This window comes from Zingiber officinale, chromosome 4B (assembly GCF_018446385.1).
Source record: "Zingiber officinale cultivar Zhangliang chromosome 4B, Zo_v1.1, whole genome shotgun sequence".
Lineage (NCBI taxonomy): Eukaryota > Viridiplantae > Streptophyta > Magnoliopsida > Zingiberales > Zingiberaceae > Zingiber > Zingiber officinale.
In genome coordinates, this window is record NC_055993.1 from 31,366,466 (window position 1) to 31,438,554 (window position 72,089).

The window sequence follows — 72,089 nt, forward strand, 5'->3', positions numbered from 1 at the left end:
TGAGGCACCTCAAACAAACATGAAGGCGCCTCCAAGGTGGAGGTGCCTCAAACAAGCATAAAGGCGCCTTCAAGGTAGAGGCGCCTCCAATACTTGATGAAGGTGCCTTGAGCTTCATTTCCAGTTTGCCTTCTCCTTTGTTTTGACTTCCGAAGCTTCACGTATTTGGGTGATTCCGGTCAACCGAAATAGGGATCGCCCGAACCCAATTTCTGACCTTCTCCTCGAGCAGTCTTTCGTCCCGACTTTACGTCCCTCGAACGTCGCACACGTTCTTCTCGCCCACCGGTGTACTCTTCCGCAGCTCTCTCATCATTCGGATGCACCGAGCCCGTCGGCTCCCTTCCCATGCCGTCCTTCTCGCTAGCTGCGTCTTCCACTCGACTTCCTGCGCTCCTAAGCTCCTGCATACTTAGACACAGGGATAAAAAACAAACAGGACCTAACCTAACTTGGTTGATCACATCAAAATAATCACGGGGTCCAACAATCTCCCCCTTTTTGATGTGCATCAACCCAAGTTCAAGTTAGGGTAAAACAAATAAGTAATAATTTAAAGGAATGATTAAACTACCAGTTTAAGCATAAATTTGCAATTAAAATAAATTGCAACATTAAATTTAGTTCTATCTGACACGAATTTTTGAAAAGAATATCATTTTACAAAAATTCAAACGGAATGTGAAAACTCCCCCTTAACTTGTGTCTATCTCTCCCCCTTTGATCACAGCAAAAACGAGGTATAAAACATGTTCAAACTAAATTCTAAGTCTTTTGAAAAAAAAATTTAAGAATTTTTCTAAGTAAAACTTAGGTAAGACAATTTTCTGAAAAAAAATTCTAATTTCTGAAGAAATTTTAACTTAGGCAAAAAGAAATATTATTTGAGAATTTTTCAAAAAAAAAAATTTATGCACGAAATATTTTTCTAAGTTAAAAAATATTTTTGATGAATTAAAAAAAATGTTTTAAAAAAACTTTCTAAAGCATTATTTAATTCCAATTTTAATGCTTTTCCAGAAAGTTAATTAAAAAATTTATTTCAATATTTTGGCTTCCAAGTTGTGGCGAGGCACTAGGCCTTCTTGGTTATTGGAGCAACAACCACTTCTTTAGACAAAGCCTCATAAAGAAACTCATTGTTTAATTTTCTCGCTGTAAGCTCTAACTTAAAAAAAAATTTAATCTAGTAAAGATTTTGGAATCCAGTAAAGGTTCCTTCCTGCTGGATTAACCAAAAACTTAGGGGGTACATGGTTTCTAGGAACTTTTCTAAGTTGTCCCTGATGTTTTCTAATATACCAATTTAATTTTTCATAAGTTATATGTTTTGATTTTGGAAATTTATTTAATCAAGCATGATTATTCTTCAATTTTTCAATTTTAATTTTCAATTTTTTATTTTCTAATTTTAAATTATCATACATTTCTAGGGGACATGCTTTTGCTAATTTCAATTTCAATTAAGCATTTTCTTTTTCTAATTTTGCTAGATCTTTCGTAAGCACTTTGATAAATTGAAAAGACTGAGTAGGGTTTAGAGCATATACTTTACTTACCCACTTGGTGATGCTCCCCCTTCATCACAGCTTTCTTCTTCTGATGATCCTCCCCCTTTATCTATGCTCATCTCCGAGCTGGTTTCTTCAAAAAGGTGGTTGGCCATCAGTGCTACTCCCGAGAAGGCTTCGACTTCAGATTCCGAGGATGGAGATTCATCCCATGTTGCCTTCAAACTCTTGCGTTTAGAGGGCGTCGGTCTTCGAGACTTTTCCTTGTCCTTTTTCTTTAATTTGGGGCAGTCATCCTTGATGTGCCCTTCCTCATTGCAGTTGTAGCATCGGACCATCCATTTGTTACGTTGATTCTTCCTTGACTGCGATTGAAATTTATTAGTTTTAAGAAATTTATTGAAACGTCTTACCAGTAGCGCCGCTTCAGTTTCGTCGATCGACGCTTCGGAGTCAAGATTGTCCTTTTCGGCTTATAGGGCAATGTTGATGTTCGACTTCTCTACTTGTTTAGGCTCTACAAGTCGAGACTCGTGAAGTTCGAAAGTAGAAAATAAACTTTCTAAACTACTTACCTCAAAGTCCTTAGAGATGTAGTAAGCATCTACTAAGGACGTCCACTCTGGAGTTCTAGGGAACGCGTTGAGCGCGTATCGGATCGAGTCTCGATTCATTATCGATTCTCCGAGGTTATTGAGTTGAGTTATTAGCTCCTTGATCCTCGCTTGAAGTTGTGCTACCTTCTCACCAGTATTCATCTGGAGGTTCGTTAGCTGAGTCTGGAGGATGTCCCACCTTGCCAATTTTGCTTCTGAGGTACCTTTGTGAAGCTCTAGGAATTTTTCCCTGAGGTCTTTGGCGGAGTCGTAGTTTCTGATCCGACTTACCTCCTGGGGCGGTAGAACGCTGAGTAGGTGGAATTTCACCTTTTCGTTGGCCACAAAATCTGCTTGCTCCTTCTTCATCTAGTTGAATTCTTACTTTTCTTTAGGTGCTGCAAAACCATATTTCATAATAAGAAGAATATCAATCTCTGTTTTGAAAAATACCTCCATTTTGAGTTTCCACGTAGCGAAGTCTCCGTCGAACTTCGGGGATGAATGTTTGTGCCGGCCATTGTCTTGATCTTTGTGCTTCAGTCGGCGGTTAGTTCTTCTGAGGCTGTAGGGCAATGATACCACTTGTTGGCGCAACGGGGTCGACAAGAGGGGGTGAATTGCCTGCACAATAAAAGAGTATACCCTCCTCAAGAATTTTTGTAACGCCCGAAAAATTCTCAAAACTATTTTAGAAATATTCTATGATTTTTCTGGAATTTTAGGATATTTTTACAGAATTATTAAAATAGCGGAGGTAGCAAAAACAAATAGAAAACGAAAACGGCCTAAGCGGGAATTGAACCCGAGACCTATGGTTTACGGATAATTTTAGTAACCAGTTGAACCCAGCAGGGCCGTGCTGAAAGGAAAGGGATTCAATAATATTTATGTTAGGTTTGGGCGGAAATTACCACTTAATATAAATAGGAAATAAATGAGTGAAGGGTTATTTGGATCGTGATTTTCCTCTCCTCAAACCCTCATCGCCGAACCTTCCCTTCTCCTCTCCTTCTCTCGGCGCCAACCATAAGAAGGCCTAGGGTTCCTCTCCTAGGGCTCCAAGGACACTTTCCGGCGACGACTTCGACACGAGGACGCTCCCCTCTGAGAGAGGAAAGCGAAGACGCGGGAAGATCGTCGAGAGGATCGTCTCCACCAGGAAACTAGCGATTAGAATCGTAAGAAACTTCGAGCACGAGGTAAGAAACCCCTCACCTGCAGTATAAGTAGCTTCCGTGTAAATTCCATGTTTTAGTTAGTAGTATATAGCTTTTCGGCACAAAGGATGCGAATTAGCGCATACCAAGTGTTCGATTAAATTACTAGCACAGTTAAAATGCAACTTAGGCATTTTAATAGCTTAGTTAAATGCAATAGGAGCATTTCACAGCTCATGTAGTCTTGCTACAGCTTTTACAGGACTAGATGTCCAATGGGTGGGCTCCCACAGTCGCCTCTAGGTTTAGATAACCTAGTTCTGGGTTTAGACAACTTATTAAAAGCAAGACAGAAATTTATTAGCTTATGTTCAGTATTTTACTTTCTCAGTGGCACTGTACTGGATTAGATATCCATTGGGTTGGGCTCCCACAGTCGTCCCTAGGTTCAGATAACCTAGTAACCCTACCAAATTCGAGACTTGCAAACTCGGGTCTAGTTAGGGATGCGCGCACAGCACGTACAGTTGCCGGGCCCAAACAGCAGTATGATTAGTATTTTCATCTATTATATATGTAGTTTTAAACTCGCACAAAATAGTTAGGTGAAATCAGTATAGCTTTAGAATTTGCTAGAATTAGCTCAGTTTATGCTTCAGTTCAGCGCACTCTTGTGATGATGTATGATAGCTCTATGTTCAGCTTTTATTACACATGTTTAGATGATAGTATGCCATGACTAGCTTTGATTTCTATGTATGATAGCATGCCATGTTTCAGCCTAATCAGTACATGTTTTAAATAGCATGTTTTCAAAGCATGATTTACATCGATTGCATGTTTTGTGAGGTAGATGGTTTCTTACTAAGCGGAAGCTTACAGATACTTTTTTCTTATACTGCAGATAAAGGTAAAGGAAAGATGGACTAGCGGAGGCTGGAGGGCAATGCTACGAAGATGTGTGTGGGCAGGAACTTGGAAAGAAGATCTTAGGAAACTCTAGCAAGTTGTTTAAACATTAGAACTTTTCAGTGTTTTAGTATTTTGCACTTCAGTATATTAATTGCCATGAATTAGTTAACCATGCACCTTATTATGCTTAGAACACTTCTTTTATGACGTTAGAATATTATTTGTTAGTGGTGGAGTGATTCCTAGTCGTTTTAGAACTTGTAATAGGATTGAGGCACGAAAAGTGTCGAATCGGGGTTGATTCGAAATCGAACCGGATCGATCTGATCGATCAGGAATTGGTTGTGTCCGGATCGGTCGACCAATCGCGAAATGCAGAGTTAGCGTCTATTGTGGATCGGTCACCGACCGATCCGATGCGATGAGTACATAAGCTCACGCGATCGGTCCACCGGACCGATCGGTGAGCCAGCGAATCGATCTACCGACCGATCAGTGTACTCCTGGATCGGTCGGTAGACCGATCCAGCTGCATACAGAAGCAATATAGCTTATGGATCGGTCAGCCGACCGATCCAGAGTTTTTCTCCCTGCCAGTATCAAGCTAGATCGATCACTGGATCGATCCGACAGCCCAATCGATTCATGGATCGATTGAAATGCCTGATTACAGCTAGCAGGACATCCGAGAGGCATAGATTATCTTCCCTAGCATGTGTACAACTCCTAGGTACACCTAGAATATTAAGTTCAGATTTTACAGTAATCAGTTTAGTAAAATTTTAATCAATCCAGATTTCCGCAATAGTAATTTAGCACAGCATAATGTAGCGATCGGCCTCACAGCCTAGTCAGTAGAAGACGGGTCGTTACACTTTTAACTCAAAAATTGCAACAGTAATAAAGTAAACTAAAAGAAAAAGACTCAGCAATTTACTTAGTTACAACCAAGAAGGTTGTTAATCCAATGCAGTAGAAAAAACTCTGAAAGATCTCCTTCTCTGAAGGTGGAGAAGCCTTTTACACACTAGAAGCTCAGAACTATTGCTAGAAATGAATACAGAGTTGAATGCTTCATTGATATTTCATTCCTAGGTCCAGGGGTCTTTTTATAGCCCTTGGAAAGTCTATCCCGTAGGTCGAAGGCGCCTTCAACTGAGGTCCAAGGCGCCTCAGCTCGAGTGAATGGATAGAACTCTATCCGGTCGACAACGGTCGTTTTGACCAGGGCTGAGGCGTCTCAAACAAACATGAAGGCGCCTCTAAGGTGGAGGCACCTCAAATAAGCATAAAGGCGCCTTCAAGGTGGAGGTGCCTCCAATACTTGATGAAGGCGCCTTGAGCTTCATTTCCAGCTTGCTTTCTCCTTTGTTTTGACTTTCGAAGCTTCACGCGTTTGTGTAAAGCGCGAAAAAATTCCAGAATTTGTTTTAGAAATATAGTATGATTTTTCTGGAATTTTTAGATATTTTTCCGGAATTTTCCGAGTAGCGGAAGCAGCAAAAATAATTGGAACCGTAAAATAGCTTAGGCGGGAATCGAACCCGAGACCTATGGTTTACGGATAAGTTTAGTAACCGGTGAACCCAGCAGGGCCGTGCTGAAAGGAAGGAGAACCAAATATATTTATATTAGAGTTGGGTGCATTAAACCACTTAATATAAATATAAACTTAAGTTGGGATTTGGGTTATTTTATATTGGTTTTATCGTGACCTATTCCTCACCCTAGCCCTCACGCCGACTCCTCCTTCTCCTCTCCCTCACGCACGGTACACCAAGCCCCAAGGGCCAAGGGAACATCTCCCGGCGACGACTCCAACACAAAAAAAAGGTCCTTCTCCGCGAGAGGAACGCGAGGACTAAGCGGTTCGTCGAGAGGACAGTTTTCGAAAAACCTAGCGAATAGAATCGTAAGAAACCTTGCGATTGAGGTAAGAAACCCCTCACCTGCAGTATAATTGCTCTCGCTTGTTAGTTTTGGCGTTAGTTCAGAAATTTTACAGTTCTCGGTGTTAGGGTGTGTTTTAGTGCACACCAAGCATTCGGTAGAATGCCCGATTCGAAGGATGCACCAATAGGCGTCCTAACGGCATGTAAAATATATTAGAAACATTTTATTCAGTTGGTTATCAGTTATCACAGCTATATGGATCAGATATCCATTGGGTAGGCTCCCAAGAGCCTCTAGGTTCGATAACCTACCTCTAGGTTCGAGATAGCCTAGAACAAGACAAAGTAAAATAAAACAAGATTCAAGATTTTACTTTTATTGGTCACTTGGATCAGATATCCATGGGCTGGACTCCACGATCGTCCCTAGGTTCGAGATAACCTAGTAACCTACTGGATTGAACTTGCAATCCCGGTCTCGAGGGATGCGCCAAGATAAAATCTGATTGCCCAACAAAGATGTTTAGTATTTTCATCTATTATATGTATAGTTTTCAAATTTGAAACCAGTGATGAGAACACAAATTTAGCGTTCATTCATTTTTTGATTTACATGATTTGAGTTCGTGTACAGATTTAGATATATGCATGACTAGTTCATGCTCAGTTTATAAGTATACCATGTTAGGTTTATATGTTATGCCATGCTTTGTGTGATACCATGCCATGCCATGCTTGCATGCTCAGTTTAGTTTCAAACTGCATGTTTTAAAAACATAATCGCATCGTTGCATGTTTTTGTGAGGTAGATGGTTTCTTACTAAGCTTATTGGCTTACAGATACTACTTTTCTTATACTGCAGATACCGGTAAGAGAAAAGTGGATTAGCGGAGGCTGGAGGGCGATGCTACGATGATGTGTGTGTGCAAGGGGTCTGGAATAAAGATCCTTGGGATCTATACGTTTTTATTTCAGTTTAGCACTTATCATGTCTAGTTTGATACTTAGTCTTGCTACTAATTGTTCTAGCTTAGTAACTATGTTTTGTTAGCTTATCATGTTTAGAACATTAGTACTTATATGCTAGAATGTATCTTCATTGTTTTAGAACTATTGTGTGATGTTTTGCACGCCAAAGTGCTAAAATCGAACTCGAGTGAAATCGACATCGATCGGTGCCGGACCGATCGTGCTTCGAGGATCGGTCGGCCACCGACCGATCCAATGAGATAAGATGTTATCAGATGGATCGGCCACCGATTCGATCCTACCGATAGCCTGAGGAAATTTCAGTGCATGGATCGGTCGGACCGATCCAAGATCGAACAAGAGGCATCTCGGCTCCAGTGCTCGGATCGATCTGCACCGATCCAGACACACCGGATCGGTTCGCCGATCGACCTCTCGGATCGTTCAGATCGATCCGGTACAGGCATAGAATCGCAGTAAGATTCATCGATCCGTGGATCGATCAGCAGCTAGCGGGGAAGTTAGTTTGAGTTCCTAGCTCAGATGGGAGGTCAAGCATTCTCCTTAGCACATGTACACCAATCGGAAAGGGTCTTGAATCCTTCCTTATAACAGCATGGGTGCATCAATTATCAGATTAATAGAGTCAGTTAGTGAAAATTTTATTTTACCTAGTTTTCCGCACAGTACGGCACAGTAGTTTCAGTAGTTAATGTAGCGATCCGGCTCACAGCCTAGTACCCAGGAGTTGGGTCGTTACAGAGTGGTATCAGAGCAGTGTTCCATACTTCCTACACACACATCAGCATTGTACCTGCAGCTTCCAAGTAAGAACATCTCTCACTCAGTTTTGTTTTCAGCTTTCATATCAGATATATGTGCTTTCATGTTTGCTCGCATGTTGGTAGTTAATTAATTCATGTTTACAGTGATAGTATTTAACATGTTACCAGTAGTTAACTATAACATGATAGCCTAGTTATATATATATGTTCTCTGCTATTTAGAAAATGGCGAGGCGTCCGCTAAGCAAAGCGGTCGAGCCTCAAAGACGAGGGTTCGATGCCTCCCCGACCTTACAAAGATTAGTGACTCGGCAGCTGCTAGGCGAAGCGGCAGGAGATAGCCTCCTTAAAGGCTAACCAACAGACTACTCCCAGTCACTCCAGTACTGAACCTCACGACTCCGGTAATCACGGTAGTACCCGACTGCTGCGGTCAGTAGCCCCGATGGCGGGGGCTAAGAGAAAGCTTACCTTATCCATGGCGGAGAATTAAGCGAGAACTTCTCGAGCACCGGTGAACCATGGGATGCTCGGGCATGGTTTAAAACCCTGGAAAGCACGATGGAGCTTCTAGATTGGCGAGACGAAAAGGTGAAGTGTGCCTCCTACTTAACAGAGGCACGCATGTGGTGGGGCGGATTAAACCAAGTGGCGATAAACCGGATGACATGGGCCAACTTGAGAAAGAATTCTTGAGGAATTCTTTCACATGCAAGTCACGAACCGACACTATGACGAGTTTAGAGTTTCGTCAGGGCAACCTATCAGTGGTGGAGGCCGTGAAGAAATTCAACAGGTTGGCCCGTCTGTGTCCGAACTAGTCATCTCGGAGAAGGAACGAGTACGCTTGATGCTGAAGATGCTCGGACCAGAGATCGCAATGAATGTGGCTGGTGGTGTTCATAGGCCACAAACCACGGAGGAGCTGGTGAGTAGTGCTCGATCACCGAGCACTATCGGCACAGCATCACCCAGCGAAGCAGGTTTCCACAGAACCCAAGGGACAAGCTGGCTCGGTACTCAGCAGAAACAACAAGGGCATAGCTCCAACTGAGGGGAAACGTAAGGCAAGCGGTGACCCAAAAGGAGGACCGGTGGAAAACATTCCAGACATCCCAAGTGTGCTACTTGTGGGAAACATCATCCGGGAGTTTGCCGCAAGGGTACGCGAGGTTGTTTTGAATGTGGACGGGAAGGGCACATGGCTAGCGTGCGAACAAAACAGATCTTCCTCGGCCTCACCGATACAAGATGGAGCTCAACGCACCTACACGGATGTATCTTGTCTTAGATGGTCCATGGATCGGTCGAGGCAGATTAAAGCCCCACGGCTACCACGAATGCGAGTTTTCTCACCGACCGAGAGGGCGTAGCAAATGCCTCGGCGGTTGTCACAGTCGATCGGATTTTTGATAATGCAACTGCTCTTATTCGATCTTGGGGCAACCCACTCTTATGTATCCAGGGCATTTGCCGAGAAACTAGCAACACCTCCAGAAGTACTCAATAGTCAGTTTCTGACAACGCTACCCTCAGGAGACATTATGGCGTCTACGCACTGGCTCAGAGCAGTACCAGTCGTTATAGCAGACAGGGAGCTTTTTGGTGATCTGATAGTGCTAGAAATGACTGACTACGATGTCATCTTTGGAATGGATTTTCTGATCAGATACGGCGCTTCTATAGAGTGCCGTAAACAGAAAGTCATATTCCAACCTGAAGCAGGAGTACAGTTTGAGTACACGGGGAAGCCAAAGAGGAAAGCCAGGAAGTTTCTCTCAGCATTGAAAGCACAACAGCTATTGGATTCAGGATGCATGGGATTTTTAGCAAATGTAGTCAACACCAGCCAGGACAAGAACCAACAGCTATCAGAGGTTCGAGTCGTTTGCGACTACCCAGCAGTCTTCCCTGAAGAGCTACCAGGCTTAGCACCAGACAGGGAGATTGAATTTGAGATAGAGCTCATTCCCGGCACAAATCCAATTTCCAAGGCACCGTACCGCATGGCTCCAGCAGAACTGAAGGAACTTTATGAGCAATTACAGGAGCTTCTTGACAAGGGTTTCATCGCCCTAGTCACTCACCATGGGGAGCACCTGTGTTGTTCGTGAAGAAGAAGGATGGAAGCATGCGCTTATGCATAGACTACCGTGCTTTGAACCAGGTCACAATTAAAAACAGGTACCCTCTTCCCAGGATAGATGACCTGTTTGACCAGCTAAAGGGAGCCACAGTGTTCTCTAAAATCGACCTCAGATCAGGATATCACCAGGTTAAAGTCAAGGAAGGTGATATACCTAAAACAGCCTTCAGGACTAGATACGGACATTATGAGTTCGTAGTCATGCCTTTCGGCGTGACAAATGCCCCAGCTACATTCATGGACCTCATGAACAGAGTATTCAGAGAATACTTAGACAAGTTTGTCATCGTGTTCATCGATGACATTCTTATCTATTCAGGCACACAGGAGGACCATGCAGAGCATCTAAAGACAGTCTGCAGAACCAGCTGCACGCCAAATTCACGAAATGTGAATTCCGGCTAGACCAGGTAGCCTTTCTAGGTCACATCATCTCCAGGATGGTGTTATGGTAGATCCCAAGATAGAAGCGGTAAGTAGCTGGAAGAGACCGGAACGCAGGAAATCGAAAGCTTTACGGGATTAGCAAAGCTACTCAGAAATTCGTGAGGACTTCTCCGGGATAGCCTCCCCACGCAGCTCTCACCGGGAAGAACAAGAAATTTCAGGACAGAGGATCACAGCTTCAGCGAACTAAAGCGGAGATTGACCAATGCTCCTATTTTAGCTATACCGGAAAACACATATCTACAGTGACGCCTCTAAATTGGGATTAGGGGCAGTATGCAGCAAGGCAAGGTGATCGCCTATGCCTCGGACAACTCAAGGATTATGAGAGGAACTATCCTACTCACGACCTTGAGCTTGCAGATGGTGTTCGCTCTCAAGATTTGGAGACATTATCCATACGGAGCTCGGTGCAGAGTGTATACAGATCATCAAAGTCTGAAGTATTTCTTTACTCGGAAGGATCTGAATATGCGACAGTACAGATGGTTAGAACTGGTCAAGGATTATGACATAGATATCCTCTACCATCCAGGGAAAGCTAATAAGGTAGCAGACGCACTCGGCAGGAAGTCTAGTGCTACCTTATTATCTTTAGCAGCTATGTCACCACCCCTAAGGAAGGAGATTACAACTTTTAGTCTCGAAATTATAGTCGGGCATCTTTCCACAATGTCCTTAGCATCTACCTTGCTTGATGATATCCAGACAGCTCAGGCAGGATCACGAAATCTAGAAAATCAAGCAAGGTTAGCGAGAATCGAAAGTGGAGAGTTGAGTGTCGCCAGGGTAGTGTATCTTGTGGTGCAGACTTTGTGTTCCAGATCGGGAGGAACTACAGCGATTCTAGACCAGGCTCACAGGACTCCCTATGCGATGCATCTGGTTCCACCAAAATGTATCGGGATCTAAAGAAACGATTTTGGTGGCACAGGATGAAGCGAGATATCGCCGATCGTCGACATCTGTCCTAACTCACAAAGGGTTAAGGCGAACATCGGACGACGGAGGAGTTGCGGTAGATCCAGTTCGAGAATGGAAGTGGGAGGATATCTCTATGGACTTCATAGTGGGGTTACCCACGAATGGTTTTGATGCCATTTGGGTAATAGTCGACAGGTTGACTAAATCAGCCCACTTCTTAGCTATCGAATATCCTATTCCATGGAGCAACTAGCTCGGTTGTATCTCAAGGAGATAATCAGGTGCATGGAGTCCCACGAACCATTATATCGGACAGAGACTTACATCACACTTCGGAAGTGTGTCGGTCAACTATGGGCACCCAGTTAAAATTCAAGATGACCTTCCATCCCAGACGGATGGTCGACGGAGGCGAGTGAATCGGTGCTCGAAGACATGCTCAGAGCTTGTGCCCTAGATTTCAAGGAAGTTGGTGCAAATATACGAGTCTAGCGAATTTGCATACAACAACAGCGATCGGGCCACTATCGGGATGGCACCTTATGAGGCACTCTATGGGCGGAGGTGCAGATCACCAATCTGTTGGTATGAGAGTGGTGAGCAGAAGGAGCTAGAGCTTTAGGCAGATCTAGTAGCAGATACCATACCATACACGGATTCGCGGAGGATAGAGGCAAGACAGGCCGTCGGAAGAGCTATGGCCTTGATACAGCCACCCCTAGAGTTTTCGATTGGGGATACAGTTTTCCTCGGAGTAGCTCCCATGAAGGGAGTCATGCGTTTTGGGAAGAAGGGCAAGCTAGCACCCAGATATGTGGGACCCTACCTTATCACGAAGAGAGTGGGAAAGGTAGCATATGAGCTAGAGCTACCCGGAGATGTCAGCCGTCCACAACGTATTTCATGTCTCCATGCTGAAGAAGCATATTCCGGACGCCACCGGTGATTGAGCCCCAGATGGTACAGGTCCGTGATGATCTCAGCTAGTTGGCCTATTCGGATAATAGACCGAGCAGTAAAGAAATTACGGAACAAGGAAGTGCCATTAGTCAAAGTCGGTTGGCAAAACCACACAGCAGCAGAGGCGACTCAGGAGACAGAGGCCAGCATGAGACGAAGTACCCATATTTTAAGTTAGGACGAACTTTTATAAGGTATGGGGATTGTAAAGCCAAAATTCAAATTTGTTTTAGAAATATAGTATGATTTTTCTGGAATTTTAGATATTTTTCGGAATTTTCCGAAGAACGAACAACAAAATAATTGGAAAAGTAAAATAGCTTAGGCGGGAATCGAACCCGAGACCTATGGTTTACGGATAAGTTTAGTAACCGGTGAACCCAGCAGGGCCGTGCTGAAAGGAAGGAGAACCAAATATATTTATATTAGAGTTGGGTTCATTAAACCACTTAATATAAATATAAACTTAAGTTGGGATTTGGGTTATTTTATATTGGTTTTACCGTGACCTATTCCTCACCCTAGCCCTCACGCCGACTCCTCCTTCTCCTCTCCCTCACGCACGGTACACCAAGCCCCAAGGGCCAAGGGAACATCTCCCGGCGACGACTCCAACACAAAAAGGGTCCTTCTCCGCGAGAGGAACGCGAGGACGGAAGCGGTTCGTCGAACGGACAGTTTTCCGGAAAAACCTAGCGAATAGAATCGTAAGAAAACCTTGCGATTGAGGTAAGAAACCCCTCACCTGCAGTATAATCGCTCTCGCTTGTTAGTTTTGGCGTTAGTTCAGTAATTTTACAGTTCTCAGTTTTAGGGTGTGTTTTTAGCGCACACCAAGCATTCGGTAGAATGCCCAGTTCAGAAGGATGCACCAATAGGCGTCCTAACAGCATGTAAAATATATTAGAAACATTTTATTCAGTTGGTTATCAGTTATCACAACTATATGGATCAGATATCCATTGGGTAGGCTCCCACAGCCTCTAGGTTTCGATAACCTAGCTCTAGGTTCGATAACAGCAAAGTAAAATAAAAGAGTATTCAGTATTTTACTTTTATTCAGATGGCACTGTACTTGGATCAGATATCCATGGTTGGACTCCCATCGTCCCTAGGTTCGATAACCTAGTAACCTATTTGGATTGAAACTTGCAATCCGGGTCTCGTAGGGATGCGCATACAAGATAAATCTGATTGCGGGGCCCAACGGCATGTTTAATATTTTCATCTATTATATGTATAGTTTTCAAATTTGAAACGATGATGAGAACACAAATTTAGCGTTCAGTTCAGTTCAGGTTCAGTTTACATGATTTGAGTTCGTACAGATTTAGATATATGCATGACTAGTTCAGTTTCATGCTCAGTTTATAAGTATACCATGTTCAGTTTATATATTATGCCATGCTTTGTGTGATACCATGCCATGCCATGCTTGCATGCTCAGTTTAGTTTCAAACTGCATGTTTTAAAAACATAATCGCATCGTTGCATGTTTTTGTGAGGTAGATGGTTTCTTACTAAGCTTATTGGCTTACAGATACTACTTTTCTTATACTGCAGATACCGGTAAGAGAAAAGTGGATTAGCGGAGGCTGGAGGGCGATGCTACGATGATGTGTGTGTGCAAGGGGTCTGGAATAAAGATCCTTGGGATCTATACGTTTTTATTTCAGTTTAGCACTTATCATGTCTAGTTTGATACTTAGTCTCGTTACTAATTGTTCTAGCTTAGTAACTATGTTTTGTTAGCTTATCATGTTTAGAACATTAGTACTTATATGCTAGAATGTATCTTCATTGTTTTAGAACTATTGTGTGATGTTTGCACGCCAAAGTGCGAAATCGAACTCGAGTGAAATCGACATCGACGGTGCCCGGACCGATCGTGGCTCGATTCCAGATCGGTCGGCCGGACCGATCCGGTGATCGAGATATGCTATGTATCCTCTGGATCGATCGGCCGCCGATCCTCCTGATAGCCTCGGAGGAAATTTCGGTGCATGGATCGGTCAGGTGCCGATCCGGATCGAACGATGGGCATCTCGGCGCCTCCGGTGCTCGGATCGGGCCTGCGGACCGATCGGACACACCTGGATCGGATCGCCGCCGATCCGACCTCTGCGGATCGCGTAGATCGATCCAGCAGGGCATAGAATCGCAGTAAGATTCATCGATCCGTGGATCGATCAGCAGCTAGCGGGGAAGTTAGTTTGAGTTCCTAGCTCAGATGGGAGGTCAAGCATTCTCCTTAGCACATGTACACCAATCGGAAAGGGTCTTGAATCCTTCCTTATAACAGCATGGGTGCATCAGTTATCAGATTAATAGAGTCAGTTAGTGAAAATTTTATTTTACCTAGTTTTCCGCACAGTACGGCACAGTAGTTTCAGTAGTTAATGTAGCGATCCGGCTCACAGCCTAGTACCCAGGAGTTGGGTCGTTACAGTTTGGGTGATTCCGATCAACCGAAATAGGGTTCACCCGAACCCAATTTCTGGCCTTCTCCTTGAGCAGTCTTTCGCCCCGGCTTTACGTCCCTCGAACGTCGTGCACGTTCTTCTCGCCCACCAGCGTACTCTTCCGCAGCTCTCTCGTCCTTCGGACGCACCGAGCCCGTCGGCTCCCTTCCCGTGTCGTCCTTCTCGCTAGCTGCGTCTTCCGCTCGACTTCCTGCGCTCCTAATCTCCTGCACACTTAGACACAGGGATTAAAAACAAACAGGACCTGACCTAACTTGGTTGATCACATCAAAATAATCACGGGGTCTAACAAATCGAACCCGAGTTCAAAGATGAACCAGACTCTGACGATGACGATGATGACGACGATGATGATGATGACGATGAGATAGCAATCAAACTCGTCAACCTGATACAAAAAATGTGCAAAAAGAAGAAGGTGACTCCATCAAACACGAAGGCCAAATCTGGAGTTACATGCTACGTCTGCAACCGGAAGGGACACTACAAGCCGGACTGTCCGAACCAGAAGCAACGAAGAAGGAAGTCCTTGAAAGCAACGTGGTCCGAGTCCTCTGAAGAGTCCGACGAAGAAGAACACAAGCAAACTAGCTTCCTCGCTTTACCGGTACAAGCATACGTTGTTGAAACCGTGTCCGAATTCAATACCGAGAGTGAATCTGAAGCCGAATCTTAGCGAAGCCACGGATCCGTATCTGTTTCCGAATGGCCTAACCCCACAGTAAGTTCTCTATTCGACGGTACTCAAGTAGGCAATCTAGTAAATTTAGTTCCATATTTATTAAAGAAATTGACCAAATCCAATGTCCGAGTCAAGTCACTCCAAAAGAAAGTAACAATCCTTAAGGAGGAGACTAAATTGAGTCCTTTGATTGAGTCAGTTCAAATTAGAAGTTCAACTCAAGTCCAACAACTTGAGGAGGAAAATTTTAATTTAAAAACTCAAGTCAAAGAACTTAAAAACAAGTTGAAACGGTTCACTTTGGGTTCCAAGAACCTGACCTAATTCTTTGAAAACAAAGAGTCGTTTACAACCAATCTGAACTTGGATTTTTTAAGGCTAAACAAAAGTATAGATCATACTTCTCATTAGTAAATCGATCAAATAGAAAGTAGTCCAAGCATGGGTCCCCAAGTCAAACTTGGTTAATCAAGTTGGACTTGGACAATATTGGGTCTCCGAGAATCAAATTCACTACCTTGATAGACCTTATCGAGTCTATGATCTTAGGGGAGCCAATAGAAAAATCATCTTTATTTATAAATAGAATTGTTTGATGCTTGTCTTACTGCTTTTATTATACATGCTTAGATTATGCTAGATAAGGACCTAGGCGTGATTTACACTTGACTAGTTAAACCTAGGAGTTTCAAAAAGAAAATTAAATATCCAATTTCTTTGAAAGACTTTGTCTAGAAGTGGTGGATGATCTCATACCCAAGAAGGTCTAGTGTCTCACCACAGCCTGGAAGCCAATCATTGAAATGAATATTTAATTGACTGATCATAAAACATGAGTCTAACTCAAATGTAAATTAATCCTTAGATGATAACTTAAATCAAAGATTAAATTAACCATTTCACAAAACCATTAAGGTTCCCTGATTAAAAATCTAGAAAAAAGGGTGAGATGGATCTAGGTTTAAAGTAATTAACCAAACCCGAAATTAATTAATTTCAAAAAATTAATTTAAAAAGGTTAATTATTTTTAAATCATAATTATTTTCAAATTATAATTAATTTCAAAATTATAATTAATCAATTTCAAAATATTAATTTCAAAATCTAATTATTTTCAAATATTAATTACAAAATTATAATTAATTTCTAAGTTTAATTAATTTTAAAACATTAATTAATTTCAAATTAATTATAAAACTTTAATTAATTACAAAACTTTAATTAATTTCAAAAGTTTAAATAATTAACTTTCATATCTAATTAAGTTTCAAATATCAATTAACTTTCAAATTTAATTAATTTTCAAAGTGTTAATGTTAATTGATTTTCAAAGTATAATTAACCTTCAAAATTTTAAATATTTCCAAATGCTAATTAATCTTTAAATTTTAAATTTACACTTATATTTTAAAATTTGAAATTCAAACTCATTCAAAAGTCAAACTTAAATTTTTAAATCTCAATTTCAATATTTCTGAAATTCTAACTCAAACTTAAATATTTTCAAAATTTAATATTTTTAAAATCTAAATTTAAAGTCAAATTTAAATTCAAAAGTCTCTAAATTTAAGTTCAAATATAAACATTTTCAATATCTTTAAATATTTATAAACTTAAAATTAAGTTGAAAATTAACTTAAGTTCATCTCACACAAACTCATAAGCTGAACATGTTTGATAAATTAGAACGAGTGAGATGAAAAATTAGGATAATAAATAATTACTTCTATTTTAAACTTGTATTTTTACTTTGAATTTTTATGCTTGGACTCTAGAACTTTAAAAAAAATTTACAAAAATTGACTGACATTAATCAAGGGGAGTAAAAGAAAATTTTTTTCAAATTAAGCCAAGTTCATGTTTTTAAAAGTATTTTTCAAACAGAAGTTTTTTTGTTAGACTTAACTTAAAATGATTTTTAAAACTCGGTCATTTTTAAACTTTGTGTTAAAATGAAATTATTTTTCGTGTTAAACAAATTATTATTCAACTTAGTGTTTATTCAAAATAAAAATTAATTTTCAGCTTATTGTTGAATTAATATCAATTTTTGAAGTAAAATTAGATTTTAAGTTTAGTGTTTATCAAAAGTATTTTTATCAAAAGCTCTTTACTAAATACTTGACTAAAGCTTTTATCATAATCTTTATTTAAGTTAAGTACTTCTAACTAAAGTTTTGTTAAAACCTTTAGGGTGCATTTGGTTCGGGGTTATTCTTGATAACCTTGGTTATCCATCCAAGGTTATCAACAAAAACCTTGTTTGGTTTAGGTATTCGATGATTTCCGAGTAATGTTCCATGCCCGACATGTCAGCAAAAGGGTCATGCAACCCGGAATCGGAAAACCTTAGAAAACTAAGGGGGCGTTTGGTACGCGCGTTTTCCATTTTCATTTTCTGGAAAACACACGTTTTCTGAAAAACGGTGTTTTGTTTGTGTTTTCCGCACGCGTTTTCTAAAAAATTGGCTATCGTTTTCTAGAAAAACAGAGAATGACAAAAAGTCATTTTCTGTTTTCTAGAAAACGCGCGTTTTCCAGAAAATGAAAATGAAAACGGTGCAAACCAAACGCACCCTAAGGTTTTTCTTGATTCCGGGGTTAACGAATTTTTTTTACCAAAAATACCCTCCGATAAGAAAAAACATGAAAAAAAGAGAAAAAATGTAAAAAAATATTAAAAAAATAAAAAAAAGTTTTAAAAAATTTAAAATTAAAAAATTTATTTTTTTTAATAAATAATTTTAAAAAATAAAAATTTTTAAAATATATAAAATTTAAAAAAAAAATTTAAAAATTTAAAAAATTTTTAAAAAAATTTTAAAAATTTAAAAATTAAATAATTAAATAATTTAAATTTTTTAAAAAAATTTAAAAATAAAATAAATAAATAAAAATAAAAAATAAAAAAATGTAATAAAAAATAAAAAAAAATATAAATATAAATAGTATAAATAATATAAAAAACATTAAAAATAAAAAAAAAACACATAAAAAAGTAAAAAAATATACCAGAAAAAGAAAAGTAAAAAAACATAAAAAAATAAATAATAATAATAATAATTATTATTATAGTTGGTTTTGTAACTGAGGGTAATACGGTAAAATATTAAACTTGGGTATTCATTAAAACTTTCAAACAAACAAGCTTTTGTTGCATTACTTAGGTTGAACCAAACAACATTTGGTTATGTTTTATTCCCCATAACCTTGGTTATGTGATTACCTGGTAATCACATAACCAAGGTTATACATGATAACTTGAATCAAACTCACCCTTAAAGCTAAGTACTAAAGTACTTTTGAAGCTATGTTCTTTTAAAGCTTGTACTTACCTAAGTTTAAATTCCTTTAACGCTAAGTTATTTTCAATATTTAGTTAAAATTTATTTCAAAATTTTTTCCTTCTTCTTATAAAACTATATTTTTTTCAAGTAAGATAATATTTTTGATATATGACAAAGGGGGAGAGGAAAGTGAAAGTTAAGTAATTAAGGGGGAGATACAACAAGTTGCAACTAAATATTTACTTCACTCGATTACACTTGAATTCAACTAAATATTTATTTCACTTGATTGCACTTGAATCTTGATTTTATGCTTGTACGCATTTATACTCATAGTATATTTTACTTAACTTTGAACTTTATTGCCATAATAAAAAAGAGGGAGATTGTTGGTGCGGGAAACATTCGACGATCGAACCTAAATTTTGATAATGGCAAAGGGTTGAAAGTTAAGGTCATTTGTGGTCTAACGTGTTTGAATGAGTTTGCAGGAAAGTCCTAAGTGTACTTAGGAAAAAGTCCTAGCTGCGGTTAGGCAGGTGGAAAACCCTAGGGGGTGGTAACCCTATGCGGAAAGTCTTGGCAGGTTGAGTGCTTCACGTAAAAATCCTAGAGTCGGGGACTGTAGGTTGAAATCCTGGTGGTCGCGGACCGGGTGGAAGTCTAGGCGGGTCGTGGAGCGGGCGTCCAGCATGAAGACCGGAAGCCTCGGGTGTTGAGCAAAAGTCCAGTCGGTTTGGAGGACCGGACTGACAACAGGTAAACTCTCTCGAGTGGAGTAGGTGAGGACGCGTTCCCCGATGAGGGAACCGTAGGCGTCGGTTCGGCCTAGGGTTTCCAGATAGAAATTCGAAGTCAGAACCAGACAGTCTGGTGACTATCAAATATTTATCTTAATCTTATTTTATTGTGCTTAACTTTGTTTTGTAGGATATGTTTTATATTTTGGACTAACACATCTTGCAGGGAGTGAAAAAGCCTTAAAACCTCGGATGAATAGTACCCGAGGCCCCCTCCATGGAGCCTGGAGGCGCCTTAGGTGCAAAGCTTGAAGACTCCGTGCAGCAGGGCAGGAGGCGCCCTCCATGGAGCTGGAGGCGCCCTGGACGTTGGATGGAGGGCGCCTTCCATGGGCTTGGAGGCGCGCTCGGGCGGATAGGCTGCACGCGGGTGAAGCGGAGCTTATCTACACTGCGGATCCGCGCGGTGTTGGAGGCACCCTCTATGCTGTTGAGGGCGCCCTCAACGGGCTATATAAGCCTGTCTCGAGTAGCAGCAAAGAACAACTCAAAATCGCAATCTCTCTTCCGTGTGTTGCTCAAAGAAGGATCTGATAAAGCTACAACTCGACTCCGATGACCAAAAGCTTCAAGTTTATTAATTCCTTGTTTATCGGTATAAGTTTTTCATTTATATTGTACTTCAGATTGTAATTTCTAAATTGATAGTGATTGTTTGAAGTAAACGCTCAATGAGCGTGGACCTTGAAGTAGGAGTTGCCACAGACACCAAACCAAATAAAACCCTTGGTGTTAGCGACTATTTTTCGTTTACTTCTATTCCGCTACATATTTCTGAAACGAATGTGAAAGCCACGAGCGCTATTCCCCCCCCCCTTATAACGCTTTCGATCCTACACTAACCATGACTTAGGACTTTCTACCTGCCTAACCTCAACTAGGACTTTCATTTGCCTAAGATTACTTAAGGTTTTCCTATACACTTAGTTCAACTTGTTAGAATGATAATACAACTTAATTTTGAATCTTTGCCAATATCAAAACATAAGTTTGTTTAACTGATGCTTCCAGCACCAACACATTTTTGGACTTCACTCACATGGATGATGCTCCGATCATCCAGAGTTGAGGTCACTTGAACCCAACTCCGACATTCTCCTAGAGCTGACTTCCTTTCAGCTTCTCGTCCCTTGGACTCTACCAATGTATTATTCCGTAACTCCTCGTCTCTCGAACACATAATCATAAATTTATTTCAGAATAAATTAAATCAAATTAATAATAATAATAATAAGTTAAAATATATATAATAAATAAATATATTTTTTTATAATTTTAAAATTTAAAATAAATTTTTATATATATTAATAAAATAATTTAATTAGACGGTAAGAATATCTCATTTAAATTAGAAATTAATTGAAATAATTAACTAAAATTTTAATTATAAACCTAGCTCTCCTCTATGTTAGGATCTTTTGGACCATAAATCCAGAGCCGTACCTGTGTTCAACGGGACCTGAAGTTCATACTAAAAAATATACTAAAAAGTGACCCTTTTGATGCGGTAAATAATGATAAAATTTAATTTACAAATAATATATATAATAAATACATAAATAAACTAAAAATAAATATATTATATTAATAAAAAGTTAATAAATATTTAAAATAAATATATAAACAATACTCGTCAAGCTGTTTTAGAGATATTTAACCAAATTTGCATAATCCAATTCCCAGACTATTTCCTTTTCAATCGATAACATTGATAGCCCATTTAGTGTATCTCGTAACACTGAGACAAATGCGGTGACTATAGTCAGTAGCAAGGCGACAAGCAGTAACTACCATGCAATTAGGTCGTAGTTCGCACAAGCGACCGGGGTAGCGTGCGACAGCCACCGCGTACGGAATTAGGTCACACGAGCAAAAGCCAACTGGCAGCCCACGTCGCATGAGATAGCCACTGCGAGAATCGACTCAATTAGGTCACACAAACAACCGTTGTTGCACGATTAGGATACAATTGGTGTCGCGTGTTGCAAGACAAAGAAGATGGTCGAAGAAAAAGATTATGATTATCTCTTGTTCAATGAATTCGTGCCTTGGTAGAAAGAACGTCAAGAAGAAATCGTGTGCAAAGAAGTGCAACACTAGATAAGAAATTGCATGCAAAGAAGAGTCATGCGTTAGTGTGTGCCTCAGAGCCGTGAGAATAGGTCGGTCATTTAGGGTCCATGTCTTTTTTTTTTTGTATAATAAAAAAAATGGGTCCTTCATTGGGTTAGGCCCTGAGGCGGTTGCCTCTCTGGTCTCATGGAAGTTACGACTCTGCATAAATCATAGTTGTCTCAAAAATGATATATTTCGAATGCCGTTAAAAAGATACATTGGTGTTATTTTAAGCTTAGGTATATACATTGTAACATTGTTTGACAAAATATAGTCATTTTATAAATGTTGGGGTCTGTTTTAACTCTTTTTCCTCGAAATTTACAAGTTTTGATTGAATTTATACTTTTCTCGTAAATTAATACTATTTTAAGTTTAAGTATGTTAAGTATGAAATTTAGGCGGTGTGAAACTAGGGTAGATCCTCTGGTCTAAAAAGAATGGACCAGAGGATGGACCACTTATAATTACGGTCGGATAATGGTCGCGATTCGACCATATTTGCAAGTGGTACATCCCTAGGTTCATCGACCCCCAAGTTATAGTTTGGATCGGGCGGATGACCCATTGGCAGTGGGCAAGTGGCCAGGCAACCTTACGCCAAGCGGGGGCGACCTCCGGGTGGTCTCCAATCACATGTCCCGACTCAAACTATAATCTAAGGATAGTGAATCAGAAAAGAATTGTAATCAATTGCGATTGGATCATGACCATGATTCAATTACAATGATTTATCTTCTGATTTATTTTTTGTATGAACTAAGAGATTGGACCGAAATTCTCTAGTCCAAGATCCCTGAATTAATCTTAGACCCCTGTCTGTTATGTACAGGATTCAACGCACCTTGCTAATAAACTTATAGGTCTCCCCTGGTGAAAATTCTGGACGAGGATCTGGCCTCCAGGAGATCGGTATCCGAAAGTGTTTCGTGGACAAGAAGAGGACCAGGGACCAGGGCTTAGGTGAGAACCTAACTGCTCTCCTCTCCCCTCGCCCGCGCGACGCACTCGCTGCCTGCTCCCTCTTCCCCATCGAGCAGAGAATAGCCGGCGGCGGCATCTCCTCACCACCAGCGCCTCCTCGAGCAGGCTCGCGCCGCCACGCGTCTACTCCGCTGTTTCTGGCCCCCTCTTCTCCGTCGAACAGTCGGAGAACAGCCGACAGCGGCGTCTCCTCACCGCCTGCTCATCATCCTATTGAAAACTTCAATGTGTCCATTTCATTCCCTTTACATCCGCTCCTCTCTCAATGGCCTCCGGCGAACCAAACCTGCCTCCGTGGCTGCGGCGACGGCGCCACTTCTCCACCGTTTTGGCTCTCGGCGGGGCCTAATCATCCAGACACTGGCGGAGATGGTCAAACTTGAGCGCCTCACCGACTTGGATTCGGGTGATCCACTCCTGCCCATGTTCTTGCATCTTTCTCCCTTTGTCCTAACTTGCTAGTTATTTGGTTATCTGTTTTGGAATATGGAGCAGGAATCGTCGAGCTGAAGCTGGACAGGCCGGAGGCGAAGAACGCGATCGGGAACGCGATGCTTCAGGGCTTGCAGAATGCACTCAAGACCATTGGAAATGACTCTTCCACCAATGTGGTCGTCATTTCAAGTTCGGTTCCTAGGGTTTTCTGCGCCGGGGCCGATCTGAAGGTAAATTTAACTATCACTATCTTTTTTAATTGATATTTAGTTATCCATTTCTTGAGTCTTCAATTGGAGAAGACTCCGGTTCACAATTTTTTTTCTCATCTTTAATATCATTTATTGGAATGTGATTAAATGTCTAAAATCACCTTCATGCTTCGTTAATTCTTATAAGTTGCATTCTACTATCTGATTATTGTTGATTTGTGTGTTATTTCATGATTATTTTCATGAGGCATTGGACAATGACACTGTAATAACAAAATCCTGTTCCAGGGTTATCTTATACACACACACACACTCACCCAACAACCACACACACACTCAACCCACACCCACACCCACACCCACACACACACTCACCCCACACCCACACATACAAATAGCATATCTGTTCTAGAGATGTAAGAAACTCAAGGCATTTGAAATTTGCGACCTAGATTAACCCAAGTAGTTAACACATCCAAAAGTTTGGTGGAAAACTGGAGGAAGTAGTATGTCATGGTTTTATAAAGTTTCCTCATTGGTTACTTATGCATCCACACCATCATATGCGGTGAGTGATCACACTCATGGTTCAAAATTGCGTTCCATGCCGGGTGGAACAGGCGAAACTTACTGTTTCGTCTGCGCACTGAAACCGACATTGAAATAGCGAAGATTTCGTCGCGTCCGCGTGCTCGTCGTCATGCTACAGCATGGGCAGTGTAGCCAGACGCTTCTGGTGCAGCCGGAAGCGTCGCGGGGCCCTTGAAGTGTTGTGGGCGGCAGAGGTGTCGCGACGTGACGTTTCTAGCTGTGCTGAAAGCGCTGGAAGCATCACTTGGTGCCACCGGATGCCTCCGCCTCCATCGAAGGCGTCTGTGGGGAGTCGGAGGCGTTGCGGCCTCGCAGGCGAGTCGCGGGCGTCGGCGTTAGGCGTGGACTTACTATGCAAAATTAATATTACCATTTAAATAAATCAAACAATTCCCACTCCCACTTAATTGTAATATTTTAAAGAGACTTTCATAAACCCTAATTTAATTATTCCAATAAAATATAAAAAATATATTTAAAATTAAAAAAACAATTAATTATATTAAATAATATTCTAAAATTGTTTTTACTATTTTAAAAATTCTAAAAAAATTTAATTTTTTTTATAAAAATTCTAATAAATCAAATTTATATTCTTATATATATATATTTTAATTATTTTATATTTTTTTACTATTTTAATGTTTAACTGATATTCTAATTTTTTACTATTTTAAATATATATTATTTAAATTATTAATTAATTAAATAAACAAATAGTTAATTTATACGATTATTATATATAAAATAGTATTTTGTATTAATTTATATAATTAGGATTATTTAATATGGACATTGGAGAACTATAAGTAAAATATTACAAAAACCATTGCTTCCATTTGATTCAGGTCGCTCATTTTAGTAAGGTAACATATTATGATATTATGATGTATCAATTTTAATTCAAGTTATTTATACATCCATTATTTTTTTTAAATAAAACTATATTTAATTATTTTTTATAACAATATTAAGTTGTTTAATAATGGAGAACTTATATAAAATCAATATATAACTTATTTTTAAATTATACACAATAAATATATTTATCTAATAATTACTATATATAAATAAAAAAAATACCGAAACTATATTGGCACGGCATGATACTATATCGAAATCGTATCGTTCCAGTCTAGGACCGAAACTTTGGCACGGGTCGAAATTTTAAACCTTGATCACACTACATATTGCATATATTCTTCCAACTTGCAGTTTGGTTTAGGTGGTTTAATAGAAACCTAGGACACATTTTGCTTTTGTGCAGGTTAAATTAATATTTCCTATCAGTTAAATTCCAAGTCGGTTCAAATTAATACTAATTTGATCAAACTAGTTTTCGCCAAATAAACAAATAAGAAACATAGTATTTGAATTGCATAGGTTGTTATGCAAATTGGTGATTATTGAATCTCATTTTCTGAATACAAGATGATTGTATGCCATGTTCTGCATTATAGGTTTTTCTTAAGTTTTTATGTAATATTGTCGATATAGAATTATGGATTGTTTATGTTGATTAGTTTTGTATGTTAAGTGATAAATATAAAATCTTTACATGATTGCTTCAGTTGACTAACTTGATAGCTATGAACTACATATTTTCCCACATGTTGTATGTTTGTTAGGCCATAGTTCAATTACATATCATCTATACTTTTTGTTTAAAATGGTGGATAATGGTTCTCCAAATTGGGAAGACATGCATTAGCTAGTCATTCATATGAACAAAGTTGAGGCCAATTAGTTTTGTAGAATAATAAATTAATAAAAAAGTGATGAACCCAGATACCATTGAAGGTCATATGCAACTTTAAGCAAAATTATTTGCTTATAAGAAACTCTTGAGCTAGGAGATGTTGTGAAGATAATCATTGTTATGATGACAATAATCAATATCCATAATGTCCATATTGTGGTTAATAAACCCCTAAATTTGGAAAGTCTATGGCAAGGTTCAAAATGTCGAGTTGTGTCAAAGTTTCAATCTTTGAGTGGAACAATATTGTTTCGATATCACATTGATGTTCTGATGCGTAGTGCCCGTGGTGAATTGGAGTTTGAAGGAGAAAGGAGATGAAACAGAAAGAGATATTATTTGTGCTAATTTGTATTGGGTTTTAGTAATTTACTAGAATGTACATTTTTACCATTTTCCATGGTCTATGGAATATGTACTATATTATAGACATACAAATAGTGGAAGGCAACTCGTTTTATGTATCTTAAAGGTGTTGTTTGGTATGAGAGTTCTTTTCATCCTTTATGGAAAATCTATGTTTGCTCGTCAAACTTCATGGAATTTGATGGGATTTAAAATCTTATCTAGAGATTCATTATTAATTTCATGGAGAAGATACTATTGATGTTTCAAATGAATCAGGAATTGATTAGTATCACACTTGGAAAATAATAATAGTCCTAATATTTTTTATAATAGTGGAAAGCCATAATCAATTCTTCCAAACATGATTATAAATTTTCTAGGTTTGTCATTCCTAGAAATAGCTTTCCTATGTCTACCATACCAAATGAGTTTGTAATTTGGAAGACATACTGGTGTAAAATTACAATGAATTTAGAGTCTATTTGTTTTATGTAAAGCATTTTATTTGTGCCTCATGAGAGTATTTTATAATGGAAAGCATTTGCAGAGCATTTTTTTACTGTTTGACATGGAGGGGAAAATATTCTCTCTTTTTTTTGAGGTTATTTAGTGTTGACGATTGGTGAGATGAGGGTGAAGGGGGCTCATGGATGAGGGCGAAGGAGGGCTCGGTGATATCCACAAAGCCTTCTAGATGAGGGTAGAGGGTAGCTTGTCCATCAAATGGGAGGGCTCCTAAATGAGATGGAGGATAGAGATGGAGCTCGCTAATAAGATGGAAACACATATCAATGAGGGAAGAGGGCTTGTTGATGAGGACGGTGGGCGGACTCATGAATGATGGTAGATAGATCATTGATGGGTGGGGAAAATGACTTGCTCTTGTTTTGAGCAGGTAATTTTCCCAAAATGACCATATTTTCTTTTGAACAAAAGAAAATTTTTTATGACCAAGAATTTACCTTGTGGCAAATATTGGAAAATCCAGAAGATATTTTCTAAAAAAAATATTTTACATGAATCAAACAGAAGCTACATTCTACCAAGCTACTTTCTACATTCATATTTCTTATTGCTAACTCCTTGTTTTCACATATGCCCATCCACTTTTAATTTTTTTTTTCTTTTTTCCCCTTATTTGTTCAAGTCTCAGTCTTATTTGTCATTTTTTACTTTCCCACTTGAGCTCCTTTTAACAACTAAATATTAATTGTCTTTTGGCAGGAGCGGAAGCTGATGACTACTTCCGAAGTTCGGCAGTTCGTTAACTCTTTACGATCAACATTCTTGTCCTTGGAGGTTCATGCTGATCACACTACTTTGCATATGCATATTCATGTAGTTGTGGTCCAAATCATTTTATGTTAAATGGAAGAAGTTCCAACTTAACGATTCTAAACTGCTATAATCATTTATCTTGTCCATCCATGTTATTCCTTATTTTTTATCTAGTCAATGCATTCTCCATTATTTGTTTTACTTTGTCTTGTGTCCCTAGTCTAAAAACTATTTTATGGAATAGGAATGAACAATTTCCAAAGAGTTCTGAACTAGCATAGTACTGAAGTAGACGATCCTTTTTCACTCACTATCTTCTTAAACTTAAAAATATTCCTTGTCAGGTCTGTTTGCTTGTTGGGGCTAATTCAGTCCAGTATGCTCTTTCATGTGAGCAGTAGCAAGGGATTTTTAAAGAAAACAATACTAGATACTTAATAATGCACTAGAATTTATTCTAGGCCTTCTTTTATTATTATTTATTACTATTGCTTTTTTTTTTTATAAAAGTTTGTTTTGTAAGACCTATTAGTATACTTCTACTAGTCATCATAAACTGGACAAATTAGATCCTGTTATTTTAGGAGAGAATGAATATTTGTTTTCATATAAAGGGCCCTCAAATCCTTATGTAAATCAATCTTTAGTTTGGTTGCTTTGTTTGATTATTAATTATCAGTGCTGCATCTGTCGGTATTATAACCAAATTACTACTTTGGTTTAACTATTGCCCATCCTCCTTGCCTTCTCTTTTGTGCCTTTCCCTAATCCAACCACCCTATCCTTTCCTCCGTCTTCTCCTCATATTTAAGCAAAACTCAAGTTGGAACTGCTTAGCCACCCTCCTTCCATTCCGTGTTCTCTTCCTGGCAATTGCATTTTACAGACCATTTGGCACAAAAGGACAACAATTTTCATGGGCAGACCCTATCATCTGGGTCATTACCGTCGGAAAGACTTTACATTTCACAGGTGGTACCTCTTAGGCATACATCTTACTGATTTCTTTTTGTATTTCTTTTCCTCCTATCTTCCTCTGCATCCTGTCAAATCTCCTCAACCAGTGCTAACACAAGAAATTGATGCCATAGAAGCAAGATAGACTAGGAGGCCTGCCAAACCTTCCAAATCACTGCACAGACTCCTCATCACCATCTCTTTTTAGTGATTGAGCTCTTGTAGAATCTCTGCTACTCTAAGCCACAAAAGCAGCTCTTCTGGAAGGAACCCATTAATCCTCCACCAATACGGAATGTTCCACAATTTTCCCTCTTTGTTTTATTATTTAGAGTGAAAAAAGACGAAAGAATTAGTAAGTTGTGGGCCCACCACTTGTGTTCATGGTGTTAGGATCTAATCCAAAGCCTGTTGTCACTTGGTGGAATTTGATCCAAATCTGGATCGCATTAGGAAACTTGCATGGCAGACTAATAGTGGAAAGATTACACACTTGAGTGCAGCCTTCCTCGCCAAAAATAATTAAAGTTTGTCTGTGCTGATTTCAACAGCAACTAGGCCATATTCACTTGGCATAATCACATTTTATAAATTGAAATTTATTGGTTTTGATTTTTTTTTTACATTTAATGAGTTTTTCTCACACAACTCTTGCTTATCATCATACTTTATTGATAAAAAAGCGATTATATGAATAACTTTCTTACTTGTACCTTAGCTTGTTTATCATCTATCTTATTTAATCCATAGAATAAATTTGTCATGCATCGTTTATTTATTTATTTATTTTATTGCATCTTTTTATCATGTTACTTTATTTTATTAGCATCATTACATGTCACTATACTTGGATTAACATGTTGGCTGGAAACATCACCACCACTACTAAATGTATACAAGTGATGCAAATTTTAGGATTGAGCATCATGAAACATACTACACTTAAATATTTGACGAGTTTAGGTTCCTAGATTGCACAAATCCTAAATCCTTTAGACACTTACGATTCAATGAGTAATATCCACTCTCATCAATAGTCATATTATCCCAGGTTTAGAAAAGAAGTAGATCACTTTGTTAAATAATAATTAATATCAGCTTAAGAGTGTCAAGGCAAATGTCCTCTAGTTTTGATTGTTGATGAGATCCAGATTCATTCCTTGATTGACTAGGTAGCTTAGGAGGCTATTTTGATTAATATAACATGACCCCTTTTGAATTGCCATACGTTTCAAAATTAAATAGATAGGTGAGGAATAGATGCTGCCACACAATGGCATGAGATGAAATGAAGATTGATGGAAAAATATGTTCCGATGTAATTTAAGGATAACTATATAGTAATTTGAAAAATATAAAATAATTTTGGCAAAATATTGATCCGAACTTGAAAATTTGCATACTAGATAGGGGAGATATACATTCTACCACACAATTACATGAAATGAAATTGACGGAAAATATGTTCCAATATAATTTAAGGATAAACTATGTAGTAATTTGAAAAATCTAAAACAATTCTTACATGTGGCAAAGAATTGATCTAAACTTGAAAATTTTCATTGACATTTTAATATTTGGAATGAGCTTTGCTTGACCCTTTATTGATTCAATAGTGGATTTAGGTTGCCTTTGGGGTAATGATGCAATGGTTAGACCCTTCAATGGATAACCAATGGATATAAGGTTCGAGTCTCAACTACAATCCATTGGAAGGGATTTTCCCTCCGATGAGAAACGGGCCTAAGAATGCTAGCAATTTGAATGGACCTCCATGAGCGCTTCCCAATTTACCTTGGTGGTTGGTGGGAAATTTCCATGGGGCTGGCCCGATCACTTCAGGATTAGTTGGTTCGAAGAGCTGAATACCTAGATTACCAAAAAAAAAAAGTGGATTTAGGTTGGAGAATTGTAGATAGAATTTTCATTTCTTGATCAGTCATATGGTGGTTCATTATCCTCCTCTAGAAGGGATAACAAAAAAAAATGATAATGCATTTAAGTTTTTATTCAACTGTATTTCATAACATCTATTATTAAGCTTCTGTTCGTGATTATCAACGGGTAAATTTAGACTTCCGTTTTTAAGAAAATAGGTTAGGATAATGGTTCATTTTCTTCTCACTTTAAAAAGGGCCATTAAATCCTCATATATATCAATCACCAGTTTAACAATATTTCTATGACTTTTTTTTCTGTATGTGAGATTGTTAGTTCTAGGTGCTCCATCGCTTAAACTTTGGACTGGTAATGAATAAAAAAGGGCAACTCGATGCACGAAGCTCCCATCATGTGGGGTCCCAAGGAAGGATCTATTGTACATAGCCTTACCTTATTTTTTGCAAGACTGTTTTCAAGATTTGAACCCATGACCTGGTCACAAAGCAACAACTTTACCTTACCGTTGCGCCAAGGCTTCCCTTCTAGACTGATAATGAATCAAAATTATTAATATTTGAAATTGTTTCTGCAGTTTCTCTCTGTTCCTACTATTGCTGTTATTGAAGGAGCAGCATTAGGTGGTGGGCTAGAACTGGCTCTTTCATGCGATCTTCGTGTGTGTGGTAGGTGTACAGTCCAGGCTATGTTTGGAGACGGTTGATCATTTGTAATTTGGTACCAGACTTTGTAAACCACTTCAATCTCTGTCATGCAGGAGAAGAATCAACATTTAGCTTGCCGGAAACTGGTCTTGCAATAATACCTGGGTATGTGTTCTAGTGGGTCATTATCCACTAGAGTTTAGAGACGTTTTCTGTTTTAACTGAATCTATATGGAATAATTTTTTCCCCTCTTTTTCCTTTTCTTCAAATAATTTTGTCGAGTTGAGCATGAACTGCATGTTGGATTGCTGATTCTTCCTATCCATGTCCTGCCGGTCGGATTGCGAACGTGGAAGTTGACTTTGATCTGCTCTTCAGTGAGCTCTCCTAGTTAATGATTGGTACTGGAAAAAATTAGATTTACAAATATCATCACTTTGAATCATGCACCTTTGTAGGATTCACTATTGGTGCTTGAAATATGATTTCACACATGCCAGTATACCTTTCCAACCCCATCCAGAAGAAAGGGGATGAAGGTCAATATCGTATAACCTATGTTTTTACTTGATATGTTTCACACAAATTGTCCTGGACTAAAGGCAATTCTTATTCTAATACTGCATTTCTAATATTGGTTTTTTTGGACTATTGACTTTTCATCTGAACATACTGGACAGTTAGAGTAGTTTTTGCTTTTAACAAGCGATATTCAGTTTCTGCATTAAGTAATGTATTTAAACAATGACATTTTTTTAAACTTGGGATATAATCCTAATGATTGCTGCCTGAATTGGATACTCACAGAGCTGGTGGAAGCCAACGTCTGCCTAGAATAGTGGGGAGATCGGCAGCTAAGGAGCTAATATTCACAGGTCGAAGGATCAATGGCAAAGAAGCCTTGTCTATGGGTACAAAACATTGCATTTAGCTTTTTTCTCATTCATTCAACAGCACATCCCAAACATATTAGATACTTGTCAGGACTTGTTAGTTACTGTGTTCCTTCTGGAGAAGCTCACGCAAAGGCTATGCACGTTGCCCGGGATATTAACCAGAAAGTATGGAGTAGACACTCTCATCTTGTTTATTTTTACTTTCCATATCATCTTAAATGCATAGTTGTGTATTAATTCTTCTGAGCGACATGCTTTTGTGGAAGGTGGTTATTCAACTCTAGCTAAGTTGTTTTTAGTGTTAATTGCATATATGATCTAATCCTGTCCGGAAACTGAGTCAGACGGACCGCTGAGTGAGGTGACTGGAATGTTGACCGAATCGATATGATCCGGAGGGGGGGGGGAGGGGAGGTATGCTGAGATGACTTTAATGTTGACCAAGTCATCAGAAATCCTCTAGTCAACACTACATAAAACCAACAACTAGGTCATCCTAGTCCCTGGTACCCCGATGCTCGAGGCAGATCCAACGAATATATAAGGAACAGACTAATAGTAGAATAATGAAATGAATGTAAAGTGAGTACGATAACGTACCTGGCCAGGAGGGCGCCCTCGGGTGGATCGGCGAGCTGGTCGGGACGCTACTCGAGTTGTTGCGACCCGGAAGAGTAGATGACTCTGAGCAGGATGCAAAGCTAGATCTGACGGCACCTAGTCGAGCGTGACTTAGATCCGGAAGACGACATGTAGGCCGGGACCTCGTCGCGCCACGTCGGCCGGGATATGACATTGGCACGCAAGCCGGGATATGAGATTAGCATGCATGCCGAGATATGAGATCGACACACAGGTCGAAACACAACAACGATGCGAAGGCCGGAACACAATAACGAGGTGCACTACGGCTGTAACTCGGGGGAGGTTGGATCGCATCAACAACGCATGACTATGCGGATTAGGGGCTGGATTTGTGTCGGACCTAAGGACAAGGGCACTGGACGATCGGAGATCGAATCTGGAGATGGGGCCGTCGCAGCAGCCGTGACACTATGAGGTTGGCCGAGGCCGTGGGTCAGCCGGTGGCTGCCGCTGGAGGTGGCGGTGACGACCGGCCGCTGGAGGCTCCGTCAGCGCTGGGTTGTTCGCTCAGACTGTCGGCGAGAGGAGAGGGAAAGGGAGCTCTCGGCACGTGGAAGGTGGCGGTGGTCGGAGGCAACAGTGTCGGCTAATGCTCTCACGCAAGGCGACAGCGTGCGAGAGAGGGAGAGGGGAAAGGAGACTGCTGGTGTTGGCGTCAGTGATGCTAGCGACGGCAGAGGCGTGCGTGAACGGGGGAGAGGAGGCGCTGAGGGAGACGGTGTAATGGTGTCGGCGTGGAGAGGAAGAAGGAAAGGGGATGCTTGTGAGGGTGTCGGCGCGAAGGGGAGACGACCGTGCGTGCTTGGCGGCGGTGGAGGCGCAAGTTCGGCATCGTTGGCGTGGGGAAGGAAGGAGCCGGTCGTCGCCGACGGCCGTCGCTTGCTGGTGGCGGCGAGAGACTAAGAAGAAGCTCTCCTCCCTCCTTGATTCATGGTGGCGGCGGAGCCGGAAAACAGAAGCCCCCTTCCTACTTGTGGTGGCAGTAACGAAGCCAAGGAAGCCTCCCCCCTTGGACGTGGTGGCGACGGCGAAGCCAACGAAGCCTCCCCTCCTGGACTTGGTGGCGGCGGCGAAGCCCACGAAGGAGGGCCCCTTCTCAACCGTGCCTCCTCCTCCTTAAAGCCCTACACAGTGAAAACACCAAATGCCCCTCCTTCCCCTCTTAATTTCTCCTGGGTCATTCACCTATATTCGTATCACAAGCCTCCCCTTCAAGTCTAGTCGAAGGAGGCGCAAGTCAGACTCACTAAACCAAGCCTAACGTAAAACGGAATCACTCCTGAATGCAGAGTCAAATCGTTGTGTCTGTCGTATAACGTCGAACAAGTAGCTGTGGCGATGCCGAGCAAGTGACTAAAATAATACTGAGCGAGCAACAAAAAATAGTGTCGAGCGCATGTCGAGCAAGCGATTGATCGGATATTAAGCGGGAGACCAAGTAATATCGAGAAGACTGTCGAACGATGCTGAGCAGAGTGATCAGGCAATTATGCAAATGCTAAGTAAGAAGTAAGAATAGATGCCGATCGGGCGATGAATGTAGGGTAGAGTGACGAATACCTGGCAGAGCAACGAGTGAGATGCGAACGATGAGTGCTGGGCAGAACGGTGAATGCAGGGCAGAGCGACGAGTGAGACACGAACGATGAGCGTCAGGCAGAGCGGCGAATGAGGCACGAGCGATGAATGAGATGAATGTCGACTAGGCAACGAGCATCGAATAGAGTGGCAAGTGAGACCAGCACGTGATCAGGAGAGAACCTGGCCGACTAGTCATTATGCCCGATCGAGAAGTCGTTGGCACAAGAGCCTTGCTCACTTATAACTCGCTCTCGGGCAAGAGTTTGAAAAGTCGATCAAGAGAATTCGATCGAACGGCTGAATGGTACCCAGCGGATGCCTAACGAACAGAAGAATGCTGAGTGTGCATATAAACGGAACAAAGCAACTGACCGAATAGTGTCGAGCGAGAGATCGAAGAAATGTCGACCGAGCTCTCAGGAGAAGATCAGGCGGGTGGAAAGACGCCTGGCTAGCGATGTTGAGCGTGCGACCGAGAAAATGTCAACCGAGCAACAGTATACTGCGGCCGGACGGTCAAAAAATGTCAATCAAGCAATCGGAAGAATGCTGAGTGGGTGGAGAGATGATGGGTGAGCGGTGTCTAGCGCGCGATCGAGAAAGTGCCGACCGAGCAAGCGAGAGAATGCCCAGTGGGTGGAGAGACAACGGGCGAGCGATGTCTAGTACGCGATTGAGAAAGTGCCGACCGGGCAAGCGGGAGAATGCTCAGCGGGTGGAGAGACGATGGGCGAGCTGTGTCTAGCGCACGACCGAGAAAGTGCCGACCGTGCAAGCGGGAGAACGTCGAGCGGGTGGAAAGATGATGGGCAAGCGGTGTTGAGCGCGCGACCTAGAAAATATCGACCGAGCAACATAGACAATACTGAGCGGAACCCCAAGGTCGATGGCGAATGAGAGCAAAATCCGTGAGTTGAGCTGGAGTGAATCCTGTAGATGGAGCGAGCGTGGAGCTCGTGAGAATCGAAGGCGAACGAGATCAGAGCCCTTGAGCCTAGCAGGCGTAGAGATCGTGAGCCGAGCGGGAGCAGATCCCGGAGAGATCGAAAGGCACAAAGTCGATGCACGTAGCGAGCGCGAAGCCCATTGAAGGTGAATGCAAAAGGGGGCAAAGCCGAGGATCCGAGTGGGCGCAAAGCCCGTGAGCAAAGCGAGTGAGACGCAAGTGTCAAGTAGTGCGGCAAGTGAGATGAGTGTCGACTGAGCGGCGAATGAGACGAGTACCCAGCTAGGGAGGAAACCTAGACGGCTAGTCGATGTGCGCGTGGCAGTGCATGCCTAAAACTCGCACTGGGGCGGGAGTTTGGAAGGCCGACCAAGAGGTCGTTGGTCGCGAGAGCATACTCGCTTATAACTCGCACTGGGGCGAGAGTCTGGAAAGCCGACCGGGAGGTCGTTGATCCCGAGAGCATGCTCGCTTATAACTCGCACTAGGGCGAGAGTCTGGAAAATCGATCGGGAGGTCGTTGGTCGCGAGAGCATGCTCGCTTATAACTCGCACTGGGGCGAGAGTATGGAGCCCGACCGAGAGGTTGTTGATTGTGAGAGCATGTTCGCTTATAACTAACACTGGGACAAGAGTCTGAAAAGCCGATCGAGAGGTCGTTGGTCACGAGAGCATGCTCGCTTATAACTCGCACTGAGGCGAGAGTCTGGAGCCTGACCGAGAAGTCGTTGGTCGCGAGAGCAGGCTCGTTTATAACTCACACTGGGACGAGAGTCGGGAACGCCGAACGGGAAGTTGTTGGTCGCGAGAGTAGGCTCGCTTATAACTTACGCTGGGGCGAGATTCTGGAACACCGACCGAGAGGTCGTTGGTCGCGAGAGCATGCTCGCTTATAACTCGTGCTGGGGCGAGAGTGTGGAATGTCGATCGAGAGGTCGTTGGTCGCGAGAGCATGCTCGCTTATAACTCGTGTTGGAGCGAGAGTGTGGAACGCCGACCGAGAGGTCGTTGGTCGCGAGAGCGTGCTTGCTTATAACTCGCGCTGGGGCGAGAGTCTGGAATGCCGATCGAGAGATTGTTGGTCGCGAGAGCGTGCTCGCTTATAACTCGCGCTAGGGCGAGAGTCTGGAACACTGACCGAGAGATCGTTGGTCGCGAGAGCATGTTCGCTTGTAACCCGCGTTGGGGCAAGAGTCTGGAACACCGACCGAGAGGTCGTTGGTCGCGAGAGCATGCTCGCTTATAACTTGCGCTGGGGCGAGAGTCTGGAACTCGACTGAGAGGTCGTTGGTCGCGAGAGCATGCTTGCTTATAACTCGCGTTGGGACGAGAGTCTGGAACGCCGACTGAGAAGTCGTTGGCGATACTCCGGTCCGAAACCGGTGGTGATACTCTAGTCCGAGACCAGTGGCGATAGCTCAATCCTGAATGGGGGAGGTTAAGCCCTGAAGTCCATAAAAGCGGAGCCCGTAGCAATATGAGGGAGTAGAGCCTTTATCATATGCGGAGTGGTGTCAATCGGCTGAGGATCTGACTTGATTCCCTGACTCCCAAATACCCATGAAGTCGGGGAGAGGAATAGTATCGATCCCTTGACTCCCAAATGTCCGCGGAGTCAGGGAGAGAATAATGTGAGCCCTGACCGTCAAAAGAAGTGAAGCCCATAACCATATAAGGGAGCAGAGCATGTTGCAATAGGAGGAAGCAGAACATCGTGGATGAAGGGAGCAGAGCCTGTAGATGTGAGAGGATACAAAACCCCTTAGGTGGAGGGTGCATAGCATATAGTAGTAATAGAGTGCAGAGCCTCATGGATGGAGGGTGCAGAGCCTGTGGCAGTAAGAGGATGTAGAGCCTCATGGTGAAGGGTGCAAAGCCTATTGCACACTTGATCGGGGAGTTAGGCCCCTAGTCCATGATCGAAGAGTAAGGCCCCTATCCTGTAACCAAAGAGCGAGACCCCTAGATCCTGATCGGGAAAATGTACTGCGAGTCTCTGATTGAGGAGTTGTGTCCCTAATGTTTGATCGGGGAGCTGCACCTCTAATGTATGATTGGGGAGCTGTGCCCCTAGTGTCCGATCGAAGATCTAGGGCCCTAGTTTTTTATCAAGGGACTAGAATCTTACTCTCTTATCAGGGAGATATAGTAGATCCTGTAATCGTAAAAAGGGAGCATAGCCCGTAACGTACCTGATCGAGGAGTCATGCCCAATCGACTGAGGATCTGTCTCGATCCCTCGACTTCCGAATACCCATGGAGTCGGGGAAAAAATATAATGGAAAAACTAACCTGTCGGTCAGCTGAAGCTCCAAGTTAATCCCTCGACTCTCAAATACCCGTGGAGCGAGGGGAGAAGATAATATGTTCGTAAGGATCCTCCGGGACTGTGATAATGGCCTAGAACCTTCCGACGTCGCCCATCTTCACGTTCCCGAACAGGTGGAGAAGATTCACACAAATGACGCCAAATTTGATCCCGTCCGGAAACTGAGTTCGCCGGGTGAGGTGGCTGGAATGTTGACCAAATCGATATGGCCCGAAGGAGGGGTATGATGAGATGACTTCAATGTTGATCAAGTCGTTAGAAGTCCTCTGGTCAACGCTACCTGCAGCCAGCGACCGAGTCGCCCTAGTCTCTAGTACCCTGATGCTCGAGGCAGATCTAATGAATATGTAAGGAACCGACTAATAGTAGAATAATGAAATGAATGTAAAGTGAATACGATAACGTACCTTGGCCCAGGGGGCGCCCTCGGGTGGATCAGTGAGCTGGTCGAGACGCTACTCGAGTTGTTGCGACTCGGAAGAGTAGATGACTCTGAGCAGGATGTAGAGCTGGATCTGACGACACCTAGTCGAGCGCAACTTGGATTCGGAAGACGACATGCAGGCCGGGACCTCGCCACGCTGACCGGGATATGATATCGACACGTAGGCCGAGATATGAGATCGGCACGCAAGCTGATATATGAGATCGGCACACAAGTCGAAACACAGCATCGGCGCAAAGGCCGGAACACAATAGCGAGGTGCACTATGGTTGTAGCTCGGGGGAGGTTGGATCGCATCAACAGCGCATGACGACGCGGATCAGGGACTGGATCTGTGTCGGACCTAAGGACAAGGGCACTGGATGATCGGAGATCGGATCTGGAGACGGGGCTGCCACAGTGGTCATGACACTGTGAGGTTGGCCAAGGTCGTGGGTCGGCCGGTGGCTGCTGCTGGAGGTGGCGGTGACGGCTGCCCGCTAGAGGCTACGTCGTCGCTGGGCTGTTCGCTCAGGCTACCGGCGAGAGGAGAGGGAAAGGGAGCTCTCGGCACGTGGAAGGTGGCAGTGGTCGGAGGCAACAGTGTCGGCTACTGCTCGCACGCGAAGCGACAACATGCGAGAGAGGGAGAGGGGAAAGGAGACCGCTGGTGTTGGCGTCGGTGATGCCAGCGACGGCAGAGGCCTGCGTGAACGGGGGAGAGGAGGCGCCGAGGGAGACGGCGTAATGGCGTTGGCGTGGAGAGGATGAAGGAAAGGGGTTGCTCGCGAGGGCGTCGGCGCGAAGAAGGGGAGACGACTGTGCGTGCTTGGCGGCGGTGGAGGCGCGAGTCCGACATCGTTAGCGTGGGGAAGGAAGGAGGCGGCTCAGAGGCGGTCGTCACCGACTGTCGCTTGTTGGTGGCGGCAAGAGACTAAGAAGAAGCTCTCCTCCCTCCTTGATTCACGGTGGCGGCAGAGCCGGAAAACAGAAGCCCCCTTCCTACTTGTGGTGGTGGCAACGAAGCCTCCCCCTCTTGGACGTGGTGGCGGCGGCGAAGCCAACGAAACGAAGCCCACGAAGGAAGACCCCTTCTCAACAGTGCCTCCTCCTCCTCCTTACAGCCTTACACAGTGAAAAGATCAAAATGCCCTCCTTCCCCTCTTAATTTCTCATGGGCCATTCACCTATATCCATATCGTGATGCATAAGCTATCATCTGAATTTTGAATGATTTCTAAATTTTTTGTTTGTCTTATTAAACTTTCAAAATAGTAGTATATAATCCCATATGTTATAGAATCTGCTTAATGAGAAGTAATGGACTCACCCCATTAAAGTTCTGCATGTTCATCTCGATAAACAAATACATTAGTGCGATTTTTGCATTTCATTATTAAGCCAATAGCTGGTGACATGGAATTGATGTAATAGGACGATAATGCTTGTGACGGATGGCCGGATGTTTAGACAATTGCCACATCATTGGTCTTATTTGCTTGTTTTTTTTTCTCCACTTTTTGGTTGATTATTTCGACCCATGAATGAATTTCTAACTACCTGATCATGCTTTCCACAGGGTCCATTGGCAATAAGGATGGCGAAGCAAGCAATCGACACAGGTACAGAGCTGGCCATGTCTTCGGCACTCAAAGTGGAGGAAGAATGCTATGAGCAACTACTGAATACCGAAGATCGCCTAGAAGGCCTGGCTGCATTTGCGGAGAAGCGAAAACCTAAATACCTTGGAAAGTAAATAGTTCAATCACTCTTTGGTTTTTCCTGCCATATTCTGTATTTTTTTAAGATGCAAATAAAAAAATGTAATTCTGAGCGTGAAGCTCTATGGGCTATCCTAGTTTAAATTAAACTGTCAGTTTTACAATAAAGTTTAGAAATGTTGTTAGTCTATAAATTGTCATATGGCCACTATTTAGTGACCGATTTGGATTGAGTGAAACTAACTCTTAGTTGTTTATGAATGAAACAAACTCATGTTTTAAGAAATCGAAATGTTTGATTGATTAAAGGAAGAAAAGTAACACTGGCGAGAGAAGACTGAAAGAGTATTGATTCAATTAATGCTTTTTCAATACGCTACAAGTGTAAGATTGGTTCCTTATGTAGGGATTAGTTGTTGCAAAAGTTTGCCATATTACAATTTTTCTGTGCATGTATTAATTACTATGAACATGTTAACCCGTTATACATTATAAATAAATTAAAACAAATGAACCAGATAATACTGAATATGTGAATATGTGACGATCGATTTAATTTTATAGAAATTTTTTATCGATCATTAGGATAAATCGAAGAGTACTTATGGTAGGTGGCTTATAAGTCCAGTATTATGTGGTTGTGTGTTCTATTTGAAAAAAAAAATCTTTTTAAATATACTGTAATTAGGGATCGATTCATGAATACTTGGCTGACCTGATTGCTTGAGTCGAGTCTCATACACCTCGACTCATCTTGAGGGGGATTAGTGATATGTTGGGATACCCATCCATCCATTCTAGGTCAGTAGGCCATGTTTACATGATCTACTCTAGGAAGCTTTTGGTACTACTAAAGACAAGCTTAGTACTGTTGGTGCAGGAAGCATCCGACGATCGAACCTAAGTTTTGATAATGGCAAAGGGATTCAAAGTTAAGATTCTTTGTTATCTAATATGTTGAATGAGTGTTTCAGGAAAGTCCTAATTGCGGTTAGGCAGGTGAAAATCCTAGGGGGTGGTAACCCTAGGTCCTAGGGGGTGGTAACCCTAGGTGGAGAAAAGTCCTAGCTGCGGTTAGGCAAAGGGAAAACCCTAGGGGGTGGTAACCCTATGCGGAAAGTCTTGGCAGGTCGATGGCTTCAGGCAAAAGTCCTAGGGGGTGGTAACCCTAGGTAGAAAGTCCTGGTGTCGCGAACCAGGTGAAAGACTGGACTAGCCGGGGAAGCGGATGTCCAGCAGAAAGTCCGGAAGCATCGAGTGCTGAGCAAAAGTCCAGTCGATCTGGAGGATCGACTGGCAACAGGTAAATCTCCTGAGTGGAGTAGGTGAGGACGCGTTCCCCGTAGAGGGAACAGTAGGCGTCGGGTCGACCTAGGGTTTCCGGTTGGAAATCCAAAGTCAGACTCGGACAGTCCGAAGACTGTCAATTATTACTTACTGTGTTTTATCAGATTCTAACACTGTCTTGCAGGGTATTTTGCTCGGACTAACCTTTGTTTGCAGGTGAGGAACCTGCTGGAAAAAGGCTGTCCGGGCGCCCGGGACCAAATTCTATCCCCTGCGCGACTTCGCCACGTGGAGCATCCTGGTTGGTTGGCCACGTCACACTCCAGGCGCCCGGAAGGGATCCAGGCGCCTGGAACCGCATATAAAAGGAGGGTTGAGGTGCAGCTTCAAAAAACAACAATCATCTAAGCAATCTCCTTGCGACAAGCTGCTAACGACTCAATCCAGAAGTGCTGCAACGACACCCCGACAACCCGGAGCTTCGGATTTAATCTTTTTGTTGTCGGTATAATCTTTTTACAGCTTTGAATTGTAATTAGTTATTAATACTCTTAACGAACTTATAGTTGTTGCCCACCGAAAGCGATCAAGGATCGCGGGCCTTCGAGTAGGAGTCGTCACAAGCTCCGAACGAAGTAAATCAACTGTGTTCATCTGCTTGTGTTTCTTTCATTTCCGTTGCGTTTTTACTCGAGTGTTTTACGATTTTGATAAACGTAAGAAATAGCCACGAGCGCTATTCACCCCCCCTCTAGCGCTTCTCGATCCAACAATTGGTATCAGAGCAGGGTCGCTTTGAACTGGTGCAACCACCATTCAAGCATTTTTCGTGGCTTTGTCGTTGTATAGGTTAAAAATAAAACCTTACGCCTTTCGTTTTTTCCCTCCAAAACTGTTTTCAAAAATCCATTTTCATCTTTTCACCATTGGTTGGAATTAGAAAAATATTACGTTTTCAAAAAGTTGTGGTAATATTTTTTAATATTATTTTAATAATATTTTATTATTTTTTCTCAAAATTCCTGAATTACTATTTTTTCTCTCCCACACTACTAATCCAAGACTAAGTCTTGGAATAAGTTTTATTTTGTTTATTTTGCGAGATTGTCTTTCTAAAATGGCCCATCAAGAAGGCTACAACACTGCTCGTCCACCGCTCTTCTCCGGAGATGATTTCGGAGATTGGAAGGGTCGGATGGAGACGTATCTCCAGACTCACTTTGAAGTCTGGATGATCGTCAAAACCGGGTTTCAACTGCCAACTGACGGCACCGGCAAGCCACTACCGTACGAGAACTGGGACGCTAACCTTATCAAAAAGGTAGAAGCAAACGCAAGAGCAACGTATACACTTCAGTGTGGTTTAACGAATAAGGAGCTGAATCGCGTCGGCCCATTCTCAAGCGCTAAGGAACTGTGGGAGAATCTGATTGAGCTACACGAAGGTATTCCTCATACGAAAATAGGTAAGCATGTCTTAATAAATAAATTAGTTGAGTAGACTAATACTAGTCCGGCCGAGGAAGGTATTACGATGGTTGTAGGTACAAGTAAGACACAGAAACATATGTTGAAAGCAACCTGGTCTGAGTCATCAGATGAATCCGGATCCGTTGAAGAGCAACCGAGCCTTCTCGCTCTACCAGTACTAGCGAACATTATCGACACCGAGTCCGAGTTCGAGTCCGATTCAGAGACCGAGAGCGAATCAGACACCGAGTCCGAGCGAAGCCACGGATCCGCATCCGTTTCCGAAGGACCGAAACCCACAGTAAGTGCTTTAATGTCTAGTATTAACTTAGATGACTCGCAAAATTTAATTCCATACTTGCTTAAAAAATTGGCTAAATCCAACGTCCGGGTTAAGTCGCTCCAAAAGGAGGTAACAACCCTTAAGGAAGCGACTGACTCGAGTTCTTTAACTGAGTCAGTTCAAATTGGAAGTTCAACTCAAGTCCAACAACTTGAGGAAGAAAATTCCAATCTGAAAGCTCAAATTAAAGAACTCAAGAACACATTGGAACGGTTCACCTTGGGTTCCAAGAATCTGGATCTGATTCTTGGAAAACAGCGAGCCGTTTACAATAAAACTGGACTTGGATTTAAGACCAAAACGAAATACAAATCGTATTTATCATTAGTTAATAGAAATAATATAAAGGTAGTCCAAGCATGGGTACCTAAGTCCAACTTGGTCAATCAAGTTGGACTTGGTCAATATTGGGTCCCGAAGGATCAAATACACTACCTCGATAGACCATATCGAGGCTATGATCCAGGGGGAGCAAAAAGAAAAACAATCTTAAAAATTTTAAAAAAAAATTAATTAAAAATTCGAAATTAAATTCAAAAATTCAAAATTTGAAATTCAAAATTAAATTAAAAAATTGAAATTAAATTCAAAAATTCAAAATTTGAAATTCAAAATTAAATTTAAAATTCAAAATTAAATTTAAAATTCGAAATTAAATTCAAAATTCAAAATTCAAAATTCAAAATAAAATTAAAAATTTGAAATTAAATTATAAATTCAAAATTCAAAATTCAAAATTTTAAATTCAAAATCAAATTAAAAATTTGAAATTAAATTATAAATTCAAAATTCAATTTAAATCAAATAAAAATATAGAAGGAGGATCCAGAATAGCTGGCACCCCTAACTAAACTACCCGACTGGGTAACCAAACTTAATCTACCCGAAATGGGTAAACAAGAGTAGACTACCCGGCAGGGTAATTAAGGTTAGATAAAATGGGCTAGGTTTAACTTGACCCACGGTATTGGAGAAGTTTTTGGATGATAGTACGTTAGGGAAGCTTGGGCATCGCATGTCTAGGAAGATATGGCTTCGACCTGGTGCATTTGGCCAAGTGGAACTGACCGAAGCTACCCTTAAATGGATCCTAACTAGTTAGATCAAGGTTTAGTATTAAGTTCAATGGGTAGGATAATTTTGGAAACCTCGAAGGCATGGTTACTTTAATGAGTTCCTTGTGACTCACCATAGCCCAGAAGTTTATCCAAAGAATGCTTACTTGTTGAACCCAAAGCTAAACCTAAATCTAATACAAAGTTAAACCAAACCCTTAAATTGAACCTCAATTCATCTCACTAAAATTATAGGATTCCCTGATTGAAAATTTAGATCGGGTGAGATGACTAAGTAATTAAACTCAAACTGATAATTAAATCTTTTCAAAATTAATTAAAAATCTTTTCAAAATCAATTTCAAAATTATTTAAAAATCTTTTCAAAATTATTTCAAAATCTTTTCAAAACTCAATTTCAAAAATCTTTCAAAATTTTTTTAAACACAATTTCAAAAATATTAATTTCAAAATTATTTAAAAATCTTTTCAAAATCAATTTCAAAATTATTTAAATTTTTTTTTCAAAATTATTTAAATATCGTTTCAAAAATTAATTTCAAAATTATTTCAAAATCTTTTCAAAACTCAATTTCAAAAATATTTCAAAAATCTTTCAAAATTATTTTAAACTTAATTATTTTAAACTCAATTTCAAAATCTTTCAAAATTATTTTAAACTTAATTTCAAAATCTTTCAAAATTATTTTAAACTCAATTTCAAAAATATTAATTTCAAAATTATTTAAAAATCTTTTCAAAATCAATTTCAAAATTATTTAAAAAAACTTTTCAAAATTATTTAAAATTCTTTTCAAAATTATTTAAAAATCTTTTCAAAATTATTTCAAAATCAATTTCAAAATTATTTAAAAAACTTTTCAAAATCAATTTCAAAATTATTTCAAAATCTTTTCAAAACTCAATTTCAAAAATATTTCAAAAATCTTTTCAAAATCAATTTCAAAATTATTTAAAAATCTTTTCAAAATTAATTTCAAAATTATTTAAAAAACTTTTCAAAATTATTTAAAAATCTTTTCAAAACTTAATTTCAAAATTATTTAAAAATCTTTTCAAAATTATTTAAAATCTTTTCAAAATCAATTTCAAAATTATTTAAAAAATATTTTCAAAATCTTTTCAAAATCAATTTCAAAATTATTTAAAATCTTTTCAAAATCAATTTCAAAATTATTTAAAAATATTTTCAAAATTATTTCAAAATATTTTCAAAATCAATTTCAAAATTATTTAAAAAACTTTTCAAAATCAATTTCAAAATTATTTAAAAATCTTTTCAAAAATATTTCAAAATTTTTTTAAACTCAATTTCAAAAATTCTTTTAAAAATCATTTCAAAATTCTTTTAAAAATTTCAAAATTATTCAAAAATATTTTCAAAATTATTTAAAAATCTTTTCAAAAATTAATTTCAAAATTATTTCAAAATTTAATTTCAAAATTATTTAAAAATCGTTTCAAAATCTATTTCAAAATTATTTAAAAAAAAATCTTTTCAAAATAAATTTCAAAATTATTTAAAAATCTTTTCAAAATTATTTAAAAATCGTTTCAAAATCAATTTCAAAATTATTTAAAAATCTTTTCAAAATTAATTTCAAAATTATTTAAAATCTTTTCAAAATCAATTTCAAAATTATTTAAAAATCTTTTCAAAATCAATTTCAAAATTTATTTCAAAATCTTTTCAAAACTTAATTTCAAAATTAATTTCAAAATTTTTCACAAATTAATTTCAAAATTATTTCAAAATCATTACAAAACTAAATTTCAAAATCTTTTCAAAATTTCAAAATGATTTCAAAATCTTTTCAAAAACTTAATCCTCTGAAAAATACTTGAAAAACTAGTTTTCAAAATCTTTTGAAAAATATTTGAAAAACTAATTTCAAAATGCTTTGAAAAATATTTGAAAAACTTATTTCAAAATCCTTTGAAAAATATTTGGAAAACTAATTTCAAAATCCTTTGCTCCCCTAAATTTACTAGACTTACAAAAACATGGAATTAGCCCTGAAGGAAATGGAAATTTGAAGTTTGAGCATGCTCATACTTTAGGGCTCTGATACCTGAACAAAACAATCTGGATAACTTAAAATCTATTTAACCTCATGCTTGGAATTAAAGACCAACTAAAATAAATAACCTAAATTAAACATTTAGTCACTCCCTCTTTATCAAAATTAAAAAAAAAAAAAAATCTAGCAAAGTTTTTCTAACTTTAGTTAGGTATGTCTTTCTAAAAACAACCAAGTCTCAAAAGTGACTAAAGGCATCATTCGAAATCATCCATATATTAGCCTTCTTCTACCTTCTCTCAAAAAGATTATTTTCTTAAAATCTTAAAACTTGCTTTCAACTGATTTTTGATATATGGCAAAGGGGGAGAGTAGAAGAAAATTCAAAGAATTAAAGAATTAAGGAATTCAAAGAATTCAAAGAATTAAAGAAAATTGAAAGAAATTCAAATTTTAAAAAGTGAGCTTTTATTAAGGGGGAGTCTTTATATTAAGGGGGAGCTCTGCACTTAATTTAGCTCTGCACTTAACTATCATTATGCTTGTATTTTCATGCATATCTTTTAATGGCATTATTTTCTTAACTTTGAATTTTTGTTGCCATAATCAAAAAGGGGGAGATTGTTGGTGCAGGAAGCATCCGACGATCGAACCTAAGTTTTGATAATGGCAAAGGGATTCAAAGTTAAGATTCTCTGTTATCTAATATGTTGAATGAGTGTTTCAGGAAAGTCCTAACTGCGGTTAGGCAGGTGAAAATCCTAGGGGGTGGTAACCCTAGGTCCTAGGGGGTGGTAACCCTAGGTGGAGAAAAGTTCTAGCTGCGGTTAGGCAAAGGGAAAACCCTAGGGGGTGGTAACCCTAGGTCATAGGGGGTGGTAACCCTATGCGGAAAGTCTTGGCAGGTCGATGGCTTCAGGCAAAAGTCCTAGGGGGTGGTAACCCTAGGTGGAAAGTCCTGGTGTCGCGAACCAGGTGAAAGACTGGACTAGCCGGGGAAGCGGATGTCCAGCAGAAAGTCCGGAAGCATCGAGTGCTGAGCAAAAGTCCAGTCGATCTGGAGGATCGACTGGCAACAGGTAAATCTCCTGAGTGGAGTAGGTGAGGACGCGTTCCCCGTAGAGGGAACAGTAGACTTCCGTTTATTCTTTACTATGTTTTATCAGATTCTAACACTGTCTTGCAGGGTATTTTGCTCGGACTAACCTTTGTTTGCGGTGAGGAACCTGCTGGAAAAAGCCCGGGACCAAATTCTATCCCCTGCGCGACTTCGCCACGTGGAGCATCCTGGTTGGTTGGCCACGTCACACTCCAGGCGCCCGGAAGGGATCCAGGCGCCTGGAACCGCATATAAAGGAGGGTTGAGGTGCAGCTTCAAAAAACAACAATCATCTAAGCAATCTCCTTGCGACAAGCTGCTAACGACTCAATCCAGAAGTGCTGCAACGACACCCCGACAACCCGGAGCTTCGGATTTAATCTTTTTGTTGTCGGTATAATCTTTTTACAGCTTTGAATTGTAATTAGTTATTAATACTCTTAACGAACTTATAGTTGTTGCCCACCGAAAGCGATCAAGGATCGCGGGCCTTCGAGTAGGAGTCGTCACAGGCTCCGAACGAAGTAAATCCACTGTGTTCATCTGCTTGTGTTTCTTTCATTTCCGCTGCATTTTTACTCGAGTGTTTTACGATTTTGATAAACGTAAGAAATAGCCACGAGCGCTATTCACCCCCCCTCTAGCGCTTCTCGATCCAACAAGTACAACTACTTAGAGTTTGACTTCTGAACTCTTTAGCTTATCTACCTCGGCCTCCCAAGCCCTCCATCTACCTCGGCGTCTTGAGCTCTTTGTTCAATAATGGTCTAGGGTGGATGTGGCCCATGACCCTAGTAATAGTCCCTTGATGATCACCATATTTGGCTAACAACGATCTAGTAATCTCTACTATTATCATTAATGACAGTTTTACATATATAAAAATGACATAGTTAGAACATCCTTTATTTTACTGAAAGATCAATTTTTTGCGTCTCTCACTGTTGGTGCGGTTAGCACTAACGATTTAACCCAGGTTTTGATGAATGACAAATAGGTTAAGTTAGTTTTGTTGTTGTCTGACACTTTGATCGAGTGTGTAGGCAGGTCGACGGGCCGACCGGATGTACGAAGTCCGCTAGGTCGACTGACCGGATAGCCGGCAAGAAGTCCAAGCGGTCGACGGGCTGACCGGACGCTGGCGAGAAGTTCAGCTAGGTCGACGGCTGACCGGATAGTGGCGAAGAAACGCTTGGCGACCGGACGTCCGCGGTAAGTGAGGTAAGTCGGAGGGAGTGATGAGGACGCTCCGGAAGGGACATTAGGCGTCGATCCGCTTAGATCCATTTCGGATATCTAAGTCGAGATCGTGACTAGATTCCGGAGACAGAATCTAAGTCATACTCTTTTATTTATCTGTTGAACTTTAAGCTGACAATCTGTTTTACAGATATACATTTGCCTCGGACTAACTTTGTTTTGCGGAAAAGGAGTTTTCTGGAACAAGGTAGTCCGGGAGCCGCCCGGAAGGCGAATTCTATCCAGCCAAGTCGCCGCCACGTGGAGCATCTCGGAGCACCGAGGGATCCAGCGAGATATAAAAGAAGCCCAGGAGCTTGGGACAATCAATCAAGCCGAGAACTCTTCATGCTGGTCTTGCTGCTCGACGCTTAGTGCGACGCCAACAAAGCTCCGACACTACGCTTCATCTTTTCCCTTTGTCGGTATTTGTTTTTCAGTTTCATTAGCATTCCCTGTACGGCTCTTGTGTAATTATTCAAATTGCTAGTGATTGCCCAACGAAAGTGGTCAAGGACCACGGCCTTCGAGTAGGAGTCGCACAGGCTCCGAACGAAGTAAAAACCTTCGTGTCATTTACTCGCTTATACTTTTTTGAATCGATATTCACCCCTCTATCGAATCTAACGGTCCTAGACAGAGCGGGGTCGCATCGATTTGGTGCAACCACCAATCAGACAGGGGGTGAATTATTTTTTTTTAATAATTAATTTTAAAACTGGTGTTTCGTTAACTTAATATTTCACTAATCAATTTAAATTAGTGCAACACGAATCTAGATTTTTTTTTCATTTTTCTCTTCCCGCACTACTAATCCAAGACCAAGTCTTGGGATTTTTTTTGGTTATTTACCTGTGCACAGAATGTCCCAACAAGAAGGATTCAGCACAGTGCGACCTCCACTCTTCAACGGGGACGACTTCCCTTACTGGAAGAAGCGCATGGAGGTCTACCTCAAAACAGACTTCGACCAGTGGATGAGCATTACGAAACCCTACAAAATTCCAGTGGACAACGCCGGGAATCTAGTGGATCCTGAAGACTGGACAGCAGATCTCAAGAAAAAAGCATCAACAGAAAATAAAGCGATCAACACTCTACAGTGCGGATTGACAAGAGAAGAATTGAACAGAGTCGGTCCACACAAAAACGCTAAAGAGCTATGGGACAAGCTGATCGAACTGCACGAGGGAACGAGCGACGCTAAGGTAACAAAACGAGACCTGCTTCTAAATAGAATTTTTAATATAAAAATGCAGGAAGGAGAAACAGCGAATCAACTACACGCGAGGATCAAAGACATCCTCAACGGGCTTCATGCGATAGGCCACCAAATGGAGAACAGAGACTTAATAAGGTACGCTTTAAACGCCTTTCCACGTAATAGTTTGTGGGCATCAATAGTGGATGCCTACAAAATTTCTAAGAATCTTTCCAACTTAAAATTAGACGAGTTGTTTTGTGAATTAGAATTACACGAACAAACTAATGCTGGAGCCGAGAAAGGTATAGCTCTATTTGCAGGTTCCTCTAAAGAAAAGAAAAGCAAGCCTGAACTTGAAGAAGACTCCGATCAAGATTCTGAAGACGAAGAACACCTGGTGAACTTGGTAAGAAAAATGTTCACCAGGAGAAAGAGGAGCTTCAGCAAAAAGGATCTTCAAAAGATCAGCTCTCCCTCAGAACAAAAGAACGTGACTTGCTACGGCTGCAACAAAAAGGGACATTACAAGAACGAATGTCCAAAACTAAAGTTTGAAAACCAAAGCCAACCAAAAGGAAGGCACTCAAAGCAACGTGGGACGACTCCTCGGACGAATCGGAGGAAGAAGAGCAGAAACATCAAAGCCACCTCGCACTGATGGCCCACGAAGACGAAACAGAAGATGAAGACGGGTCTGAACCCGAAACAAGCCACGAGTCCGTACTCGTTTCCGAAGGCCCGAATGAGGTATACTTTAATTTAAACAAAATTTTTTTTAGAATTATTTCCTGTTTAAATAGTAAATTAACTAAATTAGAAAATGAAAACAAATCACTTCTTGAGGAAAATCAAAACCTCAAGGAACAATTAAAAAATTCGAATCCAACTCAAGATCTAACACTTGAAGAGGAAAATCTATCGTTAAAAAATGATGTTAAAGATTTAAAAGAAATGCTAGAAAAATTTACAACAAGATCAAAAAATCTAGACTTAATCCTAAATAATCAAAAAGCTTGTTATAATAAAACCGGACTAGGATATAAGTCGAATTCAAATAAAACCTTCAAATCATTAATAACTCAATACAAGTCAACCAATTTAGCTTGGGTTCCGAAAGCGTGTCTGACCACACAAGTAGGACTTAATCAATATTATATACCTAAAGAAAAAATACATTATATAAAATTAAATAAACCAAACCAAAATCCAAAATACAAACCTAAATCAAATTCAAAATCTAAACAGTTTAAGAAACAACAAAATTATCACCAAGTTAACTATAACTATAAAAAGAATCGACACAAGCCTAAAATTAAAACATAAATTAATGGCCAATAATTCAGGGGGAGGCTCCAGAATAGCTGGCACCTCCAAAACTAACTTACCCGACAGGGTAACCCAAAACTAATAAATCCGGCAGGGCAATTAGAATTAGAGACCAAGTTTAACTTGAATCATGGTATTGGTGAAATTTTTGGATGATAGTACGTTAGGGAAACTTGGACATCGCATGTCTAGAAAGATATGGTTTCGATCTGGTGCATTTGGCCAAGTGGAACTGACCGAAGCTACCCTTAAACGAATCCTAACCAGTTAGACCAAGATTTAGTACTAAGTTCCGTGGATAGGACTATTCGGAAAACCTCGAAAGGTTGGTTACTTCTAATGATGTCCTTGTGACTCACCAAGCTTAGAAGTTTATCCGAAGAATGCCTATTTGTGGAAACCAAAACTAAAACTGAATCTAACACAAGTTAAACCAAACTCTGTAATTAAATCTAATTCATCTCACACAATTATTAGATTCCCTGACTGATAATCTAGATCGGGTGAGATGAATAAGGATTAAATTAATTAATTTTCAAATTAAATTAAAATTAAATTTCAAATTTCAAATTGAATTTAAATTTCAAATTTCAAATTAAATTAAAATTAATCAAAATTAAATTTTGAATTTCAAATTAAATTAAAATTAAATTTCGAATTAAAACTAATTTTTTTTTAAAAAAAAAATTATTTAAAAAATTAAATTAACTTTAAAATTTATTTTAATTAAATTTACTTTAAAAATTATATTAAATTTAAAAACTATTTTAAAAATTCTTTAAAAAATTATTTTAAAAACTTCTTTAAAAACTATTTTAAAAAACTCTTTTAAAAATCATTTTAAAAACTATAAAAAATTATTTTAAAAATTCTTTTAAAACATTTTAAAAATTCTTTTAAAACATTTTAAAAATTCTTTTAAAACATTTTAAAAATTCTTTTAAAACATTTTAAAAATTATTTTAAAAACTCTTTTAAAAATCATTTTAAAAACTTAAAAAAATTCTTTTAAAACATTTTAAAAAACTCTTTTAAAAATCATTTTAAAAACTTTAAAAAATTCTTTTAAAACATTTTAAAAATTATTTTAAAAACTCTTTTAAAAATCATTTTAAAAACTTAAAAAAATTCTTTTAAAACATTTTAAAAATTATTTTAAAAAACTCTTTTAAAAATCATTTTAAAAACTTTAAAAAATTCTTTTAAAAAATTTTAAAAATTATTTTAAAAACTCTTTTAAAAATCATTTTAAAAACTTTAAAAATTCTTTTAAAACATTTTAAAAATTATTTTAAAAAACTCATTTAAAAATCATTTTAAAAACTTTAAAAAATTCTTTTAAAAATTCTTTTAAAACATTTTAAAAATTATTTTAAAAAACTCTTTTAAAAATCATTTTAAAAACTTTAAAAAATTGTTTTAAAAATTATTTTAAAACATTTTAAAATTATTTTAAAAACTGTTTTAAAAATCATTTTAAAAACTTTAAAAAATTCTTTTAAAACATTTTAAAAATTATTTTAAAAAACTCTTTTAAAAATCATTTTAAAAACTTTAAAAAATTCTTTTAAAAATTATTTTAAAACATTTTAAAAATTATTTTAAAAACTCTTTTAAAAATCATTTTAAAAACTTTAAAAAATTCTTTTAAAAATTCTTTTAAAACATTTTAAAAATTATTTTAAAAACTCTTTTAAAAATCATTTTAAAAACTTTAAAAAATTCTTTTAAAACATTTTAAAAATTATTTTAAAAAACTCTTTTAAAAATCATTTTAAAAACTTTAAAAAATTCTTTTAAAAATTCTTTTAAAACATTTTAAAAATTATTTTAAAAACTCTTTTAAAAATCATTTTAAAAATTTTAAAAAATTCTTTTAAAACATTTTAAAAATTATTTTAAAAAACTATTTTAAAAATCATTTTAAAAACTTTAAAAAATTCTTTTAAAACATTTTAAAAATTATTTTAAAAACTCTTTTAAAAATCATTTTAAAAACTTTAAAAAATTCTTTTAAAACATTTAAAAAATTATTTTAAAAAACTCTTTTAAAAATAATTTTAAAAACTTAAAAAAATTCTTTTAAAACATTTTAAAAATTATTTTAAAAACGCTTTTGAAAATCATTTTAAAAACTTTAAAAAATTCTTTTAAAAATTATTTTAAAACATTTGAAAAATTATTTTAAAAACTCTTTTAAAAATAATTTTAACTTTAAAAAATTCTTTTAAAAATTATTTTAAAACATTTTAAAAATTATTTTAAAAACTCTTTTAAAAATCATTTTAAAAACTTTAAAAAATTCTTTTAAAAATTCTTTTAAAACATTTTAAAAATTATTTTAAAAACTCTTTTAAAAATCATTTTAAAAACTTTAAAAATTCTTTTAAAACCTTTTAAAAATTATTGTTATTTTAAAAATTATTTTAACTTAAAATTATTTTAATATAAAAAATTATATTTTTAAAATTATTTTAAGTTAAAAGTTATTTCAAAAATTATTTTTTTTTTAAAAAAAACTTTTAAAAATAATTTAAAAAATATTTTAAAAATCATTTTAAAACTATCTAAAAATTTTGTATCATTTTGAAAAATTCTTTTTAATTTTTCACTATAATGAAATTTTGTTAACTTAAAAATAGTAATAATAAATTATTTCTATAGATTATTTTCACTTTAAAAATTATTATTTTGACTTTAAACTCATTTTTAATCTTAAACATCATTTTAACCTTAAAACTATTTTTTTAATTTAACTTAACTTAAAATTAGATCTTAAATCAAAACTCATTAAAACTTAATTTAAGGATTACTTTTCAACTTAATTTAACCTAACTGAAAATTAAAACTTAAAAATTTAACTTTAACTTAAAACTTAAACCTAAATTAATCACTGATATTAATCTAAAATCAAAACTGAATTGAACGTTTATTAATTGTCATTAAATAATTATAAAAATCATTTTAAAATCCTGTTAGAAATCCCTTAAAAATATTAATAATTATAATTCTTTTAAATTCATTTAAAACTTAGACACCTAGCTTAAAAACTTAAATTCCGTTAACTTTAATTTTAAACTTAATTATGTAATTAATAAGTAGAACTTAACGATTTAAGTTTAACTTTATTTGAGAACTAAGCTTGATTTGATTAGAGCCTAGGTTTAACCTTAGTAAAAATATTAAAATTACTCTAAGTCATTTTTTTATCAACCTTTAAAATATTAATTATTTTTTAAAAAAACATAATTAAAGTTTGACTTAAATTGAACCTTACTTAACCTTGTTTAATAACCAGTTTAACTTCAAATTACTACCAACTTTAAACTAAGTTAATCCAACTTAAAAGGAAGTAAATGAAAAGTTAAATTATAACTAACACCTTCATCAATTAATACAAAATTTAGATTATATTAAATTATTGAATAAAGCAAAATTTAATAAATAAATTATTAATAGTGATTAATTATTGAATTAATAACAACTTATCTTACTTAACATTACACTAAAGGTTAACTCATTTCAACTGAATCTAACGTTAGTTACGTTTAGTCAAACTTAAATGAACAATTTTATAAAGATAATTATACAATCGCCTAAAGCACTTAGGTACGAAAATATGTTACGGTTGTAAAATTTTATATTAAGGGGGAGTAATAAATAAGGAGGATTAATAAATTAAAGGAGTATCAAATTCAGGGGGAGATTTTTAATTATCTCCTTAAGTGTTATTTTTTAATCTTCTCTTTAAAATCTCTCTAGAAAATTCTACCTCAATTTTTTTTCTACTTTGAATATATTTAACAAATATTTTCAAAATTTTATGTCAGGTTCAGGGGGAGAAATAAAACTAATTCAGTTTTTCAAATCGAATTTTAAACTTAATTTTGAAAATCAAAGTTTAAAAATCAATTTTCAAAATCAACCTGTTTAAAATTGTGAATTTTTTTTTAAATCACAAACTTTTTATCCTCTTTACTTAGTCTTTGAAAACTGAATTTTTCAAGTATTTTAAACCATGGTTTTGAAACTAGTACTTTTAAACTTTGAAAATTTGATTTTGGAAAACAAATTTTACAAAAACATTCTAAAAATATGATCTTACTTTTACCAAACTCCTTTGAAAACTAAAAGTAAAGATTTAAATTTTACAATAAAAACATAATTTTTTTTTTAAACTAATTTTTGTAAAATTTAACTTTCAAATCAAATTGTCCTGAATCTAGTTCTTAAAATTTGATTTTACTTAATTTTGACAATTTGATTTGAAAGTTAAATTTTACAAAAATTAGTTTAAAAAAAAAATTACGTTTTTATTGAAAATTGTGGAAATTAGATTTTTCAAAACTTAAGTTTACAAACTAAGCTTCTCAAAATCATTTTCCTTAATTTTGAAAATTGAATCTTTTACAAACTTAGTGTTGAAAAATAAATTTCAATCAGTTTTGAAAAATAGATTTTTCAAACTTAGTTTTGGAATTTTGGTTTTGAAAACTTATGTTTGAAAAGCGTTTCAAAGTTGAAACTTGTTTTGAAAATTTAAACTTGATCTTGAAATTTAGACCTTATACACTTATGTTTGAAAATTAGACTATCTAAACTTAGCAATTTTTCTAAAAGCTAAAAGCTAATGCTTTAAACAAGTTTTCAACTTGACTATTTTTTTTAACCAGCTGTTAAAAATTGTACTTTTATCAGTATCTTTGAATTTTTGAACTAAACGTTTTATTACTCTACACTATGCTTGTTTACCCCTGCTTATTTTTTGATGAATGCCAAAGGGGGAGGGTTAGGTGGTTAAGTTAGCTAAACCAATTTGAAAATACAGACTAACTTAAAAACCACATAAATGCATGTTGTTTCTTGCATATGTTTTCACTAACTTAACCAGGTTGTCATTCCATCAAAAAGGGGGAGATTGTTGGTGCGGTTAGCACTAACGATTTAACCCAGGTTTTGATGAATGACAAATAGGTTAAGTTAGTTTTGTTGTTGTCTGACACTTTGATCGAGTGTACAGGAGAAGTCCAGACAGGTCGACCGGATGTCCGGCACGAAGTCCGGCTAGGTCGACGGGTGGACCGGATAGCTGGCGAGAAGTCAGTCGACGGGCTGACCGGACGCTGGCGAGAAGTCCAAGCAGGTCGACGGGGTGACCGGAGACTGAGAGGACGCGTTCCCGGGAAGGGACATTAGGCGTCGATCCGGCTTAGATCCATTTCGGATGTCTAAGTCGAGATCGTGACTAGATTCCGGTCTCGGAGAGACGGAATCTAAGTCATACTCTTTTATTTATCTGTTGAACTTTAACTGTGCTAACAATCTTTGCAGGAAAAGGGAGTTTTCTGGAACAAGGTAGTCCGGGCGCCCGGAGGTCCGGGCGCTCGGAAGGCGAATTCTATCCAGCCAAGTCGTCGCCACGTCGAGCATCTCGGGTGGAGCAGCTACGTCACATTCTAGGCGCCCGGAAGGGATCCAGGCGCCCGGAACAGCATATAAAAGAAGCCCCAGATAGGAGCTTCAGGACAATCAATCAAGCTGAGAACTCTTCTACTGCTGGTCTTGCTGCTCGACGCTCAGTGCGACGCCAACAAAGCTCCGACACTACGCTTCATCTTTTCCCTTTTGTCGGTATTTGTTTTTCAGTTTCATTAGCATTCCCTGTACGACTCTTGTGTAATTATTATTCCGAATTGCTAGTGATTGCCCAACGAAAGTGGTCAAGGACCACGGGCCTTCGAGTAGGAGTCATCACAGGCTTCGAACGAAGTAAAAAACAACTGTGTTCATTACTTTTCCGCTGCGTATTTATACTCTTGTTTTTCGAATCGATATTCACCCCCCTCTATCGAATCTAACGGTCCTACACTCACACCTATAAATAATCAGGTTATTCAGGTACATGCATCATCTAGAGGTTCAGAATCTCTCCCTATCATAATTTTTACTTTGCTTTTACTTCTATTTCACCTTAGTAACTTAAGAATCAGAAGGGCTTTACCAAATAACTCTGATGCCCTCTCTTGTTCCCTCTAGTAAACAAATTGGGCCACACTGCTCAAATCGGACCACAAGGCATGGATCGGGCATCATCGTTGCCACTTTAGCATTCGTTGGAAATTTGAATGGAAAAAAATGGATGAAAGGATGAATGAGACTCTATTATGAATGAGTTTTTAGTTTTATATTGAGAGTCTCATGGCTCTATTGTTGATTTATATTGTATCTCATGTATTAATGTTGTGAACATATACATCGGTAGAGACTTTCTCTTATACATGTGTGCATAGGGAGGCACAAATTTAGAGTTTGGATTTTTCACGGATCAAGTTGACTCATATACGAACATAACCCATATTGAACTAGTCAGGGTAAAATTATATAACCAACATTTTCCTACATGAATCATTTTTTGATATTGCTCAAATATGGTAACGGAAGTATTAATCAGAAGATTATATAACCTCTCGGATAGTAATAGCCAACCATTGATGGGTGGTGGTTGTCATTTAACCTTGGCATTGAATAGCCATTACTTGGTCATTCAATACAGCAGAGGTGAGCACTCCTATATAAGGAGGCGAGATCTTAAGCAAAAAAGAATTAGAGAAACCTATAGCAAAGAAAAGAATCTTCATCCACCTATGTTCCCCTTGCTCTCATCCTCTCTATTGTGCATCACTTGCTCAGTAGAATACCCGTAATGGCATTCAAGTACCTCTCGATTCGTCGTAACTATCAGTGCTTGGTGGGGATTATCATTTATCATTGTATCCTAAGAAATAGATGACCCACGATAACCTCAAAGCACAGCCAGAGGTGGGGCAAATCTATTTTAAGGACACCGGATCATACGTAGGCTTTGGCGTCATTTCTTCCTGATTCAGGTAGTCGGGCGATCTCATTCCCCACTTGGTTGTGACATCGACTCGGGATTACTTCCCAAGTACTCTACATCTCCTGTTTTTGACTCGGTAAAACTTGGCATCCACTTGGGTGACTTGCATCTCGACTCGACACTTGGAGCATTCGATTGGCTTGACTCGCCACTCGGACTCAACGATATGAGGCAACCATCTTCCATACAACCTAGCAGTTTAGCCTAACCTTCAAGGTTAATATCTTAAGATTATCAACTCATATTACTTAATAGATAAGTCTAATTTAATTTGTAGTTTCAATTTGGATCACACTCCTTATATCTCCGACAACGGAGATTGTTTGCCAATCTTAAAACGGATTCATTTCTGTTGAGATGACAAAAAAAGAGTGTTGAGATGCAAAAGACTTAACGCGTGATGACCACCTTCATCGTGATCAGAAATGTTCCAATCAACCATAGAGAAAGGTCAGCGAAGTTCACTGGGTTGAACTTCAAGTAATTGTTGCAAAAGATGTTCTCCTACCTAATTATACTGAATCTGGTTTGGTTCTTGACTGAGGAACCTCCTAAGCATATTGAGGATACTGCTGATGTCCAGACCATCAGTGCAGTGAAGGTTTGAACTTATTTTGAGTTCCTTTGCCAAAACTATATCCTCAACTTTCTTGTTGACTAGCTATATGTTGTATACAACACGAAGAGAACGACTAAATTGCTATGGAAGTCCTAGACAAGAAGTACAAGAGGAAGGATGCACGACCCAAGAAATTCATTATGGGTTGGTTCTTGGACTATAAGATGGTAGACTCCATGATGGTGTTTAGCCAAATCCAGGAGCTTTAGGTGATTTTTCACGAGATTCACTGAGAAGGCATGGTGCTGAGTGAAACCTTCAAAGTGGTAGCAATCATTGAGAAGCTACTTCTCAATTGGAAGGACTTCAAGAACTACCTGAAGCATAAGCGGAAGGAGGTGAATATGGAAGAACTCTTTATTAGATTTCCAATTGAGGAAGACAACAAGAGTTCCAAGAGAAAGTTATTCTCTCATGCTACTATAAAAGCCAACGTGATCAAGTATGGTCAAAACTCGAAACAAAAGAATTTCAAGACTTTCAAGATAGGGCCCAGGGGAAGCATAAGCAAAAATATGTCTTTGAGGAAGTGCTTCAACTGTGATCGAGTCGGTCACAAATCTTCGGAGTGAAGAAAGCCAAAGAAGAAGCAGGAGGCCAATTTGAACAAAAGACTAGAAATGAACAACTTCTTCACTGTGGTCTCTGAACTAAACCTGACAGGTTCAAACCTCCGGCAATAGTGGGTCAATACCGGTGCTACAAGACATATATGCTGCAACAAGGAGCTGCTCCACAACTTTGAAACAATTAAAGATGTGGACAAGTTGTTCATGGAGAACTCAATAACATCTTATATCATGGGCCAAGAAAAAGTAGTGCTGAAGATGACCTCATTCAAGGAGCTCACTTTGAATAATGTGTTATATGCTCTAGAGGTTCAGAAAAATCTAGTGTCCAGATCACTTTTGAGCAAACATGAATTTCACATTAGTTTTGATTCAAATAGAGTTGTTTTTAGAAAAGGGTGATGTAACCGATGGGCTATTCAAGCTCAGTGTAATAACTAATAGACTTAAGATTAATAAAATTAAAAACTCTTTTGTTTATATGCTTGAGTCTTCATATTTGTTGCATGGTAGACTAGGACATGTTAACTACTATATGTTGTGTAGATTAATTAATATACAAAGCATACCTACATTCTACCTTGACCAGAAACACAAGTATGAGATTTTTGTTGAAGCGAAAATGATAGAGTTATCCTTTCAACATGTTGAAAGAAGCAATAAACCACTTGGTCTAATTTACACCAACGTATGTGACCTAAAAGGTACACCGACATATGGTGAGAATAAGTACTTCATTATTTTTGGAAATGATAATACAAAATACTGTTATATGTATCTTTTGAAAGATAAGGATGAATCTATAGAGAAATTTATTCTCTATAAAAATGAGGTTGGAAACCAACTTAATAAAAAGTTTAAGGTGGTTCAAATTGACTGAGGTGGTGAATATGTATCACTATTCACTGAGTTGTGTGATTAACATGAGATCAAATACAAAATAATAGTTCCTTATACTCCTCAGCAAAATAAAATTATTAAGTGAAAGAATCACACTTTAAAGGAGATGATGAATGCTCTCCTATTAAGCTTTGGACTGCAAGAGTTCATGTAAGAAGAGCTATGTTAACAGCTAATTATCTTTTAAATAAGTTATTCTAAAAGAAAATATATAAGAACCCTTATGAGTTGTGGAATGGAAGACAACGTTTCTATAAATATTTGTGAATATGGGGCTATCTTACCAAAATTTTAGTGTTGATTATAAAAGAATTAAGATAAGATAAAAAAACTATTGATTGCATATTTATTGGATACGCACATATCAGCAGTGCATATCAATTTTTTATATATGAGTCACAAATACCGGATATACATAAGAATTCGATAATAGAATCAAGGAATACTTTATTCTTTGAGCATGTGTTTTCGTATAAGACTCGGGAGGAAGCAAGTTCCTCAAAATGAGCATATGAAAAATAAGAAGAAGAATAATTAAGATGATGAACCAGTTGAGGTTGACTCAGATAAAGTAAAAACGATCGGGTGGAAAAATCCTACGAAACATATTTTGTCACTTTCATGTTGGAAAGTGAGTTCCAAAGTTATTCAGAAGCAGTAAGCTTTTTTGATGGACCTCACTAGAAAGAAGCATTTTCCTATGAGATCAACATTGCCTTATAAAATTACACTTGAGAACTTGTGGATCTTCTTCCAAAAAGTAAACCACTAGGGTACAAGTGAATCTTTAGAAAGAAAATTAAATCAAATGGCACGATTGATAAGTATAAGACCAGATTGATAATGAAATATTATTGATAGCGAGAAGGACTTGATTACTTTGATGTGTATTCTTCGATGTCGAGAATAACTTTCATTAGAGTATTATTGTCTATTTCTGCTCATGGAATTTGGAAATATATCATATGGATGTAAAAATAACTTTTCTAAATGGGGATTTAGAAGAAAAAATCTACATGAAACAACTTAAAGGATTTCTATGCCAAGGAAGAAAAATAAGATTTATAGATTGATGAAGTCATTATACAGCTTGAAATAATCACCAAAGTAGTGATATGAAAAATTTGATAATGTCATAAAGGAAAGTATACTTAAGATTAATGAATGTGATAAATGTATTTACATAAAAGTCACAGAGAACTATGCCATCTTGTGCTTATATATAAATATCATACTTATCATTGGGAGTAATGATAAGATAATCAAATCCACTAATTGAACTCAAGATTTAACATGAAAGACATGAGTATAGATAATGTGATTCTAGAAATCAAAATTCTTAGAATAATAGAAGGACTTATTCTTAGTTAGTCTCATTATGTGGATAAATTCTTGAAAAATTCACCAAGGGTGATACTGCATTGGCACGGACGCTGATAGATATGAGTAAACATCTAATGAAGAATCAAAGAGAAAGTATCTCTCAGATAGAGTACTCTCGAGTGATTGAAAGTCATTTATATCTGATGAATTGTACACGACCAGACTTAGCTTATGCAGTAAGTAAATTGAGTAGATACATGAATAATCTCAGTGTTGAACATTCGAAAGGTATAACAAGAATACTAAGGTACTTAAGGTATACTCATGTATATGACTTACACTATACAAAATATCATGCTGTGATCGAAGAATATAGCTACGTGAGTTGGATATCTGACATAAAAGACTCTAAGTTAATGAGTGGATATGTATTCACTTTGGAAAGTGCGACCATTTTATAAAATTTTCTAAGCCAACTGTAATATTCATATCCACGATGGAATCTGAGTTTGTAGTTCTTAACAAATGTGGTGAAGAAATTGAATAACTATGACAATTCTTAGAAAATATTCCTAGATAGTTGAAATTGATGCTGGTAATTTGCATATATTGTGATAGTCAATCAATAATTGGCCAGACATAGAACTACCTGTATAATGATAAGTCTAGGCATATATGTTGTAGACACAATACCATTAGATAAATACTCTCAACAGAAGTTATCACTATTGACTATGTAAAGTCAAAAGATAACCTAGCAGATCGGCTAACTAAAGGATTAAATCCAAAGTTAGTTGTAACCTTATCACAAGGAATGAGTTTGATGACGATAAGAAATATTGGTGTAAAGAAAACCTAAACTATGTAGACCGGAGATCCTAAGATCTAGGTTCAATGGGGCAACCTACTACACCAATAAAGTTGCTTACTATAGGGAAATAACCCAATGGATTAGTGAAGGATAAAGGTTAAACACATGACTTTTAATGTTCCAGTAGAATAATATGGAATACTTTTGAGAAATCACCTATGTGAGAAAGAAGTGGTGCTCCTTCGAAGAGAATTAGAGTCATAATTCTTAGAACTTCTCACAGAATCAGGAGTGTTCATAGCCAAGAATGAACATACTCATGAAAACTGAGTTGTATCAGGAAAAGTCTTGAGTGAGATATGTCAATACTTACACAAATGGTACAGCAATTCAAGGACATTGTGTCTACTGTTAGCTAGTAGGCAAATATACTGGACTCAATTAAGGGGAAGGTTTAAAGGGTAATACCTACCTGTCCTCTACTAGGCTCAATTACTGAATGCTATCACATACCTTGTTTCCATTCATATGGGGGATTGTTGAAATTTTGAATAGAAAAAGGTTGATGAAAGGATGAAGGAGACTCTATTGTGAATGAGTTTTTAATCATATATTGGGAGTCTCATGACTATATTGTTGGTTTATATTTATCCCATGTATTGATGTTGTGAACATATGCATGGGGAGAGACTCTTTCTCATAGTTCGGCATGAGAGGGGGGGGGGGGGGGGGTAAATTCAAGGCCCAAATTTGCGCTTAACTAAGTTGACTCATATGCCTGTACGCGTCGAATGCCAGATCGATCAAGACAAAATTTATCCAAGTAGAACAACCAACTTTTTTTTCATATGAATCATTTCTTTCTACTACTCAAATGTGGTAACAAAAACATTAATAAGAAGTTAATGATGATTTTATAATCTCTCATATAGTAATAGCCAACCATTGATGGTCAGTGGCTATCATTTAATCTTGGCGTTGAATAGTCATTACTTGGTCATTCAATGCAGCAGGGGGTGAGTGATCCTATATAAGGAGGCGAGATCTTGAACAAAGGGAATAAGCGAAAGTTGTAGCAAAGAAGAGAATCTCTATCCACTTGTGTTCCCCTCCCGTTCATCCTCTCTATCATTCATCTCTTACTCGATAGAATGCCCATGATAACATTCGGGTACCTCTCAATTTATCGCGACCATCACTACTTGGTGGGGATCATGGTTCACCATTATATCATGGAAAATAAACAACCCATGACAAACTTGAAGCACATCTATAGGTGGAGCAAATCTATTTTAAGGACACTACATCATATGTAGGCCTCAACATCGTTCCTTTTCGATTAAGACAGTTGAGCTATCTCATTCCCGACTCTACTGTGACATTGCCTCAGGATTACTTCCTGAGTATTCTGCATCTCCTATTCCTAACTCAACAGCACTCAGCATCCACTCAAGTAACTTGCATCCCAACTCGATACTTGGAGCATTTGGGCAACTCGACTCGCCACTCAGACTCAGCTAGGACTCAGACTCAAAGCACTCCTTTTTATTGGATCATCAAAGGGGTGCCCTCATTTTGATGTTTTGTCAAAATAGCATCCCACTCCACCAACTCTTTTGAAATGACAATGCTAACTTTGCCTAACCAATTTAAGTTTTTGTAGGTTGGTTTAAAGTATTAACCTTGAACTGGTCGAGCGGATTTGAATCAACTTCTTGTTTTAAGAAAACGAGACCGAACAGTCGACTTAGGCCATTTCCATCATTCAAAATGCTTCAAATTTTGTCCAACTTGCTCGTTGGTTCATCTTCGCCAATCAAATACACCACCTGTCGTCTCCTCAACTTCCTAACTTATTTGGGTTTGATCAACTTGGAGTTTCCTCCTCATGTTTTAGCTAGCTTATTTGAGTTTAGGGTTGAAAAAATCCTACATAACTAGTAAATCATTGTTATATTGATTATCAACAACTAAACTTTTCATCTCTCGAGCTTTAGGGTTTGTCTAAATCTAACAAACATACAAGAAAAAAAATCTTGTTCTTCCCCATTCATCTTCATTGTGTTCCCATGTATGGGTTGATCTTCTATTATTTATCCTTTAAGTTTCTTCATTGTGTTATTATTTACAATTTAAGCTTTAGTGTTTGTTAAAGGTTTTATACAATTTAGAGTGTCTGAACATCTTATAGCCCTTTTCCTTTTTTTCTAATGTTTCTACATATGATTGAAGCATCTTGAGTCTATAGTAGACATCCAAGTGTTATTGTTGCAGCAACTATGATTTCATATTAAATAATGTTGTAGCAGCTACAATGTTGTTTAACTAATGCATGTAGCAACTATAGATCCATACTCTCAAGACTAGTATAGACCCGACCGCAGTTCGAATTGACTATCCAGTAAGGGTGTCAAAAATGAACCCGACCCGACAACCCAACCCGAGTCGACCCGAAAAAAATCAGGTTCGGGTTGGGCATTTTCGGGTTCGGGTTGGAGGGTTGGAGAGTAAAAACTTTTCGAGTTGGGTCGGGTCGGGTTCGGGTTGACCCGGGTTGACTTAAATATAGGGTTTTATGGGTTTTTTTATAACGACTCGGCCCTTTGGCCTCTTGGGCGACCCTTGCGGCGACCCACTAGCGGCCCCTTATGTCGTCGCCTATTTGACGACCTCTAATGTCATCGACCGATGACCCTTGGCCGTGCCCACTAGGACTTTCCACCCCTGGCAGTGGATTTTTGCCTCCCCCAGGATTCGAATTCTAAACCTCCAGGCTTAAGTATTAGAGTTTATGAATCCTAGTAGCCAACTGGCAGTGGATTTTTATCTCCCTCAGGATTCGAACTCTAGACTTCCAGGCTTAAGTATTAGAGTTTATGAATCTTGGTAGCCAAGTGAGCGGTGCTCACTTGGCTACCAGGATTCATAAACTCTAATACTTAAGCCTAGAGGTTTAGAGTTCGAATCCTGGGGCCCTTTGGCCTCTTGGGCAGCCCTTGCGGCGGCCCACTGGTGGCCCCTTATGTTGTCGAGCCATTTGGTGACCTCTAATATCGTCGACCGATGACCCTTGGCCGTGCCGTTACTCACTAGGACTTTCCACCCCTGGCAGTGGGTTTTTACCTCCCCCAGAATTCGAACTCTAAACCTCCAGACTTAAGTATTACAGTTTATAAATCTTGGTAGCCAAGTGATCGTCACTAGTGAGTAACATCACGGCCAAGGGTCGTTGGTCAACGACATTAGAGGTCGCTAAATGGCCCGACGACATAAGGGGCCGCCAGTGGGCCGCCGCAAGGGCCACCCAAGAGGCCAAGTCAGGTCGTTACAATAAAAAACCCCTGGCCAGTGAATTTTTTGCCTTCCCCAGAATTCGAACTCTAAACCTCCAAGCTTAAGTATTTGAGTTTATGAATCCTGGTAGCCAAGTGAGCGCGCTTTGGCCTTTTTCTTTCTTTTCTTTATCCTTATACTTTTCTTAAACTCAAAATACTGATAGGGTATTTTTCCATATGCATCTATAAGTGAAACTAACTAGGTAACACATAATCATGCATGAAACACGAAAGAAATATGCACATACAATATTTCTACGATGAGAAATCAATGGAAAACACCTCTTACTGCAGGTGATCAGTACTTACAGTATTATCTTGAACTTACTAACACGAAACCTCTCTAGGATTCCGGTGAAACTTGAGATCGTCGCACTTTGCTTACGTCCACGCGTTCCTCTCGTCGAGACTAGTTGGAAAATATCCAAAAGCTCTCTCGAAATTATCCTAGCCGGCCACCACGAGAAGCCTTAGGCTTCTTTTGTTTTTTTTCCCGCCCAAGCCAAGGAGGAATTCGGCGCACAAAGAAAGAGGCAAAATTAGGTCGAGAATCCCCTTATTTCACTTAAGTTCTTATATTTATACCTAAGGGCATTTATTAACTTTTCCCCGCATAAAATTATTCTGCTCTCTTTTCTTTCAGCACACCCTTGCTGGGGCACCTGGTCATCCTGACATTCTTAAGACTTTGCTTACTAAGGGGTTCCAGGGTCGAACCTCGGTCTGACAACTTTTTACCGCAACTTTATTTCTTTTGGTAAAAATACCAAACAACCTCCGAAAATTCTATAAAAATACGCTAAAATTTTTTAAAAGTCTCTAGAATATTCTAAAGCATTTATAAATATTTATAAGCACTTTTAGAACTCAAAATAAGGAAATTTGGAGTGTTATAATTTTCCATACCTTATAAAAGTTCGTCCTCGAACTTAGAATAATTCTGGATATTTTTGTCTCATACTGTCCTCACGCTCCCAAGTAGTTTCCTCATGCTTCTGATTTTGCCAAATGACCTTCACTAGTGGTACTTCTTTGTTTCTGAGTCTCTTAACTTCTCTGTCCACTATCTGTGTAGGTCTGCTCTCATAGCTAAGATCCTCTTGGATCTGCATTGACTGAGGCTGAATCACTTGGCTGGGGTCGTGGACGTACTTCTTTAGCGTGGAGACATGAAATACATTGTGTATTGCTGACATGTCTTGTGGTAAGTCCAGCTTTTAAGCTACTTTCCCAATCCTCTCTATAATCAGGTAGGGTCCTACGTAGCGAGGACTTAACTTGTCCTTTTTGCCAAATCTCATCACTCCCTTCATAGGAGCGACCTTGAGAAAGACCGAATCCCCTACTCGAAATTCAAGTGGCCTGTGGCGTGTGTCAGCATAGCTTTTCTGCCTACTCTGGGCAGTCTCGATTCTCTGTCTGATCTTCTAGATAGCCTGAGTGGTCTCATCTATCATCTCAGTCTCAATGCCCAACTCTACTTCCATTTCTTTCCTTTCACCTACTTCTTGCCAGCAGATGGGTGATCTGCACTTCCTACCATACAACACTTCATACGATGCCATCTTAATAGTGGTCTGATAGCTATTGTTGTAGGCGAATTCAGTTAAGTACAGATACTTGCACCAACTGCCCTTAAAATCTAATGCACAAGCCCTAAGCATATCTTCTAAAATCTGATTTACTCATTCTGTCTGTCCATCAGTCTGAGGATGGAAGGCTGTGCTGAACTTGAGTTTGGTGCCTAGTGCATTCTGAACACACTCCCAAAAATGAGAGGTGAAGCGCCCATCTCTATCAAAAATGATGGATTTCGGAACTCCATGAAGTCTGATCACTTCCTTAACATATAGCTGTGCCAACTGCTCTATAGAGTAGGACACCTTGATGGCTAGAAAATAGGCAGACTTGGTCAATCTATCCACTATCACCCATATCACATTATATCGATTAGTGGTTCTTGGAAGACCCGTTATAAAGTCCATGGATATTTCCTTCCACTTCTACTCCGGTATTGGAAGGGGTTGTAGGACTCCTCCTGGTCTCTGGTGCTCCGCTTTGACTCTTTGGCATATTAGGCATGTACTGACATATTTAGCGACATCTCTCTTGAGTCCAGACCACCAGAATCTCTGTTTCACATCTTGATACATCTTGGTGGAACCAGGATGCATGGAGTAAGGTGTACTATGAGCCTCCTCTAAAATCTTCTTTCTCAGTTCCTCATCATTGGGGACACAAAGGCGGCTTCCCAAATAGAGGGTTCCAATGTCTGATACTCGAAACTCTGAATTTTCTTCTTTTTGTATCCCTTGCTTGATCTTTTGGATATCTGGATCTTCACTCTGCTTTCTCTGTATATCCTCAAGCAGGGTTGGCTCTAAGGTTAATGCAGAGAGTTGCCCATAAATAACTTCAACTCTAAAGTCTGACAATTCCTTCTATAGTGGCAGTGCTAATGATAACAAGGACATCAGGGGTGCACTGGATTTTCAACTTAGTGCATCCGCCACTTTGTTAGCTTTACCTGGGTGGTAGATAATTTCACAGTCATAATCTTTAACCAACTCTAGCTACCTACGTTGTCTCATGTTTAAGTCTTTCTGGGTAAAGAAATACTTCAAACTCTGATGGTCTGTGAAGATTCTGCACTGAACTCCATACAAATAATGTCGTCAGAGTTTTAGTGCAAAGACCACAGCTGCCATCTCAAGATCATTAGTGGGATAGTTCTTCTCATAGTCTTTGAGTTTTCTGGAAGCATAAACTATAACCTTCCCCTCTTGCATGAGTACAACCCCCAGGCCCATCTTGGAAGCATCACTGTATATATCAAAACTCTTGTCACTCTCTGGAACAGTCAGAATGGGGGCACTGGTCAGTCTTTTCTTCAGCTCTAGAAAATTGTGCTCGCACTTATCTGACCACTCAAACTTCTTGTTCTTTCTGGTCAGGGTTGTAAGTGGAGAGGCTATCCGGGAAAAGTCCTCCCCGAACTTCCTGTAATACCCTGCCAGACCTAAGAAACTTCTGATTTCTCTGGCGTTTTTGGGCCTACACCAATTGCTGATTGCCTCTATCTTGGCAGGATCTACCTTGATGTCCTCTTTTGAGATGACGTGGCCTAAGAATGCTACTTGGTCTAACCAGAACTCACACTTTGAGAATTTTGCATAGAGCTGTTTCTGCTGAAGGATCTGCAACACTATTCTCAAGTGTGTAGTATGGTCCTCTGGTGTTCGTGAATATATCAGAATATCATCGATGAACACAATCACGAATTTATCTAGATATTCCCTGAAGACCTGATTCATTAGTTCCATAAAGACTGCTGGAGCATTGGTCACTCCAAACGGCATCACTACAAATTCATAGTGACCATATCTCGTTCTGAACTCTATTCTGGGTATGTCACTTTCTTTAACCTTCAACTGGTGATATCCCGAGCGTAAATCCATCTTCGAGAAAACTGTGGCCCCTCTTAGCTGATCAAAGAGATCATCTATTCTGGGAAGAGGGTACTTGTTCTTAACTGTTACTTTGTTCAGCGCTTTATAATCTATGCACATCCGCATAGATCCGTCTTTCTTCTTAACGAACAACACTGGAGCTCCCCATGGTGAATGACTGGGGCGGATGAAACCTTTGTCAAGCAGCTCCTGAAGTTGTTCTTGTAACTCTTTCAGCTCTGCTGGAGACATCCGATACGGAGCTTTTAAAATTGGACCGGTAATGGAAACCAACTCAATTTCAAACTCCACTTCTCTGTTGGGAGGTAGTCCAGGTAGCTCTTCTGGAAATACCTCTGGATACTCACAGACCACCCAAACATCCTCGTGCTTGAGTCCTTTCTTTTCTTCTGCATTCACAATGTATGCAAGAAAACTAGCACACCCTTTAGCTAACATCTGGTGAGCTGTTAGAGAAGAGAGGAATTTCTGGGTCTTCCTCTTTGGGACTCCCGTGAACTCAAAGGATGGTTCGCCTTCTGGACTGAAAATCACTTTCCTTCTGTGGCAGTCCACCAAGGCACTATACTTGCTGAGGAAATTCATACCCAGAATGATATCGAAATCTTGCATCGCAAGGACTACCAGATCGACATATAGCTCTCGGTCTGAAATTCTGACTGGTACAGCCCGGAGCCACTGGCTAGACTCCATGACTTCTCCAGAAGGTAGGGTCGTCAAGAACTTGGAGTTCATGCTCTCTGTAGGCACCTGAAATTCTTTGGCAAAGGGTACTGATATAAAAGAATGGGTCGCCCCAGTATCAAATAGTGCAGTAGCTAAATGCTGAAAAATAACTACTTGACCTGTTACGACCGTGGAGGCACTAGCAGCTTCCTCTTTAGTGAGGGAGAATACTCTAGCACTGGCTAAAACTGGTAGGGCCTCCAAAGATATCAGGTTGACACATGAGTATATATTAGAGAATATATACTGAATGACCCACCAGGAGAATGTTTCATGGATCGTTATATGAGTGTCATAAACATTCTCATGTGACTATTGGTATGAATAGTCCTTAGAACTGAAGTCACTACGGTTCCCTACATAAGGAGTTGTATACTTTGGTATCGTCAAGTGTCACCTATAACAGGGTGGACTATAAAGTTGATCACTGGGTATGCAATGAATTATGTGGAGGGATGTGAGTGATGTAGATGGGATCTATCCCTTCCATATAACGGAAGCAATATCTATGGGCCCCTTGATTAGTAGGACACAAGAAAGCATAGCCATGTGCAAATGAGTCAATATGAAATATTGAGCTTATTTGATTGAGTGTGTCTACTTAGAGATCAAGAAATATAAAGGTTGATAAGAGGATGACACGGTCTATGCCTCATTGATCAATCTAGATATCAAGGATAGAGGGACCAAGTCATACAAGATAATAGCCACGGACAGGATAGGTCGGATCTCGACTTTCTCGTCACTTGGGTAGCAATGATGCCTTGCTAGATGCCACTCATTGCTTATGTATCTGAATGTTGATTTGGATACATTACCAACGTTACGAGAACCTATAGAGTCATACACAAAGAACAAGTTGATATGGAGATGGGTTCATGTGATGGATCATTGGATTAAGTGTAATCCGAATTGGACTCATTGAGTTAGACTCAAATAGATCCAATTATTGGATTGAGTTCAATTCAAACTAGATTCATTGAATTTGAATTGCATGAGAATCAATAGGTTATACTCATTGGGTGAACTTGAGTTCACCAAGGACTTAAATGGTCAAAATTGAATCATTGGATTGAATGGTTAATTTTGAGCCATTGGATTAGAAGATGAAAGGGCAAAACCCTTGGTATTCATGGGATGGATATATATATCATTTTGGATGATATTTTTAGGTAGATGAGAAGGTGAAAAGCCTTTAGCATTCTTCTTCTTCCTTCTTCCCTCTCTTGGCCAAAACTCCTATTGAGGTTGTTAGCACAACCTTAGGTGTTTTCTTCTCCATCTTGTTTTGTTTGTGAGACAAACAAAGACAAGGCTTGTTCGTGTGGATACCATAGAGGCGCGGACGTGTGATTGTGCTGAGATCTGAGCTGTCGGGAGATCGTGTGCACGCATCAAAGGTATAATTCTATCATGTAACTTAGTATATATTGTTTTTAGCAATATTTCTTCCCTTCGCATGGATCTGCTGGATAGTGGATCTAGTTAATTTCCGCTACGCTTCGCGTGTTTAGCGCGTTAAATCCCTACAGTTGTATCAGAGCCACTTACGAAGGGCTATGCTAAGTTGTTAGAATTTTTATATATGATATAGAAATTTCTCAAGGGTTTACTGTGATTTGCAAAATTGTGAGTTTCGGCCACACTTGACTCTCGGCCAGATTAAAAGTCTTGGCTAGACTGTAAGTCTTGGCCAGATTCTGTGTCTCAGCCAAATCATGAGTCTTAACCGAAATGGGTGTTTTGTTGGGAACAAAATGTAATTGGTGTGTGACCAACAAGATCTTGGCCAGAGGTGATTTGTTTATAACAAAACATAGTTGGTATTATGGGTAGTAGGGTTTCAGGTATAGTAGCAACTCATAAAATGAGTATGCAAAATAAATTTTTGAAATCATAATTTATTGTTGTGTGTGACCAACAAGGTCTCAGCCATCGGCTCATAATTTATTGTTGAAATCATAGTAAATTTATGTCATAAGCATATTGTAAATATATATGACATGGTGCATGGTTATGACCCTTTAACCCTAATGTGATTGGATGTGTGTATGTTGTAATTCATAATACGGCCTGCATGTCGTGCCTTCATCCTTTTATTCTTGTTGTAATTTAGACTACACTCGAATGTAAATTGAGTTTCTTTAGATTTTGTAATGTACAAATTAGAAATAAGTTAGTCTATTGGACGACGAGTGAAAAGGAAGGAAGGACAACAACACACGACAACCAAGGAAGCGCTTAGAGAAGCTGCTTAGACCCAGGTTGACTTATCGCTCTTCTCATTGGATTGAGAAGATCGTAGTTTATGGGGGTCATAACCATGTCACATTTTCATTTATTCATATATGTGATGTGCGCCTTGATTGTATGTGATACATGCTTAATTTAAACATAATTAGGTGTTTTAACATATGCCTACCAAAGTTTGGTACTCACTACTACCTCGATCATTTGTAGTCAGGTTTGCTAAATCAAAGTGACTCGTTTTATCTTGGTAGAGTGCGACAGGACAATTGTGATGTCCAACTATTGGACTTTGGGTGTGACTTAACTAAGTTGAGAACTTAGAGGCATATCCCATATGATGAAATTTAAATTATACTAGTCTTGGGTGATTAGTTAAAGCTAACTCAAAATGAGTTATAATGTAGATTTCATAAGATGGGAAAATGAACAAATAGTCTTGTTCACCTAAAGATATAAGAGTTACATAGGATGTAATTGGTAAACGTTATCTACCTAAGTTGTACTAAGTCTTGGGTGATTAGCCAAAGCTAACTGAAGATAAGGTATAATGTGGATCTTGTCCAATTGGTACACGTTGCCTACCTAATTTATACAAGTCTTGGGCGATTAACCAAAGCTAACTCAAGATGAGGTATAATGTGGATCTTGTCCCACTTAAATGTCTTTACTTTTGGGTTTAGAGCTAGTAGTGACTTGCTCCTATCAATCTTTAGAATTTAGTGGGAGAATAATTTAATTAAAGGCCTAATTAAATGATCGATATATGATACTAAGTTCTGTATTATGTTGTTGTAGATTACCA

General features: G+C 38.7%; 1 protein-coding gene across 2 annotated transcripts; it reads left to right on the forward strand.

The window, feature by feature from the left end:
• Positions 1-22,537: 22,537 nt before the first annotated feature.
• On the forward strand, positions 22,538-39,607 carry LOC121974917 (probable enoyl-CoA hydratase 2, mitochondrial). 2 transcript variants are annotated; one of them, XM_042526201.1, is made up of 8 exons: positions 22,539-23,061; positions 23,151-23,320; positions 27,225-27,299; positions 30,709-30,799; positions 30,892-30,943; positions 31,587-31,690; positions 31,764-31,840; positions 39,180-39,607. In XM_042526201.1, the coding sequence occupies exons 1-8, from the start codon at positions 22,881-22,883 to the stop codon at positions 39,354-39,356; spliced, it is 927 nt and encodes a 308-aa protein (XP_042382135.1). In that variant the 5' UTR covers positions 22,539-22,880; the 3' UTR covers positions 39,357-39,607. The 2 variants fall into 2 exon arrangements, with proteins under 2 accessions (XP_042382136.1, XP_042382135.1); XM_042526202.1 differs by lacking the exon at positions 31,764-31,840 and having other exon boundaries at positions 22,538-23,061.
• The last annotated feature ends 32,482 nt before the right edge of the window (positions 39,608-72,089 follow it).

Excerpts from the sequence above, each read along its gene's own strand:
- LOC121974917 (XM_042526201.1), top strand. The coding sequence starts at position 22,881 with ATGTGTCCATTTCATTCCCTTTACATCCGCTCCTCTCTCAATGGCCTC. Across the intron at positions 23,321-27,224 it reads GCGCCGGGGCCGATCTGAAG|GAGCGGAAGCTGATGACTAC; the intron begins GTAAATTTAACT and ends GTCTTTTGGCAG. Across the intron at positions 31,691-31,763 it reads CAAAGAAGCCTTGTCTATGG|GACTTGTTAGTTACTGTGTT; the intron begins GTACAAAACATT and ends GATACTTGTCAG.